This window comes from Anticarsia gemmatalis, chromosome 12 (assembly GCF_050436995.1).
Source record: "Anticarsia gemmatalis isolate Benzon Research Colony breed Stoneville strain chromosome 12, ilAntGemm2 primary, whole genome shotgun sequence".
Taxonomy (NCBI): Eukaryota; Metazoa; Arthropoda; class Insecta; order Lepidoptera; family Erebidae; genus Anticarsia; species Anticarsia gemmatalis.
This window is the reverse complement of record NC_134756.1, coordinates 6,101,536-6,173,624: the sequence shown is the minus strand read 5'-3', so window position 1 is coordinate 6,173,624 and position 72,089 is coordinate 6,101,536. Positions and strand designations below refer to the sequence as shown.

The following is a 72,089-nucleotide window of genomic DNA, read 5'->3' as shown; positions in this document are numbered from 1 at the left end:
AATATAAAGAAACAGCGGGGTGTATCAGTGTCACCCTTTTATACTCGTTTATGAGTTATTTTAGATGAATCTACTGCAATCTCGAGTAGGGGCATATTTGTATTGTATTAGGCCACTTGTATGAGATTGAAGATAACGGTCTTATTACAAATTCTAAACAAATTTAAAATTGTTACGACTGTTTAAGATATACGAACCTATATTTCTTTGAATATAGTGAGCATTTTAGATGTCTATTACCTTAATGGAAATCAATAGTATGACCATTAAGTTCTCGTACTTCCATATTAAAATAGGTTGATTTAAAATAAATATGTTTATAATTGTCTAGTTGGTAAATCTAAACACCAAACCTTTCTGAGCTCTTAAGATTATAAATACCGCATAAAGCAGAGTAAACATAGCAACCACTGAGACAAACTCCTTTCCTCCGCGCTCAAGGCACGAATATTTCAGGATAATAACTGTCAAAACAAAAGACTTAACCACACTTCAACATTCATAAATTACTTGAATTGGTCATCCTTTAGAAATTTATCTGTTCCTATAAGATCGTCTACAGTTCGGATTGCTCCGCCAATAAGGCAATATTTCGCTAACGAAGCCCCGGAGACATAGCTTCTGCCTATAAATCCGTATTCTTAGAATAATAAAGGCTCTGTTTATCTGTATAAACAGTTAGCCTACCGGTAATAACAAACAGTGGTTCGGGAAGTCTCGGGGCGTCATACAATTGCTGCTATTGACGGGAACGCTACGATAACGGCGGTTTTGTATGAAAGAAACGCGAAATTGTTTATAGACGGTTGTACTACTCTTTGAAATAGTAAGACTGGTTTGACTTCATGATTTTTATGTCTAAAAAAGAAATACGTGGTCCACGTGTTTTGCGAACATATTTTTGGTGTAAAAGATCATTAGTCTTGTGATAACTAGTGTGTTTTATCATTCTGAGGTATCATCGCAATGGATGATCACTTCCTGCTAACAATCAGTGAGTAACGATCTCTTTCCTTGAAACATTTTTAAAATGTTAATATCATAATGGTGTTAGTCAGATGTGCGATACATAATATTAGTCATCGCCAAAGCATTGTCTCACTTCCGCTCTTTTATTACAATATACGAAACCTGCAATTAAGAGCTATTAAACCCCGAATTTTATATTACGTCGATTAATATTACAACTTACTGAGAAGAATAAATTCATGGAATCTATGGTAGCTTTATAATGCCAAATCTATTCCGTTAAAGATTTATATTACAATAATTAACCCTGTAATGCTACCGCAACTGGTATTTAGCGCGAGCAACAAACCTGATCTCGCTTGCAGTTATCAATCATAAGCGAAAAAAACTCAGGTTCACTTATTATTAATACTCAAAGCCGGTATCAGAACCGGATGTTTTTGTGGCCATCAATAACAAAATGGTACAGCAAACCATGTATTTACCAGACATGTGTAAGACGATAGACTTTCTTGTACATTCTTTCTGAAGTTTCATGGCGTGTTTGTGCAAGCGAGGAAACAGAACAATACCAGCACATTAGAAAGAGATGGAGAGATTATTTAAGGAGGCTCGCTCATCTCTGAGCATTGTTTCATTCGATCCAAATCAACGTTTTTATCATCTGACATAAATGATTTACGCGGCCCAGCCTCTTTGTTCGTGATATTATAATAATGTACATATTCCATGCGATCTATTTACTTTTTTGTCTATCCGCAACCATGAAGCTTATTCAGTTTCGCGAGGTAATGAGCAAAAACTCGGTCATGCACGAGCGCCATCTTTATTTATGGTTTACGAGCAAGCGGCACCGTGAGATCTGTGATCGTTCGTTAGCAAACCGTGGCTAATTTTATTGGCATAAAGTTTAAATGAAAATTCTGAAGAATTTGTGGAATGTTTAATATTAAAATACTTTACCTTACTGTGAAAAACAACTAATCGTATTATTTGTATTACCTTTAAACTCATATGATACCGAGTCTTTTAAATTCTTATAAATGTAAGATATGAATATGAATTTTAATAGAACGAGAGCGCAATGCTTCAATATATATTTTTTTTGTAAAGCTACTGGATTATTTGAGATGAGAATGTTGGTTTTAAATTTTAACCAACAGTGGATATAAAATAAACATAAACCTCTTGAAAATTTAAATTATTTGTAAGTACCAACATATCTAAAATTATTATTATCTCCTACAGTTTTAAACAGAAGACCCCTACTTGATATTCTGAAATTCAAATGACTTCGGGACCAACTTTAGAACACAATCGCGTTTTAGTAGAACAGAACTTTGTATACAAAGACCTTTTTTTAATTTATTCGGATATCTTCAAGATAAAAGCTACATAACACGATTGTAGAATGTTTTAACATCACGATGAAACTTTCTAGGACGTAATGTAAACATTACAATTTATGAAACATCAAAGAAAATGTTTTAGATAACATAATGACAGAGACTTGTAAGTTTCCACATAACAATTTTATTCCGAGAATCCCTATCGTGATATTCTCAAAGGGCCGACAATAGGGTAAATGGTTACCATCTTCGCGTATCTGAAACGATGCTGAGACGTTTAACAATTATGCAAAGCCCGAGGCTTCCTCGAAGGTACTTGATCAAGAACCACTTATTAAGATATCGCGGTCACATCGACCATTACGCAATGGAGGAGGTTGGCGAGGCAATTTCTTTACCCCGTAATACCAGCCCGCGGAATTACCATGACAGTCATCAATAAAATTTTACCGTTCGTCCAACTTTTGCGAACAACGAGATCATCGATTTTCATAATCTGATTTGAAGGAGATAATTTATACAACGCCTCTTTTTCGAAGAAAATTTCCAATTTTTACTCCGAATAATAATGGCTGAACAATCTGTTGGTAGATGAATAATATGCACTATGAAGTCCCTATACAAATGGTTGAAAACATCAATCACACCGAAATTAAACATTAGTCAGGTAACAATTTCATAGTTGACATGTTGCGTGGCCGCTGCTGTCGGACGGGGCGGTCAATTTACATCAAATTACATTGAGTGTCATTAACGAAACCTGACAAACTTTTATTTGCTTTCGAGCGAGAGCAAACTGGTCCTTATACCTCGGGAATAATGATTCAAATTGAATAATAGCAGTAAGTTGTAGCACCGGGAGCGATTTGGAAGCGGTGTAAAACTAAAAACTGCAACAAAAAGGTGGTCCCACGAAAATGGACGCCGCAGATGACACTGAGGTGACTTTAATGACAATTTAATAGCATCGCCTTCTGTTGTCGAGAGAGAACGTGTAATCAGCGCCAGCGATAAGACCCCATTATGGCAGGATGTTTTTTGTCACAGCAACAAATTGACCGCTTCTTAGAACATGATCCAGTTCGAGTTGGTAATGATGTTGAATTGAAATAACAAAGGACGTATTGTATACAAACCTAATTAAAATGCTATTATGTGACCTTTTCAGCTTACACACTGGTGTAAAAAAATATAAAATGAAACCGGTTTGTAACCTTCTCTTTGCGCACCTAAGTTATATTTAGTAATAGAATTTGAATAGATCTCAAATATCTTGTCACAAATAACCACATTTGAAACCATTTCCTTGTCTATGTCGGCATTATTCTCGTCATGTTTGAGAGTAATATTTTTACAGGGGCTTAGGGTTAAAAGTTTTATAAGGCGACTTTTCGCGTCGAGTAAGCTTAGTTAAGAATTTTGACACGTTAGGTATATTTGAACGCTTTGATATAGGTGTCACGTCCGGGGTTATCTTAAACACTCTGACAGCGGCACCCTCTAAAATGATAGGTAGGTAGAGACTGGCATTTTATATTCCCTCCGAGTTCTTATTACCATGCACGGGATGTCTCTTTAGTATGCGGGGTTTGCTACGACACTTATTAGTCTCAAAAATTCCGAGGTTCTTACAAAGTTTTCGATGTAAAATGTCCCTACTTCGACCGCATTTAAAACTTAGGTACCTAATGTTTAATACATAGACGATATTGCTTTTGATAAAGCGGTTTACGAATCTAAAATTTAAAGCACGATCGAATGCTAATGCGGCAATGTTTTGTTTGTGTCGCGGTCATAAATATTAACTCGGAACACGGAGAGGTGAAAATTTTCAAGGTGCACTTTTTAAAAAACCCTGAATTTTAGACATTGAATCAGGAGTTTATGAGTGCTTTGTAGAACAAAAACTAAGTGGTTTGTTCCAATGTTTCCAACGGATGTGGGATCAAAATAAAATGCCGTTGGTTTCTTTGTATTCATTATACGTGACAGTGTAAAATTGAATGATGACTTTCGACATCAAAAAGACGGAATAATAATCTGTCTATGTTTAATTTCTCCGACAAAAACTTAACACTACATGGCCGATCAAAATATTGTTTTCGATAGTCATTGTTCTCGAAATAATCTAACAAGATTTTGACGTGTCTACATCAACGAGTGATGGCGGACATGAAATATTAATTCATCCATGTCACTTCGATGTTACACTATGGAAATCGTTAAACGTAGCCATTGTTTAAATTGGGTACACTATATTTCGTGTTCTGATGAAATTATTTTTTCTATTTTTTTAATAAACCGTTGTAAGTATTATCGGAATTAAATAAAACAGTTGTGTAGAAGATAGAAACACAATTGCACTGAATTCCGTTACAATTTTCCTGGTACCTCTCTCATAAATTTGCAAATTAATCTGAGGCTTTCCCCCGTTTTTAAAGCAGTAGTTTCATACATGCAAATGACATCAACACCACGGGTGCAGTCCAATAAAAGCTAATAAAGGCATACTAAGAATGGTAAAATTGTTGCGACAGCGTTTGTTTTGCATACAGTTGCTAGTTGCGGCTCATTCCTACGATTCAAAAGTCGAACGTGCTATTTCCGCTCGATTGTTTTGTTGCCAACACTACACAGTTTCCTTAAGAATTACTGTTGGCCACACGTCTGTTCCTTTTATAATAATTTAGCCGATAATGCGAAAAATACGTGCCTTTCGCCGTCTCAGCAATACGTGAGTGGGACCTTATTGCCACTTATTGCTCTCGAATGAAGCGAAATTATAATCTTAATGCGGTAACATTCCGTTTTGATTGGAGGAACTTTTACCTACACGCTGCGATTCTATTGTGTGGAATGAGCTCCAGAATAAACAATTGCCGCCCTAATTAGACACGTTTCACGTCATTTCTGCTGGTTATTAGGGATTGTGGTAGTTAGGTTAATTTCCTGTGTGGCTTTACGTTTATTATATAAAATTCTACGTTCTAATCTCATTAAGGCTCAGATTCTTATCATGGTTAATTTACAGTTTAATTACACAAAACTTTGAATGTACCAAAACAGGTTTATGACAATTAATTGCATTTAATTGCAAGTATCTAACACGGCGCATTTAACATCGCATCGGCTTTAAACATTGCATCAGAACATTTTACACGTAGCAATGACCGGTTGTTTGATTAAAGTCTACGTACAACAGCGTTGATTTCAATCGACGCCGATTGCTAATTTTGCAATGAGATAGGAATATTTTATTGCTTCCTACCATAGTTTATGCTATTTAGTAGACACTGATTCTGCGGAAGTATATAAAATGATAAAGTTTAGATACATACCTAATCAAAGTCTGAACTAAAATAATGTGGGTGTATAAAAAGATACAATTTTCCGCTTCTGTGCGTCGATATCGACGTCCGTAAATTGTTGGACGTGACGTCATATTTCGAGCAAGATTAACTTGTCTATCTGAGTCCCGTCGATCTTATGATAAATCTATGATAAATGATGAGCACGACATGCAACCACGGAGGTTAGTTAAGACTACACGTCTGTGATTGTATCGAGCCTTAGAATGTTACATATTGGACAAGATATTTAAAATGATTCGCACAATACTATTTATTTTGTTTTAAACAAAAAAGTCAACAAACAATACCTTTATTCCTTTTTTTAATCTCAGTTCTTTGTGGGTATGTTGGTGGCCAGTGTCTTTTTTTTCTAAAGGTACGTTTGGTGTACTTAAACCCCATGTGTCATTTTCTAAGAACTTTATTAAGTGTCATTAAGTCTAGTGATACTACATTATCTTTACACCCGCGACCGATTCATCAATCATTCTTGAACGTTAAAACTGATTTATGAATTTGATAGCTTAAAAATGAACGCTGCTTAAAAATCTCGGATTACTCATGCTTAAAAAGTTCGAAATTCTTTGTGGAATATAGTTGTTCTTTTCTTTTATTCTTAGAAATAACTGGCTTCGAATTTGCTTCTAAAAATGTGATTATTTGGTTTACCACAAAATTACCTAAAATCCACTAGAGAAGATTAGTTTATTTTACTGAATTCGTGAAAACCCCGTCACTTCGCTTTGCTTCTAACGAAGGCTTGTCTTTCAAATCTAATGAAACTTTGATTTTTCGTCTAACAGCGAAGATTCATGTTACTAATGCTTACTTTTATTTGCATTCGTATTCCTTAAAATGCTGACGGTACACTACTTTTTATAAGTTTATCTATGTTAGATACTGGTTACCACTTGCATAGTACTGAAACTGTCATATTATTCATACACAATCCGCAGCCAAACGCGCCGATTACGAAACTGTCCTCAGACAGTAGTAATAGCTTACTGTAATATCCATAGGAATTATTACGGTCATCATTTTAAGTACCAAGTTGATACGTCTCCGTACTTAGCAGTGATGGTCATAGTCTTACTCCGCCAAATTGTAATGATAGTCTAATATCATCTGAACACTTAATAGTTAGGGTCATACGCATAATGTCCACTATTAACAGTTTAGACACTTTTAGAAATAAAAACGGCTATAAAACTAAAAGTCTGACTTCTACTCATTAAACTTCATTACCAACAGATTTCAGCTTACGTGTGGCCAAAGAAAAATGAACTCGCATTTCATAAATTCAGTTTGCCCACGTATTATTTTATATTTAGTTTCGAGGTCCTATAATTGAATTTACTGATCCTAACGTCAAACGCATGACAATGAAAAATAGTCGAGGCTATTGTTGTCCACCGCATATATTTATTCTAAAGTTCAACGTCATGGCGATGGCGAATCACATTTATCTGCGTTTTATCTTACAAACCATCTGCTTATAAAATATAATGTGATATAGAAAACCTGGTGTCTACTTTTTAGAAACAATATATCACGGTAAAACAACGATTTATAAAAGTCTCGAATCAAAACAGATCCGGTCGCTATGTTAAGCCGGTACGTGCCTAACTGCCTACTTATGTTTTTGTTGGGGGTTATTCTTGGATTACGATTTTTAGATCACATAATTCGATATCGGACCGTTTAGTAGTCTTGATTGTTTGTCACTGCTATCAAAGAATTTAACGAAATATATTTTATAACTTTGATTTTGTGCTGCGTGATTTCAGTAGATTATTTCGTAAGTAAATATGAGTGGTTGGTTTGGATAGAATTTAGGCTAGAGGAACTTTCAAATGTATATTTGAAAATTAACAAGTAAACGTTTAAGTATGACTAATGTTAGACTTTATAATATGTGAAATCATACACAAATTTCTCTATTGATGCCATATGCTTCTTACCGCCTCAAAACATTCACTATTAAAACCCGATACAATACGCTGTCAACTTTGAAACTTCAAGAATACGCTCGAGCCGAACAAATGCATAGCCAACACGCCTAATGCATAAAATATGAATCGCCTCTTTGAATTTGTCATATCAAAACGATAGGAGTCGATACGACGCGGATAAGCCACGCCCACCATACAAACTGCAAGAGATTTCACTCGTTATGACAAGTGAAATATATGCGCATAATTTGTATCGAGTGACTGTCTGATTGGTAACAAATTGAAATTAACCATTTAGGTCGGACGAGTGAACGTTTTGTGTAATTTCGTAGGTCGGTAAGTCTACGCTTTGAATGCTACGAAATATTGATTGGTGCATATCTGATGTCATACTAAATATTATACATATTTGAAAGTTCATGAAAATCCCACGAGTTTTGCCAAATCTATGTTATAGTTTATTTTTTATAAATGTCGATACTTCTTTAAGGAGTCTTAAAGAAGTAACGACGATAATATGAGGAAAAATTTAGATATCACGAAGTGCTACAGCTACAGTGGTGACTGACAGCTTGAATTTTCTATCTTTTAATTTGTATAATGAAACAGTGTAAGCAAATAGGAAATATACTCACACTGGACACCTTCATAAATAACATGTTTGAAAGCCGGTGGTCTTGCGACTTTGTAACCTAACCTATCATTTGCCATGGATGTCATACGACCGGACATAGGAATTATGACATGTGTATGATAGGACTAATAACAGACGCGAGTGCGACTAACCCCTGCGGACAGCCATGGTGTTTGTAAGAATTAAACCATAAATTACGTTTCAATATTCATGTTACATGTCAATAAATTATTTGCTTCTAGGAAACATGCTTTTGTAGATTGACATGTTGTGGTTACGGTTTAGGTTCTTTATCTATTAATTATCCAGCATGTGTTAAAATAGCTTTTAATGTGTGTTTCAGCCACAACTTATTGTACTAGCAATAAAAACGGTGCGTATAATAGCAGTTTATTCCATCTGCTTTTCAAAATAATGAAGGTAAGTGAAACCTAAATATTCATTGTTCGTAATTATTCTGAACAAGAGAACTCAGATCCCTGTCGCAGCGATATTTCGGTAAAGTTAAATGCAAATAAACGCTTAGTCACACGCGTCGCATCAAATAAAGCGAATTCAAACAGACTGTAAAGTGGCTTTTGCATTAAATCTTTGTTTATTTACGACCCACATCGAAGCCTCGCTGTATTGTAAATTATTACCGGCGGAGTTTTAAAACGATAAAATGTTCGTGAAATACAGTGCTCCGATCAAGCGTAGGGTGTAAAAACCGGAAAGCAATTAAAATTAGTCAAACGGCAAAACTGGAGATCTTTATAGGCACCTAGTGTCGTAAAATCATTCGATTTATGTTAAGAGACGACTCGACGGACGGCGAACTGCCACGTTGATGTCATTCTGTTCAAAAACCTGGTCAAACAGGTGCCAACAAATGCTTGAGGGAAAATTATGAAGAAACCATAAGAAGAAAAATAAAGTTTTAGAACTTGAACTATGAATAATAAATTTTGCATAAAACGTTACAGATTTAATTTGATACGCCGATACACCCACGTGCGTAGTAAGCGAGACTCGAATCGCTAGAAGATTTAAACATGCGATTGAATTACATAGGCATTTCATTCCTTATAAGACTTTGTTTATATTTAGAGGTTGGTGAGTTACGTACTGGTAAGGTAACTACCACACATTTTATCCAAAAAAATGTTAACATTCTAAGCTATGTGATTGTGTACTTACAAATAATATATGTACATATGACATGACTGTGTTAAACAAGCAATCAAACGCTAGAGGCATCAGCTAGCTATACCGGCTTAAAATTAAATTGATAAAAGTGACTAAACACTACAAGATTTTGCAATATGTTGAGTGTCTAATAAATTAGAGATAACACATAAATAAGCAGCAGGTTTTAAACTACCTATAAAATTCGATTTAAACGCCACCATTCGATTTAAAAGTAAATTATTGCTGAATCAGCGCAATGGTAAATTGAATATCCGATAATAATGACCTCCGTTTGTGCATAAAGGCGAGTCCGAAGGCGGATGCCGGCCAACTTCTTATTACCCCTACATGGGACACACGGACAGCCCGAATATAAAACCCTAATTACTTTGAATAAATTATCATTTTAATCGAAAGTTTCCATTTGGAGGACGAAACCAAAAAAGTTTGCGGGCCGAATTGGTTTGCAAACACCAAGACAAACGAGAAAAATGATGGCGAAAGATTTTTAATTAACAACTTTATAGAAACGAGTTGTGAATTTCTTGAATATTTATAAGCTGTAAAATTGATATTTTTTGGTGTTAATATGCATAATAATATCACATTATGCCTTAAAAAATATATTTTTGTGTTTTAATAAACTTAATTTTATCATCATCATAGATTTTTATAGACTATATAAAGAAATAAAAAAGCAACTCACGTATATGCGGCACACGTTCTGTTTGAAAAAAATTGTATGTTTACTCAGTTTTAGAGTTCCAAAGCCAAATAGAGAAACATACTTAGATGAAGGTATGTAGGAGAATCATCATACTTTAGTAGAAACATTACAATATGATACTAATACATAAGTTTATGACGTGTTCACTATGATTGTGGATAATAAAATGTACAGTTGTAGTAAAATATGTTTACAATTTATCGGTGGAAATTTAGCAAGAATGATTTAAATGTTTAAGATCTAGAATAAATATAAATAAATTCATTAAAGCCTTTAAATTTTGATATGATGGGAGCAACATTGTTCCTTTAATTTCCATTACTTTATTCGTCTTTTTTCTTTTACGGTGCAATCAACATTCTCGTTTCTCCTAGGTTTACGAGTAATGCTGTTATACAATTACACAGTTTAAGTTGCAATTTTGCATTAGTAGTGATCGTAACCCATTGTTACTCACCAGTTTCTCAGTTAATTCATGCACTAGCGAACAATTAGCTATTGTTTGTGGAGATCGATATAATGAGCGAATAATTGAAAATGTACAGAACAAACTTTATGATCATGTGTTAATGTTTTCTGTATTACGGAGCGCTATGTCGCCTAACATAAGTAGAGTTTCACGCATCGATTACTATCCAATTTTGAGCTCGCCGAATACCTGTCGGGAGATCTTTTGTCGCCTTGTCACGTGCCTCCAGGCTACCTCCCGGCCTTTATTTTCCAACGAATCCAATGAAAAACGTGCTCTTTCTTATGTCAACAAAACTACATTGTTGTGAGCTTATTTAGTGATACCCCTGTTCTGTATTATTTGTTTCATTGTTGTTGCATCATAACAAACCAGTGAACAACAAGCGAGTCAATCATCTTACTTTTTCGCAGTCGCGTAATAATGTGTTATCAAAACACAGCAGCTGGCAAAATGTGAATAAAAAAGCTTTTAACATAAGCTGTTATTATTGCCGGCTATAGCCAATTACAACCGACATAAAGTCTAAAAACAACGCCAATGTAAACATTTTTTAAGCTAGTGACTGGTAAAACAGCGTTACGATTTATTATAGTATGTGCTTGTGCAATATCGCAACTCGCGTAAAATGTGAAAACGAATCCTATAGGTACATAAAACTATGCAAAACTAATACGTAACAACAGTTTGTCGGTTGCATCGGTTTGAATTCCAGATAAAATTACTACTCGCGCCACGCACGCGGCCCGCAAAAAATTGCTTTTCACATGTATTGTATGTAGGTGCTATGTTTTTTTCCCAACGATCGTTGCTGATATTTTGGAACTGAAATATTTGTTACACCTCCCCATAACTCTTATTCAGCAGTAACTTCTTTTTGTGTTTTTATCTACGTTGAATTATGGAGTGATCACAAGAGTACATGATTCGATTCATTGTGCATACTGCCCCGGATAGCTGTTGAATCCATGGGTTTGTTAGAAAGTCATCGTTAGTTATAGATACATATAGTATTTTTTTTTGCTATAGAGAGTACTAATATTTCAATTAACTACAATGATTATAAAACATTATGTACTACAAAGTAATTACAGTCCAGCGCGGAAGTCAATTCCAATTTAATTTTGCCATTCGAACCCCGGTTGTAAAACCAGTCAAAATCATGTTATTTTTTATATCTATGCTAATTAAATGCATGCGGGAATAAAAAGCAATGTTAGCTATTTCATTTTACTGTGTGTCGTAAAATTGTTTGACAGAAATGCTTACTCTAGTTTAGTCTACATTTATCTGGCCATTCGAACAGTTCTTTAAAGACGAGGACAGCTGAGCATTTAGATGAGTCATGACTTTGTTAATCAACTTTCCTTAATGTATGTATTACAAGACGGGACAAGAACGTGTAACACGGTCGGCAGATAACAAAACAGGACTCGGAATAAATTACACCGTCATATAAGAATAAAAGCGTCAATCCGTCTCTTATCAAGATTAGATCATGACTCCGATTATGACACGATTAAAATTCATATCGTTACCGGCCGGGCCCTCACGGTTAATTCGATTAAACTTATATTGTAAGGGATTAAAGGCACATGTCAATCAGCTTAATAAGCAATTCAAATTTGGTTAATCCAATGAAATTGGTGCATGGGTGTAATTACTACCCACCATATAGGTTAATTGAAGTGCCACCATTTTCCGTTTATAGCTACGAAATAATTGAGTTTTTTATATTACGTAAAACGACTCGACTACGATTATAGCTTCATTACACGTGTTTTCTATGCTCATGGGAGATATTAGTACAAGTTTTATGTATTTCATTATGACTGCGGTACAAATGACGACGAAGAAATATTTGAAATCGATTCCAGATTATTTATTATCATTTTGTTCGTCAGTATCTGAGTAATACAATTTTGTTTTATTCGCCGCAATTTGAGACGCATTAAAAATATTTGTCTCATAAAACTTCTCATTATACAGGTATATCATTAAAGATATAAAGTTTAAAGTTATAAATATGTCATCTTGTATATTTACAACATAATTATAGTTTTATTATATCTACTCCATCACATAATTCGTTTTCGCAGTACGATAAAATATATTGCGTCTAATTAGCATTATATCAAACTAGCTTCCGCTCACGGGTACGGTTGCGTGCATTAACAGTAAAAGCATAATTACCTATATTTTTCTTACCTTAGAAACACCATCGCTTAGTATTATTAGTATTTCTTAGAACTCATTAGGAAAAATAAAAAACAAATCGATTGACTCTGACATTCATCATTTCTGTTAGAAAAATGTTGACAAATAAGTCAATTAGATTAGAAATCTCGAAAGAATTTAGGATTGTTAATATACAATTTAGTAATTAACATACTGAGAGATATATAATTCCAAATGTTCATTATACTGCGGCATAATGATGGCGGCATCTATAAATCGTTTAATGTCAATTATGCCGGGAATTGCCATACCAATTAAGATTAGGTTGTAGTGATTCAATACATTGAATAAAACATTCTCCTCAGATATATTATATGTAAGGTTATTAGCGAAAACTTTAAAAGCCAATTTAAACTTTAGTTCCTAAGTCATAAAGTATTTAATCGTTTGAGAAATATTATGCAAAATTTGGTATCTAGGTATAATCAAAGTTATTTTGGAACAATATTGTTTAGGTGTGTTTTTGAGAAACTGCGTCTTCTTATTATTTTTTATTACGCGAACTGGTAGCAAAATTGATTTTGAACATTATCGAAACGGTGATAAAGGCGCTGGCTACTTTAAATCGATAAAATATAATAAATTATAAATCGTAGGCGTTTCATTAGGAGTTGAAAGTGTTTTATCAATCAGAATTCTCCTCACGTTGCAAGAATAAATTGTTTAAATATAAGTAAGACAGAATATCTATCTTCATTATACTAAACTCTAAAGTAAACTTATTATTGATGAGTGCCTTTTTTGTATTTACGTCAGCAAAGAGTTTGGTTTTTCGATAGTTTGTTTCTTTTATTGTTTTATTATTTTGGATATTTCGTTAAAGAAGGAACGTATATTTGAAAATATCGTGTTGAAAACGACCAAAAACCAACCTACTAACTAAAGAAACTAACTTAAGTTACTACTAGTCGAAACCGCGTTGAAATTTCGAAAGGTACCAATAACTTAAAATTACAAAACGTACTTTATTGGCTGAATACAATAAACAAAAGTCGGACAAATCGTGATTTGTCAAAGTGACTTGTTTATTATAATTGTATCAATTAAATACCAATATTTTACGGCAACAGCTGACATTAATACGATTTAGCAAGACCGCCTAAGACGTGATTGAAAGGAACGATTGAAGGAGGTTGCGTAATATTTCCTAGAACAAAAAATACACTATTTTATTTTCTGTAATTTACCTATACATGTATGTATTTAAAAGTAGTGTGGTTACCATAGTACAAGTGGTGTGCTCTGCTTGGTTTAGAATTAGATTACCAATAATATGATATCGGTAAGTCCAAAGATATTTATTTAATTTCTCGTTTTGTTTTCAGATAAAGAAGAAACTTCCCATCACAGAGATTTGAAAAGCCTGCTTTCTTTTTGAATGAGCTCCATCTCCCATGGGGCAATTTAATTCAGTCGGCTACGGTACGAAGGTACGATATACGAGTGTCGTTCGGAGAACCTGTTGCTTAGAACTTATGTACAAATTAAAAAAGTTAGTTATAAATATAATCAAAAATACTATTTATATTATTCTTGGTTATATCTATAACTATTACAGGCACATTTTTATGTTCGGTTTCGAAGTAATTTTAATTCATCTAAAACACAGAAGCTCTAATAAAAAGATAAGAAATAATTTACCCATAGAACTATCATAATAGCATTTTGGAGCTAATAGAACGGTATTGTGTGCGGCAGTTTGTAACAAAATTACCTTTATTGCTGGGTTGAGACATGGTACGGTGGTATGCTGGGACGTCGAGCGCGTCCTATAAATCACTGCTCGACGCAACTGATTCAGATTGCTATAGTACAATCGATGTTTAGATACTACCTATACTTTATCGTACTAATATTGTGCACGCAAAAGTTTGGATGACTGAACGAAGTTTGTAACTCAATAGCGCCAAAACTACTTTGCAGATTTTGATGTAATTCGACAGTGTTACCGCTTATGTATCAGAAAAATAAATAAACTAGACAAATAATGGCTTTTGCTTGTGGTCTTATACGTGTCATAAACATAATTCTTTAACTATAGTTCACGCGGATGGAGTCGCGGACAAGAGCTTATATAAATGTGCTAAGGACTCTATGTTGAATATAGCATGGTGAGTTTACAGTACGATTGTGAATAGGCGCGTAGAACTGAGCATGCAGTTCCCATTTATCAAAATCTAGAGCACGGTGTATAATGAGAGGTCGATCGCCAGGAGTAAGATAATAGTTGTTTTGCAATCGGTGTATTGTTATGTTTATGTACATTTTCTAATACCGTAAGTGTCAAGGCATAGTACATTAATATTATAAAAATGATAGCAATATTCGTTAATTTCTATCCAATAATGTAATATTATGACTGTGATCTACTTTGCGTTTTACAATTTAATAAAGTTTTGCTAAAACATTGTTTAATTTCATAATAAAACAAAATAAACGTTCTCCCATTATCACGTATACTACATCTAGGCCTAAACATCCGTACAGCGAGATTGATTATACTGTATTACTAAAAAGTACAAAACGAACAGGCTAGACCGGCGCGGGTTGCCGCGGGCGCTCTGCGATAGAAAATTATTAAGAAAATTAAATGATCTACCGTGTGCCGTTCACAGATATGCCAATTATTGATACCATCTAAAGGTGAAGTCTGAAAAATGTGTAGGCTGTTCCAATGCATGTTGCAATTTACTTATGCTTTATCTGTTAAGCGTCCGCTTTAAAGCTAATGGTAATTGATTTTATGTTTCTAGCAACGCAGTGAGAAATGGGTCCGTTCATTTCAATGTTTTTAATGAGGTGAAATGTATAGTTGTTTTATGTCCGTGTCTCGCGTTTCATGTGGTTGGCAATAAAAGTTTATATTTACATTCGGTTTTGCTCCAAACCGTTTTGTTGAAGCGTTTGTGGGTTAAAATGTTCATGTCATTGAGCGAAACTCAAGCGACCATAATTATGGGATTCGCTAGTAAAGTGGGCATGAAATTCGTAATTTACATTACAAGTGGAGTTAAAAGGCAATAATTGTGGCTATGAGAAAGGGTGATTTATCGTTATGGGTAAATGGGCACTTTTATTCTATCCCCTATGACAGTGCAATTACATGTCTAGCAACCATTTATGAGCCCATCGCTCTTAATTTCGACAATGATTGAGAATATTTGGCAGTTACAAAATTCCTATGAGGCGAGAGTAGAATCGTTTTGTATTAGGCAAAAATGTTCTCGTGATTTTTGTAGCTCTATGTACTAAGCCTTGTCAGACAGTCGTGGGATGTATTGCAAGCTTCCTGCATCATACATCTCCATACAAATATAGTATGCGGGCACTATAATGCCTTAATCATCTTTTATGACACCCACTGGAATTGATGGGGCGACTTCGCTCTTGAACGAACCTGTTTTCCTAGCTGACAACTTACACAGATCTGTATAAAGGTAATGCATGTTTTCTGTGCGCAATTCTAACAAATCACAAAGTGAGTTCGTGTGTTTATTCAAAATTGTATAATTGAATGAGTCATGCTCGCTACTAGCCGATTATATTACTAATAGATTCTTGTTGTTCGATTTTTTATTTGATTCAGTTATGTTACCTATATATCTGAACGCATGTTACTATTATTTGTATATACCGTTTCCAGAAGCAATGGCACATGAATTCAAATCGGATATTTTTACATAAAATGACCTGACGGAAAATTTCTTTACTTATCGCTCCTTGAATACAAAAGGGCCACAAATCGAAAACTATAAATTTTACAGGACAGCCAAAACAAATTTTTGAAACTGTTTTTTTTATAATATTTTATATATTTATTAATTAAATATAAGATGTTAATATATCATTAGATGCGTATTTTTTAGCTCTATCTATCTACAATATAAACTTTGTATTAGCTGTTACCTATTAAGAAAAAAACGCATATAAGTCCGTTTTGCATTCAAAATTTGAACCAATATCATGAAAAATATGTCAAAAATTAAACACAGTTTTACAAATAAAAATGGTTTATTGTACATTTTTTGGTAAAAAACCGTATCAAAAAGTTAAATCTTATTAGTAAATAAAACCATAAGTGAATAGACACCAGGAAAACATTGTATTAAACAATCTAAATTAAAAAATCTTTACTTATTATTAAGTAAGGAATATAATAGAGATCAACTTTGTGCGTAACTTTCATTATTTAGTAAAATTAAACATTCATCATCATCATCAATCAATGGGTAACGTGACGAGTAGACTGAGTGCAGCAGGAGTATTAAAGAAATAAGATAATAGAAAAGTTTTATGAGTTTAATAAACCTTTATATTTAGCATTCGTGGATTATTCCAAAGCTTTTGGCAGCATCAGTCATTCCGCCATAGAATCATCACTCCATAACCAGGACCTTCTTAAAGATACTATGAAGAATCGAAGCTACATACATCAAACTCATCAAAGCAATATACAACAATCTCTCTAAATCCAAAGAAGCGTGAAACAGGGAGACCCGCTATCTCCAAAATTACTTACCAGCACCCTCGAAAAATTTTACAGTTAACAAACCTTCGTTTTGCAGACGACATTGTCCTCTTCTCTTCCTTTGCATTAAAACTCGAATCAATGCTCAAAGATCTGAGCACGGCAAGCCTTCAGATTGGACTAAGTAAGAACCGTACAAAAACCCAGGTTATGACCAACAACTCAAAACGTAGGGTCGAGGTAGGCTGACACGTCATACACTATGTCGACGAGTACACTTACTTAAGCCAGATAACCTCTTTTAACAACCGACGGGACAAAGAGTTGGACAAACGTGTCACAAGTGCCTGGAAGAGCTCCTGGTCCATGAAAGAGCTAATGAAAGGTAACCTTCCTCTGTCACTAAAGCGGAAGCTCGTCGAAATGTTTATACTACCCGTCCTAACCTACGGTGCCAAAACATGGTCCCTTACGGAAAACCAAAAGTAGAAACCGAAGGTTTGCCAGAAAGAAATGGAGCGTAGTATATCAGATGTAAGAAGAACAGATTCTATACTGCGCTCCCAAACTCGCATAGCCGATTTAGGGAAGAAGACCGCCAGGTTGAAATGGAACTGGGCCGGCCACATTATCCGCATGCATCCGGAAAGGTGGGCCCGCATATCTACCAACTGGATGCCAGAGGATAGTCATCGCAGACGCGAGAGATCTAAACGGAGATGGCGGGATGGCCTAGACGCATTTGAAAAGGACTAGTCGGATCTTGCCGCTAAAAGGGCGATTTGAAAGGGAAGGGTCCCCCCTTGCCTTTCCCTGCATCAAAATGTTAAATTTTATTTCGAAATTTTTTACGAAAACTAAAATTATTATCATGCCAAACGGTCATATTTATGGCCTTCCCATTGTAGCATGCTAAAAATAATTATTTATTCCACATTAATTTATTGCAAAAAGGACGTATTTCAAAATATGCTACTGTTATATTACAAAATATAATAACAAATACTAATGTTTGAATGCAAAACGGCCGTTTTCAGAAATATGGCATTTTTGTATTACAAAATATGGTAACAAATACTATAATTAGAATGCAAAAAGGACGTTTTCCAAAATATGGCAGTTTTGTATTGTGAAATATAATCACATGAACTGGAAATTTTGCACCCAACACAGACGTATTTTGGATTGTGGCACTTTTTCACGCAACTGACGAGCATTTGCGTTGAATCTCCGGGCGCAACTCACAAAGTGGCTGTTTTACACTGACATTACCTGGCAAAGTGAGCTAATGCAAAAAGGGCAGTAAGTCAGTGCAGCCATAAAATAAGCAAAAATGATGGGTGTTTTTTTTTTACTATAAAATATAGTCGGTTCAGGTGTCATTTTTGCAATAAAACGATTTTCATTTTTTTTTGAGTTGTGGCCCTTTTGCATTGAAGGAGCGTTATGTTACAGTTAGGTTATTTTATTGGCCTTTGCTTATTTTCGATCTAAGAACAATAATGTTACATTTAGGTTTCGTAATAAGCCTAGTAGAAGAAATAATCAGGTCAGTCAATTTGAATGCATCAAAAATGCCGCATGTAGTTAATCAAAAGGTCACCTCGCAACGTAATTTATTTTGTCACTGAAAACTGGCTTCACACTGAAATAATATCTTTTGTTTATGTATTCCAACGTTTTAGCCGCAGGTAAAATGTGTTAAAATGACTATTTATTCATCTTGCAAACGCTGCCAACAAGTGGTAAGTATCAAAAGAATTTAACAACAAGTCGTTGGTCGTATATCTTTTTCTTGTATGTAAATTAATGTATATAAAAAGAAATGCCCGCAGCAACTCAATTTCCCTACTCAAGGATATACAGGATGCATGTTTTGTGGGCTATCAGATGGCTCGTCACGTAAGCAATAAAACTCACAAGTTCACCACGAACGTTAGTTTGTCACAAAAACTCCGCCGTCGGGCCCTGCAAGTGAATTAGACTGTTAAAGCCGAAGTAAGCCGACATGAGATTGGAGCAAATGTTGGTGATGAGTTTTTTTATAGGACAGAATTTAATACTGAATAGCTTGATTTGTTAATTAATTATTCATTTTAAATTATGGGTTTAAAATACAGTGGATTGCCTTTTATACACGCAATATTTTAAGAACATTACCTAATGTATCCTCTACGCAATCTATTGTAAGTACTTAATCATAGGTTAGGCAACACAATAACAGCTAATTGCAGTCATTATCTCTTGCTAAAATATTGAGGTCCAATAACAATTTCAAAGTCAAGGTGCCTTTGAATAAAAATAAAGCTACGTTACTCACGTACATTTGATCAAACCTTTGTTCCAACATTAGTCCAACGTGCATCCATTGGGTCACGCTCCATACGCACGAACGGCGCACGCGCATCGCAAGCTAAGTAGAGTTTACTAAATTGTGCGCTGATTGCTACGTGATACGGAGTTATTATTTTATTTTTTACTGCAAAGTAATGTGGTTTACATGGAGCTACTACCTATAGTTGTGTGTGGAGGAATGTGTTGAAATGATATAAATAGTCGCTGACGCCCATGGCTTCACCTGCATGATACAATCACGAGCTTTATAATGCCAACATCAGATAATGTCGACTCAAAATAGCACCGTGGAAATCGAAAAGCACTGCGTCTTAACACAATTTCATCTTCTATTTCTGCCCAATTTTGCACGTGCATGATTTCTATGTTCGTTTTAGGGTATTAACAATATAATTGTGATATTAAATTAGATCATCATCAAAAATCGCCCACGACAAGATTGACCCACAAGATTCAACCAATTTCTACCTATCAGCACTAATTAAGCGATAAAACTTCTATTAAGTTTTATTATCATAATGAAAATACTAATGTACCCATTTTATATTTCTACCAAGAAACAATTAGCTTAGAATCAGTTCGAATGCAATAAAATTGATTTTACAGCTCAAATAAACGCGTAGAATTAAACACTAGTGAGATTTGTTGTTAACGTCGACTAAAGATCGGAATGTTTGCATTCACACGACGTCTGTCCTCTAATAAAATTATACAACGATCACAAATTCACGTGCCAAGCGTAGTGATTAGGATATTATGCGATGTAAAGTGTTTTATAGCATTGGAAAGGTGGTCCGTCGTGTTTAGCTCTTGACGTTAACGGCTCGTATTTGTATTTAAAGTGATAGCTCACTTGACGCTTGACCTTTTACTACAGAACTTGTCAATAAGCTGTAAAGTTTTTGTACGTCTCTTATCTAATTGGTCTAATTGGACCTGTGGTTTCTCGGAACATAGTGTTATGTTCTAAAAAAGAAAGAAAAGAAAAGGTCCCTGTTGAAATGTTTTTTACTAGGAATTAATAAAGTATGAAGTCATTTAAAGTCTCCATGTTATTTACATTTTATGATTAATTGATATCATAAAATGGATTCAATATTTTTTCAAGTAAATAATACAAAGTTCGTTTGCCTAAAAGCTAAAACTGTGTTTGAAATGTTTCAGTTAAAAGATAAAACATTCGCAAAACTTTTTTCCAGGAATTCAACAAACAATGGTTGATACTTGAGAAAGCCAAAAGTAACTAAATATTCAAAATATTCAATTTGTTGTCAACAAACAACAAGGTCAATGACCGCCAAGAAAAAACTAAAGGTGTGATGCCCATCCTTCAAGCAATTTATTTAACTACATTCAAACATCGGATATCACCAAAAATGCCCACTTCATAGTCGCGTGTTAAATTATACATGAGCTTGAGTCGCCGAAAAGCGACCACGCCTCGGCGGACACTGGGGCCCCTCCCATACGCCCCCCTTACTAATTATTATAACCGGTTTGTTTATAATTATTAACCCGCTAACGCCACCTGTTGTACTTAATCAAGTTCGGACCTCGTACCAACTATTCATAGGTAATTGCAAGCAAAGTTCCGATCCGATATTGAAGTTGAATACTAATTTGTTGATACCTCGACTAGTTTGCACGTTAATTGAAAGTTTTCGGCTTGAGGTGGGTATGTGATGTCCTGGAAGTTAGGAATTTAGTTGTACCGGTAAGTATTTATTGGACGTGCAATTGTTCGGTAAACCTGAAATTCCTGACTGATATTATATTAAAAGCTCTATTGGTTTCGAACGACGAATTCCTCGATGCAATGACAATCGTTGGAGAGACAGACTCTCGAGTTGACATTGTTTGTGTGTGTGTGTGTTCTGTGTGTGTGAAAATGATTGGAACAAAAACATTTCTGACTTGAAGTGTAAAGTATGAATGATAGTATTAGCATAATATCTATTCAAACAGTTGGTATACGACAATTTTATTGTGATACAAAGGAATATTAATGATGATTTGTATTTATATATTTTATTTTATGTAGTTTTTATGAATGTCCATCATCATTTAAAAGTTAAATTTATCTAAAAGCAACTTGACTCCATTTAGGTTAAGTTGCCACTTCACAAGTTTATTGGTCTACATGTTTACGTTCAGTTATGGGTATTTCCAGTTCATTAAAAGATAAAAATAAAAGCGAAATAGTTCGTACAATAATAAATAGATAGGAATATTTAAAATATACAGCTTCTTTATTTGGTAAACTCTTTATTTGTATAAAAAATTGATTCTCATATTCTACGAAATATTCAAAACCAGTAAAGAGAACGATAAATATACTGTAATTATGATAGAGCTCGAAAAGAATTACAAGAATTACTTTGATCTTGTTTCGCAATAAAAACTCAAAGACTTTCGTCTTTTAAAAATATTTAAATAAAGCCGTCTACTGGCTTAGTAAAATAAAATATATTCGGGATCAGTGATGAATAACAGATAAGTATAACATCAGATATCATCCACGATTCTCATCAGTTGGTACTATCAAGAATTTGACGTTCCAAAATTTACTGCAAATATAGTTCCTACGGCTCCCGCTAGGAGCGCTGTAGCGCAATTCTCTATAGGCGGTGAAGTCGAGTGTCGAGATTTTGACATTGGAAATGAATTGCCAAATAGTCCCTTAGAAGCCCGCTAGGGGCACTGATCAGATATTTTTACAAAAAGTTTTTTATAATAACAACTACTTATTATTCCGCACAACTTGTAAGAGTCAACTTCGCCAAACAAGTTACTATCGTGATCGTTGGTGATAGACTAACGATTTGTTTTGTTTTACTTAGAAATTTAAACCTGACACGATTTTGTTCTACGTGATTACGAGATTGACTGACGGCGCACGTAGCTTTAAAAACAGTTGTTGGATTCAAAAAGCTGATAGGTTCCGTGGTTGCAGACTTCACTGTGAGTTACTCGCTTGATTTCTTTGGATTCGTTTAAAATTTATTAGCAGAACTTGTTTGGTCGTCGGTCATTGATTTATTTTGAATAGTGTTCTAATGAGAACGAAAAAACTTTCTTAAATGTGGCATCTGCAAATAAACGGGAGAAGCCAGAATATCAAAGTCCATATGTTTGTGAAAGACCTCTATACCCGACAGTATAGGCTGTGAAACATTACAATCAAATCATTTTGGCTTATGGGTTTTAAGTTTATAGCACACAAAACATCTATGTTTGTGGTGGAAGACTTTACTAGTAGTTATACAAGCTAGACGTTGCAACGGGGCGTAATATTGATTAAGAGTGAAATACAGTAGCAATTTCTTACCCATCGTAGCAAGAAATACGAAAATCAATCTCTTGAGAAAATCTTGTGAAACACTACAGTTATGGGAACTTTATCAAGCGAAGTTCATTAACGTTCATAGAGCTTCCCTCGTATTTGATCTAGCGCTAGTGTGTAATTTCTAAATGATTATAAACAGCTATTCCCTGATAATTCTCCGCTTCCGCGAATTATTGATTGATTGCTACCGGCGGGAGGTAGCGTCCTGTTATGTGTTGCCATAGCTCTAGAAATCACCCTTAAATCACGGAACCTTAATTTATTTTTAGCTACTTTAAGCATCGTGTAATTTAGAAGATTTTTTTCTTAGAAATTTCTCAAATACTAATAGAATTTGTCGAGAATTCTTGTCGGAAAATATTTTTTGTGTGAGCTGGTTCATGGACACAGATCGTGTACTGTATTACAGATTCTTAGAACATACTTTCTATGTTCCTTTTGTTAACCTTAACTGCTGTAAAATTTTTGTTTTATTTTTATAAATAACTGCTTCACACAATCTTTTTCTTATATCATTGTCAATAAGAACACGCTTATTTTATGCACCTGAGATAAGTCTTGGGTTTATTAAAAAAAAAATATAATAACTAGCATAAAGTTATATTAATATAAATATTACAATAATAAAAGAGGTGCTGACTTGTTCCCCATAAACGTAAAAAGGGGTAATTTCGATCTCAGCATCCCCGTAGAGAGGCGTAAACGGGTTGCATTCAATATCGCTAAGTGTTTATTCATAAGTACCTCTGATATCGGTATCTAGAGTAATAGTTGTGTTGGGAGCAACCTCGGATAATCTCTGCATCGTGTATCGATGGAGCAATACATACGTAAATGTGGTAAATGTAGTTACGATGAAATTTGAACTTGAAGACGGATACGGTAGCTTGGTTGTTTATGACGATGAAATACAAGTGTACTTTCCTTACACTATGATTTTTTTGACAAAGAAGAATACGTACCTTTCCGGAATATAATAAATAACCTTCCAAAAATATATTTAAATTGCGTCAATAATTCCGGCGTTAAAGAATTTGTACACACTTCCGCATTTAAAATATTTGTGAGATACCTGCAACTTATAAGAAATTATATTCACATATTATTTTGTTAAGTTCAACAAACCTACTAACTACTTCTGCATTTTCAATTAACTTAAAGTTTCAGTAAAGTTAAATAATGTTTACCTTGAGTATTACAAGCTTCGCGGATTCCAATAAGTCTATTCCAGTACATGCCAATTATGCAAGATTGCAGGGTATTGAAACGGCTTAGCTCGAATTACAAATAAATGTAATCTACTATATTTATGAACTTGTAAAGTGGGCAAGTAATAGCGTACTTATACAAACACAAATAGACTCCTACTCAAATTACATAGGTTTTAAAACTATAGAACACAAGGAATATTGTTTTATTACTACAAGTAATAAAATAGGATTCTGCATTTCTTTATTTTTATAAACATTAGTAACTCCGATATGGTGTTGCTTTCATATAAAAAGATTTAACGACTGTTCTTGAATCAAACTATTTTTAAACTACATACTTTTTCTTTTTTTCGTAGCGGTTCTTCACTCAAGAAAAAAAATAAACAAACCGATCCAGCCAGACATTGGCGAGACATTAACACCTCAAATTGCTTTAAAATACTCAATTAATTTAATGAACCGGCTCGTCAACACGGGAACAATTACAGTAATTATATTGAAGACAAATATTTACCGTGTATTTACAACGTGATGTTTAGCCGATCGCCCACGCGCTGACAGCCGCCCATTACTGCGCCGGCGCACCAGCTCCCTCGGGCTTAAGCCGCTTCACATTACCCACTCAGTTCGACGAATCAAACTGTCAGAGCAGTTTTGCTAGTATACACTGGGTTTACAGAAGCATTTTATATTTGTACGCATTGGGTGTAGAGTTATGAAATATTCTTAGGCGTAGTAGACGTATTTGACTTCGCAACATGTGTAGTAAATAAATTTACTTGTTATAAGTTTTGTCATAAAAATAAAAATTAGTAAGACTTTCACAAACAATCAGACAAAAGCAATTCACCCCAATTTTGTAAAAAGGTCCGATTCGAATTAACGATTCCTTATTTTCTTTGCACAAACGCTCCTTACTTGCAGGTCTTTTTATCATCCAATTATACAATAAATGTTTAATTTATAGTATTGTAAAACTTTTAGCAAGTTGTTGCGAATTATTTCTTAAACAAGGGCATAAATAAACAAATAATATCCGTGAAGATTCAGTAAATTCAAACAAGATTTGATTGGTTATTACCTAATATATTAGATACAGGCAGTTATCAGCAATCTGCTAAAACAATCTGGTTATAATAAAATAAACACAATTTCCAGAACATGTGAGCATTCACCGAGCAATGCGAATTGGCTAGTGATAGAAAATGTTTCGCTTAATTAAAATTTGTTCGTTTGTTCGGACAGATCTTCGACGTGTAGCAATCGGCTCCGTTTACCCTCGAGCATTAGTACCATTGAGATACAATAAAACAAAACAACATAAAAAGTAAACAGCTTTTCATTTTAACATAAAATTTCCGCCACGTTTCACTTTATCGCGGATTTAAGAGTCAAAATCATGCCGTAAAATGTGTTTTAAACTGTAAGTCTTACAATAAAAGGATTTTTTGGTGCATAAATAATATAAGTTAACGATAATAGTGAATATTATTATTGTAAATGTGAAAATAATCTTACAAAAAGCTGCTCCCTTTACGGCTACCGTAAATATCGATTTATTGGCATGTAAAACAAAAGGTGGTGTGAGGCCGTTGAACGCTGAATGTGGCACAACATCTTGCATAATGAAAATTTACGAATGAATATGCTACTTAGCGGTAAGGAGTTTTAGACACCGTTTGTATCCGTGAACTGAAAAGTTATTTGATTATAGCAGTAAAACCTACACACATATTTCAGAAGATAATTTAATTTTACACTTCAATCACAAATATAGTCACGTATTTTTTCTATAGTGGTAGGCAGAGATTAAAGAACGCCACTGAATACGATCCTTACAAACTTTTTTAGTTTCATTTACATCCATTCATCATGTCGTACATTCCGATCAGTTTATACTCTGTAAAAACGTTAGCTTCACAATTCTGAAAGGACTAACTATATATTCAAATCTTTCTACACATTGTACGAAAATGTTTTAAGAACTATAAACAATAAAAATACAATAGCACAATTTTTATGCTTATTTTAACTACGACCCAACAAAGTAATGCAAATCTTTATCCTAGAACAGCATTAACTTAAGCCGTATTTATAAATTTTAATATTCTCCAGTAAAATCCCTAATGAATACTTACAACTCGCTTTCACAGGCTGTGTAGTATGAAACGGCCTCTCTTTGATAAATGCACTGCCGCGAGTGCAGATAAGCAGACGCGTTGTGGGCTCTTGAAATGTCCAACTGACAGCCAAGACTAGTGGTAATTGCGCAACGTGGATTTACTATCAATTAACATTTACTACCCGAGGGTTTTTGAGCCTTTGTAATTAATAAATGATTTACCTTTCACATAATATATGAATGTTCAAGGAAAATTAAAGAGGCCAGGACTTTTAATGTCTATTAATCAGTATTGTAGAGCTTTTAGTCTTTAAAGCAGACGGTCGTTAAAAATATATAGCTCATATTTTCTTAATTATTATGCTATTTAAACACGTTGAGGATATTTATTTTCCGGTTAAAGATAGAACAATCAATGAAGAGACTGTCTTTATCTTTATACATTTTTCTTCTAAAGTACAATAAAGAGTTTTTCATTCATTCAAAGCAATACGAATGAGGAGCTACTTCTTTTTGGGATTAAAGTACTAAATTTTTTAATCCAATGTAAAAAAGGGATAAACAGTTACTGTCAATATCCGGTCAAGCTTATCTTAACCATTTCACTGGGAAACGCATACGGATATCCCGATATAAAACTGCTGATACACAAACATATCCACGATATATAAATATGATAAGAAACAGCTCTAGATGCAAACCTGTGGTTCAGATAAACTGCCCGGAGCACTTGAAATGTCCATCTGACAGTCATTAAGGCTACTAGTAATCGCATAACGTGAGTTTCCGACATCTAATCTGCGTTAGACTACTCAAAGTAAATGGATGCAATAAAATTTTAATGTTCCGTGTGCACTCGCATTATTAATGTAATTAAAGCATTTAAAAGTCTGCTATCCTGTTGATTAACGTTTAGTCTCTCTATTAGAGAAGCGAAGATACTCATAATGGGATGATGAAAAAGCTACAAAGGTTTATATGGACTGTCAGTAATTGAAGTAGACGTACTACTATAATGTAGATCGAGTTGGAAAGTAAACAAGTAAAGGTATAAAATTAGTAAGGATTGCTCGTCCCGCAGTAATGTTAAATAAATTGTATAATATAAAATATTGCATCGCCCAATTTTATTGCTGTTTGTACCCTTTTTATTATTTTCAAGTACGCCTATCTCTTTTAACGCTTTTCTTTTTTATTGCCACTCAAATATTGCGTTCCCGTTTTCCTTAGTAACGTTAACACAATTCTTTAAACCATCATCAAGTTCTTGATCTAAAAATAATGTACATATGTTACCAATTCAACAAATGCAATTAATTTGCTAAGTAGATAAATTAATACACAAACAAACGTAAAACAGCCTTTTTTATTTAATTGCGGCAATCAACCTTTCGTCAAAGTTAGTTAAGTGCCTGACAGCCTTTTACATTCTGCCTTATCTAGAATAATACAACTGGCAATCAACTCCAAAAACCTAATTATTCCCTGTAATACTTCCTCAGTCATGAGTTTTACGTACAATCGCCGCAACAAATAAGTCACCCCAGCTCATCCCATGGGCACGATAAAAGCTTTGCATCAAAGGGGGTACTCTCCTACAATAACACTATATTATGCCAACGCCATTGGACTGCTAAGCGTGGTGATAATGGCAATATACTTCCCGGATCGTTAATTGCGCTACAATGAATGTTCAATGGCGGGACGTCCACATCCGCGGCCAGCTTTCCGATGGAGGCGTTATTAGATTTTAATTTAGTAAGAAGTAATTTAGAATAGCTTCTGCATGTTTCCAGGAAAAGATAGTCGGAATAACGGTGTTTGTTATATTACATCCTAAAGATTGCGGTGCGTTTGCAGAAATGCGGTCAACTTATGCATTTGTCTTAGGGTTTATGTATCGTAAGGAAATTTCGAGGCGAAACTTTTATAGGCTCATTTTTACATGTGTATTCAATCTGTTCTCGTTGACAGTTTCTGTAATAATACTTTTAAGGAGATATCTACTCTATTCTTAACAAAAATATCATTTATTTGTATTAAAAGCATTGGAAGTGCCTAAGTTGAGGTTAACTACGGGGACACCTACAATAGAAAGATACACATAGAAACAAACCCAACCTTTAAATAAACAGACGAACACTATCAAACTAGATTTCAGTAACATAAAAGATAGTTGTACCGAATGTCGTTAACAAGAAAGACTGTCCCACACACTCGCTTTGCATCGGCAGTTAAGATAGGATCAACTTAAAATATCCCGATTGCAATATCTTTTGCAATAAGTTAGGTTATCTATCGACGTGGAGTAAGGATTTGTAATCGCGGGATAATCCAGATCATGGGGTATTATGTGTTGTGTAGGAATAAGACTCTATGTCAATATTTTCCTTGTGACTTGTAGCGTTTTGCCGTGTTGGCCTGTTGGTGATATCGTGCGATAAAGTAACATAGGTAAACCTGTTAGCGTTTCTTATCGACATTTTTTTCTTGTTGAATGGCTAGTCCTGACAAAATTTTACCATAAATTTAAAGGCAAGTCTATAAAAATGTAACATGTGTTATTATCGTAAAATTAGCAACATTTCAGTACTAATGAGATTGCATGAATCTACCACAAAAATTCGTATCAATCAGTGTGATTAAAAACGAAATGCACCGAAAAAGTGTCTACATTTAAGGGACTATCGTAACCAAAGGCACATAAGGAATAAGTAATGTGCTCAAGTTCTGTAATAAATCTTAAAAGAATGCTTTGGCTGCTCCCAAAAGGATACTCGTGGAAGCATTCACCTTCTATTTTCCCCGTTATTTATGAGCCTATGCTTTATACTAGAACCGCGGGCCAAGAATAAAATGGGTAACTAAAATATATGGCTGTACGTTACCATAATCATAGATTTTCAAAGCAAACTGAATAACTTTTTTCTTAATGAAAACGAATGGGAAAAACTAGAAGCCGATACTAAAGGGCTGTTATCTTAACTATATTTTTTTCTATAAAAAAAGTATCGTGATTCGAATTTAATGATGTGAAAACAAAAAGCCTATATCTAATCTCGAGACGTGAAATATGGGGATCCGTGAATGCAGTCGTCTATTATAGTTCAGAATGTCGATTCTGTCCTCCATTTACACGTAATTTACATTAAGATGCCTTCGCATTTGCATGTCGGAATAACCTTTTCATAATCGTCACGTCGGTGGCTCCCAACTTAGCGATTAGCTTAATGGATTTCTCAATTTAATGAAACTCAAACTTCGTAATTGGCTTTTTAAAAGATAGGACGGAATTTACGATTACTTATTTCATTTTTTCTTCGAATCGCCCAGCGACGGCGAGTTTTTTCGACGTGCGTTTTGAAAGAGAAGTCATTGTTGTGGCCCGTTATATCGAAAATTTCTGGTTAAGTATTTAAGCCGGCACGGACAGGATGACAATAGTTCGAATGGGGTACCTTGATGCTTTGACGCACAAATCTTTTTGTTTGATCAGGCGTTTGTTGACAACAAATTCGTTGACGTTAATCCCTAGACAATGGTACCGTTTTATCCAGGGAGGTATGACGGCCCCAATGGTCTCCTTTAACCAGAGTTAAATCTCTGTGTTTGTCTAAAGGATTTTATGAAATGATTGCTTTTATTGATGTTTATTCAAGCGGTAAATCCCAAAAGTATTAAATGGTTGTAAATAATTTTTCAATAGTTATAAAATATCAAAACTGACATATTATTATACAACTGACATGTATAATAAATATTGAACACCCTATGAATATTTTTCATTCCTATTGATAATAATTTAAATCTGTTTCAAGCGAAGTCTTGTTAACGATAACATTATCGTGATGTAATCGTCTAATGAATAAACATATCAAATATTTTTGTTTGTAACAACACATATAAATTACTTAATACCGTAAGAAACTTGTGAAGAAACCGTGGGCGAACACTAGTGTTTGGTATGCATCGAAATATGCACTAATGCTGAAACGTTCGATGCCTTTAAAATATCATCGAATAAAAACGGTAATTGCCCAACACTCGTTTATAAACCGTCAAGACAGTTCGAGAATGTAATGAAAAAGTTCGGTAATCTCGCTTAAGGTGTCAGAACCGTTCGTTAGCCGTCATTCTTTCCCTCCACTCTAAATTATATAAATTACCGAAGTATTTAGTTTTTATTCAAACGTCGTTCCGGCAACGCTGGAAAGATTCTTCGACCAGTATTTGAGACAAAAGACGGTCAGAACAATAGCACCTATATTTTTTTCAACGTCAATGGATACAATGCCGATAGATTGAAACAAGGCTTTAATTTGGCAGACATATTTATTTATACACGTTAAAGATCAGCATCATCATTTATAGCAATTCATTTATTTACAAAATCGAGTGAAGGTACTAATTAATCACAAAAAATAAATAAATTTAATTAAGCTCCTAACTTACGTTCTACTCGGATTTTGGTTGTCACAGAACCAAAATTTGTTTCAAATAAAATATAATTTTGGTCTCTTTTACACTTTTGCACTACGAAACAAAACTAAAGTTATTAAGTACAAGTGTTTAAAGTCTAACATCAACTTTAAACAAATAATTATGACACTACACTGTGAGAGAGAAACGTATTTATTACGTACATATGGCTAAAAGATTGAGAGAGACACTTATCAAGGGGAATGGGCATATCACATACGAACAGAAATAGTATTATCTGATAAATCAAACATTGATACATCCACCCGTAATTCTACAAATATCTGTCATAGGCCAAGAAAAATATAATTTCTCTGTTATGTTTTTACAATAAATGTTTCCATTATTTACAAATACATACATGTATGTTTATTGCTGAAGACGTCGTAAAGTTTCACTAGAATGAGTAAGAACCTCATCAAAACTATTATCGTAAAATATATCTAATAACTATGTTTTAACTAAACGATAATAAGGACTAGTTGTAAAAATAGTTCTAGATATTTATACCAATTAGTCTAATAAACTTGATTCCGTATAACAGTCGACTACAATAATACGATAATTTCATATTTGGTTTTACATTCCAAGTAATGAAGGACAACGTTTTTGATAATGTCACTTGAGTAGCTATGGACTCTAAAACTAAATTTGAAATCTCGAATTCGTATGTTTATAGCAGATCCCGATATTTTACTTAGAAATACAAAACGAATTGAAATTGAACATCGATTCCGGTACACGCATTACAGTTATTTATTTACAAGCAGTACAAATCAAGTTATACTTTAGAAAATTATCATTTAGGTACTATTTCTTCTTAACATATGTACATAGCTAATGTTTTCTGGTGTTTAACCTTACTGTGTTTCATAAATACATTTATAAGTAGTAACTTTTTAATTTACAATCACCTAAGTCTACGTACAAACAAAATTACACGAGTAATTTTTATTACAGCAGCATTTACATACAGTGTTCCAAAGTCCATTACAATTTACAACGTTACAAGTTACACGACATTCCACAATAAATGCAATTTAACTTTCACTTAAATCACTCGTATGTATGAGTTTAGAGTATCACAAACAACACTTCTGTTCACTTGAACTACTTGTCTTTACGAGAATTTCGTCCAAATGCTTAGGAACTGAAGATGCGGTCTTCCACCGACAGCATATCGAAGCTGTGACGTCACACCACTACGTCGCGGGGCAACGAATCATTAGTCGGTGTCTCCGGCACCAGAACGGGCTGGAAACAATGTGCCGCTGGGGCGAAGTCCTCAACGAGCTTTCGTTTCAGCACAGAAGATGAACCGACATACACGTTGGTTCCTGGGAATGTGCCTCGTCGTCTCCGCCTCCATAATACTGCAGCAAGTACAGCTAATCCAAAGGCAATCATCGCTGACAAACAGCCAAGCACTAACTCAGAGTCTGGAGAACGTTCTGGTACTCTTTCCCCTCTCATTGAGCTAACGAGAACAGACATCAAGCGGTCTCCCTCGCTTACTTGAACATCCTGCACGCTTTCAGTTGAAACGCGTTGAGCTCTGCTGGTATCGATGGTCATAGTTTCAGACCTATCATTATCTACGCCTGGAGTGCGAGAAACAAGTTCTACTTGAATATGGTAGACAGTGTCTGGCCACAATGACAAAGTGACTCTGGTAGAGTCTGTAAATAGATTGCCTTTTAGGCCTCCACCGTCGACTTCCCAAGTAACTAAATATACTCCTCGGGCTATTCTTGGTTCCCATGCAATTTCACCAATAACTAGCACTTTTTGGTGAATGAGAGATATTTCTTTCAAAGTCCATTTGTGCTCATCATGATTGGATATATTCGTGTCATGAGCTACCCAAGTTTCATCAGGACTGTAAATGGTGACTAGACCCAGAGGATCTACGACGAGAACACGTAGGAGCGCTCCTTCGTTATTGGAAGGGACGCGTGTTGCAAGGGCTTGTGTTTGTATGATCTGACGCCATGGGCCTTCTGCAGCGCGGCGCATCACAACGTAGACTAAGGGCGCTGGACGAGAAGCGGCGCGGGGAGCGGGAGGCGGCCAGCGGGCAAGCGCTCCACTCACACGCATCACCCCTTCGCCCTTTGTGTGGATGACAGGCTGCGTTTGAGATGCTCGTGCCGCTTCCGCATGAAATTCACATGCAATTTTGCAGCCGGGGAACTGTAAACAAAGATTCAATAAGACCCTCTATTTATTTAACCAAACAAATAAAGCTTTTTCAAAGGTGCAACTTACGCAAATATCTTTTTCTTCACAAATCGCTCCCCAAACTTGGTAGTTGGACTGCAGTAGTTCACAGTTTTCCCAACACTGTAACAACAAACGGATACTGTACAAAACCATCACATCACAGATTCGTCACAATTAAACTAGTCTTTTGAACTCCTTTGATTTATTATCATGTCGGTCATTACGACAAATGAGTAGTGTGTACTGACACAGACAAATTTTAAACTTAATGTTCATCCGAGGCAGTGTGTTCAAACGAAATATTTTTTGTCAAATTAGTGTGCGTTATCGGGTGGTCGTGGCGACTAGAGTGTGGATATAGTCGTTTGTCATTACTTTCAGAATTGGAGCGAGCTCATTACTGATGTTGTAGAGACATGGGAACTTAAAATAATGAGGCAGAAATCAGATAATACGCTAAAAATGTTAACATTTTACGCGTCTAAGCAATTATGAAAATATATTATCACACACACAAGTAATTATTTAATTACGAGGTATAATTAATTTAACGTTTACTGCAGGTTTAAAGTCGTATAAATTATTTTAATATCTCATATTTGCATTATTTCAAGCATTCTAGTCAACTTTTTCGATTTAATTTTTCATTTCGAAGCAATAAATAAATCTGGTTAATCCTGTGGACAGGCACATCCAGCCAAATTTGACTACTCAGCCCCTCGAATGCAGCATTTGTCATTGGAAACGCTCATTAGTTGGAGTTGACGTTAACTTGACGCCGCTCTCGCCTCGGTAAGCTTTAATAATTTATAAGAACGGGCGAACCGCGATTATTAATTACTGGTATTGACAAAAGGTACCGTCGCGCGTCGTACGGAATCCGCACCATTCCAAGTGAGAATTTATCGGTTTTAGCTTTAAACCTGCAGATGTTTTGTAAGAACAAATTCAATTTTCGCAATAATACTTTAAGAAGGAACGAGAGGTGTGAAACAAGAGTTTCATAGCGTATTCTTAAAAGACGCGATGATTGAAAAATATTAAGACAGAATATTGAAAATGATTTTTCAATAAATAATTTTATACTATGTTACTTTAACAACCTATGTGTCGTAAATATGCCGTAAAATAATTGTAATATTAAATGTACGAGAAAGTAAGATTACCAGGAATTTAGCAACTGCTGAGAGAATACAGCACTTTTATCAAAACTAAAATCGTAAAAGAACTATAAATCTCGAAGATTCGCGGTCTATTATTATAATTCTTTGGAAAAAAAAGGATTCCTAAGAAAATGCTGTAATTAAAACAAATTAGAGAAGGTACTTTAAAACTTTATGATTCTTCAAGCCGCAGATTTTAAAATCATTAGAAAGATTTTATGATTTTTCTTTAACACTAACCCAGCCGTAATTGTTTAAGTTGAGAGTAAGAAGAAATTTAAAATTACGTTTAAACTGACAATATAAGTGTTTAGGAAATACAGGAGCACCATCTGAAGTTTTAAGCTGTAAATGGCCTGAAATCGATGTGTTGCATGTAGATTCAGCTTTTCTTCTCTCTTGTAACATTATACAGTGCAGGGCTCCAAGTTAGGCACGTATCTTGAACACTTACCATAAAACAGTCGGGGCCTTGCAAACACGATGACTCCCCGCCGGGCCGCGGCGCCGCGAACTGCGAACAAATATCAAAAATGACAAACTACTCACATGTAAAAAAACTTAAATTTAAAATTAAATCCATCTTTACAATGATTATAAACTTTTTATTACTCAATAATAAGACTTTATTGTTCTTATTTATATAACTACTATTCAAAATAATTTTATGGTATTCTTGTAAATGTAAGATCCTGTCGTTTTTATGATAACCACCACACCTTGAGAAACTATAAAATTTCTTATTCTTTTAAATAGCTATAGACAAAGGTACGAGAAGAGACTAAATATTTTAGGTGCAGGAAACAATTTGCTACAGACGTATTTATTACGCTTAACTATATGTTTGAAAATTGAACAACGAACACTTAAATTCATAGTTTATTAGCGCTAGACACTTTTAAGGGGCAAATAAATATTTCACTCGGTGCATTGACTTCAAGACTAATAATATGGCTGGGAATTTGCAGTTTGGGTCTTAAAAAGGAAAGTCATTTCAAGTGAAGGAAACTTAAAGGTATTGAGTTATACACCTACATAGTTAGCACGTACTAAAAGATTCTTGTGTTAAGGTTTTGTTCTTGTATAATATTTTGCTGGCGTCTAATTATTATAATTGCTATGTCTAAATACTATGGTTGTTGTTTTTCTTAAAAAACATATAAAACCTTGATTACGCAGTCATTTTAAATGTCTACATTACAGCAACTTCATCATAAATCGTTCTACATTTTATTACGTAAACCAGTGAGAAACTAAAATATAAATTAATATTTTACGGCTTACAGTACCTATTTCTATGTTGCTTTACTTCATTTATCGACTATCACACTTTACTTTGACACAAATTCACAAATAATCTCATTGCCTCATAAAACCTAATGCGCTTAATATAGTTGACATAGACCGATAGTGAAGCTACCAACTAAAAAGTTCTTAATTAGCGCCTGGACATCGCACTTTAATTTCGGCCAAACTCAATATAAAAGGGACATTTAATTATTCGACGGGGCACCAATACATTACTCGTTATCTCGACTCAGTTCCGAGAGGGTTTTATGTGCGGGCTAAAAAAAAGAAAATAAATGTTCGATTCGAGCAACCAGTTTAATGTATTTGATAAAACTGACGGGCATCTGCTTACCGTCGGCCGAACGGTCGCTTTAATTGCCTGATATGCCAATGGAGCACTGCTGGGACACACTGTAGTGGCCTAAATGTCAAATGTTTTATGTCGTGATGAAGAGTTTATGTGAAGAGTGACAATTCCTGCTTTAAATATTTTTGTTTGATCCGTTATACGCTGTAAATAAAGTATAATAGCACATTGGAGCAACTTTTAAATCCCTCTTGGCGAGAGAAACAAATTTTTATTTAGTACGCACGCGTCTTTGACGAGTATTCTAGTTATTTATAAGTATTAAAGAAGTCAAAACATGCACACTTTTGTTATTTATTTAACAGTTAATTTTCTATCGGATTTTAGAGGAAACGTTTAAAGTAAGCGTGGCTCCTAATAAAAACGCTGGTTTAATCGCGTTTTATCTAAATAGTGGCCATTTGATTAATCTTATTCTCTCTCCCGGATGTTATTATTGACATTCAGATAAGTTTACACGAGAATGTTCACTGTTCAACCTGGAATAGACTGATTATTTACGATCATTACAATCCAACCCTACTATGTCATAAAACAAATGCTTTAGAAAGCAAGTAGCGAACAAAGAGTAGCAAAGGAAAACAAAATTACTCTTTTAGGTCACTATCATTGCGGTTAATGATGCCAATCTGTGGCAGAGGCCATCAAACGACTCCGACCATCAACCATTATTAGATGTAATCATCGTAATTTTTCACACAATTTATTTTTTTCCTACCACGATACTACAGCTCAGGAGTGTTATTTCACGTCAACTAATGACAACAAAAAATATACTCGAGATTGAGTGCGCAATGCGCCGACTATAAAAACACCAACTATACTTACTACATTCTCATTCCAGTTGCTCTTAAAAATAGACCTCATAAATCAAGCGAATTAAAAAGATACTCCGCTCAAGGCATCTTGCCTGATCCTAGACTATTAGTTTTACTTTGTTTTGAGTCGGAACAAGTTATAATAAGCATCAGATAATCAACTTTCGCCTTTCCAAATACGCGAGACTTTTAACCGATTCAATTATTACAAGTATTGTATCGCACGACTTTGCCTTCGAGAGTTTGAAATATGAAAGTTAAACAAAACAAAACGACGTGAATATACTTCGGCAACTGCAAAGGGAAGTGAGTGAATAATGAATGACGGTGATTGAAAACACAGCCTGTCGAGTGGCCTCGTATTTGTGTTAGATGCCGCCGCAGATTACCCTTTTGTTAATCAAACAACGTTTATTGAATATTATTTAATTAATCTTTCGTATTTGACTTCGGATAACGTCGAGAGAAAAAACGGATCACTTAGAGATCGAACTCTAGATACATACAGAAGGAATTTAAATATCGTTCAAGTCAATAAATTTAAACTAAGAACAAAAAAGTGGGCCGGTAAACGTTCTAACACGCATCTTAATAGTTATTTCGAGTCAACCGTTAATCTCGAAAGAAAATTAGGATCAAGGATGTATTACATTTTAGAGGCGAGTCAGGATGTTGCATACCAACACTTAAAGAGTTTACGAAATCCATTAAAGATAATCGTCAATAAGTCGAGCCTCAGGCTGCGCCGGAGCAGGAACTAATCGATCGATGGGCACACACGGTCGTTTACAATCAATCCATCAGCGTTTATGTAACGCGCAACTACCGATGATCTTCATTTATCATTTTGTTTTGTGGGTAACGAGCGCGCGCTCTTGGGGGTCAAACCAGAGGTCCGTACAAAATAAATGCCAGTGACTTACGAAATATGATATGTAAACAACTTTTTCTCCTTTAATCTAACGACACATCTTGGAGATTAATCACTTGTGCAATCGGTAGTTTGGAGTTGATTAACTTTTGATTTATAATGTATCTATTGAAGGAAAAGCATAATTGTATGAGGAAGAAAGTTCTATTGAAGTGGAGGTAGCATCAATTAAATTGTATCAGAAATGGTGATCTTATCGAAGACTATAAACAATGGTGAGTGCGACATTTGCATGTAACTGAGATAGAAGGAAAACATTAAACACCTAACAGCCTCTCGAGAGAAAGAGGCAAAAACAGCATGAATTATGATTTCGCATAAAGATAAAATACAATCTAAGCTAGCGCGCCAAATGGTGGAGAAAAAATGAAATTTCTTCCAGTGAACAGATTCTTAGAGTAGAACATGAAACAAGAAACAAGGACGTTTATAGTAGTCGATGTGAACTACAGTTAAGCTGATCGAGCAAAATAATTTATTGAATACATTGAGATAGAAGTGGATGATATCGGTTGCCGTTTTGTAATAAAAAATAAACATCTTGTTACTTGTAAGTTATACGTATCAGAAACAAGATAAAAATATGTTTTATATATTGCGATGAAAAAATGTATCAATAAAAAATAAAAACTACGCGCGGTATCAATTAGCATTACATTTAAACAATATTTGCCAACCGTTCTTACTGTTTTCAATAAATTCATGTTCTCCTATATGTAGTTTAAAGAATTTATTCATCTAAACGTTTTTAAGTAAACGTACAGAAAAGAAAGAAGAAGCAGAGTTTAGTCAAACCCTGCATCATTTCAATTTTGAGATAAATTGTTAAGGTAAACATAGCATTAAAGTCAACTTTAAAGTAAAGTAATAATACTATTACAGTACAAGTTAAATAATCGACATCGAATACTCTGAAGATAATTCCTTTCCATCTAACAGTAAATTCTTCAAGACAGCAACATCAATACCTAACACAATTTTCAATTCAATTTAATTACGTTCCTCGATAAAAGTCTACTGAAACTATTGGACCTTAATACGAAATGGGGTATCCGCAGCTGTGTACCCTGTCTCAACTGTACACTAGTTGTTATTTTATTTGATCTCCCGTAGGTAAACTCTATTACCGGTCCGTTTTTACAAGTAGAAATTCAATTTCAGTTCCGTTCGGTTTCAGGTTCTTAGTCGAAAGTAGGTTAGCAGATGTTCAGGGATGAAATAAATAAATTTTTTGATGAAACGGACTTCTCATACAGGATCCACTGGATTAATTCGCAATACTTTTCGGAATTCAATAAAATACTTTTAAGACGAAACCATTTAGTTAAAAACTCAGATAGAAGAAATAAGTATCGAATGTAGCAATTTTTTTATCAATTCTTATTCCAAGAGTCGATTACAAATAAGTATAACGAAGAACTATAAATTGTAAATTAAATACCAGCACGTCAACGCTACATGTCTGCCTTCCAATTAATGATACTAAAAAAAAAAAGACAACTCCCGCACTAAGAATTGCTCTTGTGTCGCGGGGACTTTTACAAACATACAAACAACGGACACAAAGCACAACCAGACCCGAAACAATTATTTGTGGATCGCACAAATAATTGTCCCGTGGGAATCGAACCCACGACCTCTCGTTGCAGTGGTATCGGCGTGGCGACCTAAACCACTGCGCCACAGAGGCAGTCAACTCCTAGTTTACTAGTTTATGTTCTCTGTATTATACACAGAGGGCTGAGAATGTATCATCATAAACGATTAATGAAAAATATGTCCCCGGCGGCAATAAAAGATGGCATCGACATCATTAGGTTCCAACGAAGATATGCATTTTTCATGAAATACGGGCTCGCTTAGCTCTCGTACATTGCTTTGAGTAGAACGGATCGAAGTATCAACATTATTATTTTCATCAGTTCCATTCGTTGTACAACTTTTTGCAATCGTCTGACAGACCACAACAATTTTATATTGCCTTTAGAACAAGGCCATAAAATGTATTTCAAAGTCTTCGGAAAACGTGAGACGGAATTCATTACTCACTTTCAGAACAAAGCACCGATAAACAACTTTCTTAAACCATACAGAATAGTTTAACGATAAAACAAAAATGTTAAATATACACTGAACAAAGTGTTGACCCATTTACTTATTATGAACACATCCTGCCAATTTACTTTATTGATGTTATATTATAGCATCATTAACTTTTTATACCCATTGCCTGTCTGACGGACCGCCTATAATTACGATGATACGAGGCCGCAGTCCTTAAACTATTTTAAAATTACACCAAGACGATCTAAAATCTGCCCCAGTATTATAAGGATCATGTATATTATGAGGTCGATATCTTGATTGGCGCCCTCCATAGTTTGAACCTTTTAAAACAATTGCTTTTTAAAATATGAAAAACGAACAGCCATTAAGGATACCCTTACAATAATTACGCATGGAAATGAAATTGTATGTTAAGCAAACGTCTCTCTGAATACAGTGTCAAGTCTATGTTATTTGCATGTACGCTGTAATTTTGCGATGATTGCAGAGGAACGAACGCTTAACAGTTCCTTCAGACGTGTACTTAAATGGGTACAATGTCGCTTGCCGCGGTTCGTAGGACTTTACAGAAAGCAGAATTAAATCAGGCTGCCACTGTCGACCTAACAATGATATAAATGGTCACAAACACGTACCAAATTTGATCATGCGGCGAATAAATTAAATGGGAACACAATCAAGGATTAAATTACTGCTTCATTCTGCCTCCCACACGAGCGGGCGTTGCGACACATGTGCGACACATCGCGCAGCCGGCCGATGCGCGTTATGTATGTAGGTGCCTTAACATATAATATTGTGGCACATTGTGCGGCTCCGCGACCGCATATAAATGCGCTGAGAGCAAATAAAACGGTGCTATAATTTCAAATCATACGGACAGAGAATGGGTGTGGACGGCGCTCTCATTGTGTGGAAATGATGTAACCGCTATTAAAAGTGTGGGCCGTATCCCTTGAATATTTCTTGCAACGAAGACGTCGTAGGGTCATATCGGTATTTTATATCTCACCGGAGACAATAGCATACATTTCCAACAAGAAAACTGGCTCCGTACGTTAAGTGGTCGTGGGCCCGCATTTCAATATTCGCCTCGATCCACCGGTATTGCTCTTTGGACGATTATGTTATTAAATATTCCAAATGAGATAGCGATCAATGATTTATGTGCTAGTCGATGTCTAATGATGGAATTGTATTATCTTCAACCGCTTTGTTATTCGATTTCTTATCATAAAAATACTGATTTTTATAGACGACGTCGTTCTAAGTGTCAGATGAAACAACGACAATAAATTTAGACACTTTATGTAAAATGAAACGACTATTTTTATGGCACAGTAAAGCGTTTCAAAATTAGTAGCGTTTGAAAACAATATTTCGTTACTGGTTTAAAATACCCAATTTATTTCGCTTCCATCAAATATCGGTTATAAACGGCTTAGACTGTCAGGAAAATCATCATAGTCCGTCAATCTACGCATTTTATGCGAAAGCCATTTTAAAAATACATAAAACTTAATTAAGGATGTTATTTCGGGTTCAATGTTCGTCTCTGAATAGACTCACACTAACAATTACAAACTAATACCAAATCTATTTCGTATCAAATCCCAGTCACAAATCTCTCCCCTAAGATAGAGACGTGTAAAGGATTACGGGAAACTATAATGTTCTGTTTAGTTTGTGACAAACCCTTCTGGTTTAGTTGTTTGTATTTGAACTAATGTTAGAATATTTCGAGGACCATAAAATAACATCACCTAGCTACCTATCTACCGAATAAACAACACGTGGGCGGAATAAAAATAAAGCTAATTATAAGAATCGAATAAACACCAAAAATGTCGACAAAATCATTATACTGTATGAATTCGTATTAATGCAGTTTTGGTTAAACCAAATAACACTTTTCTTCGAATTTCATTGAAATCGAAGGACATTCTTGTATCCATCGGGGATAATACGATTCGATGGCGTCTCCTTCTAGCAAATGTGTGTATCGTATATCGCTATCCTTATCGAGACGTAGCTGTCGGTTTTTGTGAGTCTCAGAAGTTCCGTGGAGCATGCGACAGATGTGCGCATGGTTGCGGTTGCTAACGAAGCATGATTCAATCGGAATAATCAATCATATCTTTGATTGTTTGACCGCTGTGCGGTTCTTTGACATACACTTGACAAAATAATTTACATCATTTATTTCCTTTTTTGTCGATAAGCCAATAAATAAGGTTTATTTTGATGAATATTTTGTACTTTAGTGTATGCACGACCATAATAAATTACTTTTAAGAAAAACATTGTTAGTATTTGTTGTAGTTCAAAAGCGCTGTTCTTGTTTGTTGTTCCACAGACATAATACATTGTTAGAACTCATTTCAGATAAAGCGGAGTATAATCAAGATTCAAGTTAGAAGGAAATCGTGTAGAATGCAGTCTCGATGCAAGGACCGTTACGAAGCGATATCGGCACCGAATCCGATTGCCGCAATGCGAAAATTATCCGCAACCGTAGGGTACAGTGGAGGCGTAAAGAGGTCTCAGAAATGGTTATGTTTTGCTATGTATCTGATTTAAGTTGTGACGTGTCGTTTATACTGCTTACATTGAGTTAGATGCGATCAATTTATTCCTATTTTATGGTTATTCCACGTCAAATATAACTAAAATAACGCCAGGAAGCTTCAGTATTTTAGCGCTTACGATGTTATTTTATTCAAATATACCGACCTAAAGCCCCAACAATGTAAAAGAGAATTCATGTTATTTTATTCGTACCCGCAAAAACTATGTTACTTATTTCTTTATGCTACAGTGCTCGGGAATTATAAAAATGTAAGGGAATAATTAAAACGACACAATACCGTGCATTGTAAAACGCACAGTGCTGTTGTGAATTCCAATCACAAATGAATGGGATTACTCAGACGGCATAGTAATTCAGAAGAGTAATGTGATGATTTGATTTCCGTAATGTTCTCGATTGTGCTTAAGGTTTTTTTATGGAATACAGTTCAGTAGCTCATTTTTGATTATCTTCAACTTCGCTGTATACATATAGAACATTTCGCTCACGAGCGTACTTATCGATCAGAAACGTGAACTATAGAGATATCATTAGTCCAAATGTACAGTTGCACGAAACACTTAGACCGATCTCACCATCCAAAGGGCATTTCCTTTGATCCGAACCACTGATGAGAAACGGTAACCCATATCAAATCGAATATGATCTTTAATGAGATTAGCGCTACACTTTTTTTTTCAAACCCAAACTGGGCCACGCGTTCTTTTTTAGTTTTTTACGAGTACGTTTACGACCGTCGGCTAAACTCAAATTTATCAAAGGCAATATTTCAAAAGTATAAAATAAGAAGAGCAATTAAAGGGTTCATAACCGGGGAAGTAAATGGCCGCATACTATGAACAAATATTTATGTAGGCGGGCGGGCAAACAGTAGCGTTAAAAGCAAAGACATGCGTTTAATCCAAGACAAACAGGCCGAAAGAATTACACGAGTGGGACACAAACACTATAAACTTCTTGTACTCTCGTTCCCGTAGGGTAAACAGGAGAGGACGGTGCGTGAAGTGAGCTAATCCCTCCTAGGTGCACACGGCCTATGTAGACCTATTAAGGCGAGTACCTCCATTCAAAATGTAAATGGCTTACTTAGAAATTCTCCAGTGGATTAAGCTGCAATCTGCATGTGTATGTAAATTTTATAGACCATCATTGAGCGGTTTAAATAAAAACGATTACTTTTGTCAAATAGTTTTAACACTTTACGTTATACAGCTGACATTTAAATGCTACTTGATTCTTGCTTGCATCGAAATGTTGGATATTGTACATAATATATCGATATAATTGTGTTACTTAAAAATATAGCTTTATTATTCAGTAGAAGTTTGTTCTTAATCTAATGTATAAACAATTAAAAGTACAATGAAAATTGTCTACTTTGACACAAACCCGCTAGTATAAAAAATGGTGGAGAAATCTCAAGTGAAAGTATAGAAAAAATCTCAGTTCACTTCCCCTTAACAAAGTACCACGCACTGAATTGCAAAGGTGGGCGTACATCAGACACTTAGGTACTCTAGTTTTGCCGCTAATTGTGACTCCACCTGTTTTAAGCCTTAGCGACTAGGAACAATCTAGTGCAGCACAAGGAGGGGAGCCATCAGTATGCAGTGTCAGGCAATGTGTACATGCCCTTATGAATCATTAATACTATGTGCTAGCGCTAAATGTCAAGTTTGGAGTGAACTCGGAATTCAGAATGGTTTATGAAAATGCTTGTTTGGTAAACAGAATGCCAATATCGTTGTTGCAACGTGCGCGATATGTTAGCCAGAGGTGTTAACGTGAAATTCTCGATACATACTCGTTTGTTTGGAATGAATGTAGATACTAACTCTACAAAGCGTTAGTAGCCAGTAATTTTGAACACAAATTTGAAACTGTAATTGATATTAAAATATTATTTTTGTAAAACTTCATAGAGCTAGCAAACTATTTTAGTTTTGAGGGAATGCCAAAAAACACTCAGAATATAACTCGTTATATACCCTGCCCTACTTTGGTAGTATATGCATCTTATTTATAACTCTCATTTTGTGTAATTTTTATTGAAAACTGCACAACCGCAAGACGCAAAAGTCGACCCATAAAGGAAGGTTTAAAATTTTAATACAATCGAAACTAACCGGTGCAGCGGTGGTTCAAGACAATAAGTATTTATTATGTCTGAACTCTCGGACTTACAATACTTACATAAATTTCCCGCAGTTGCCTAGTTACGGTAGGCAGATCTAACAAGACGAGAAAGCGCGTACCGTACAGTAACTAGCTAACTTGCAAGCGCTTAATTTATAGCCAATTAAGTTAGTGTTAAGCTAAATAAACTGACACGAAGATACCACAAGTAACCGTAATACAAAATACCCGCCCCCAGCCGCCGTGGCAGTACAACCAACAAGTTTATGTAGGCCCACGATAAATGTTAAATCCCTCTCGACGACTGAACATTTTAAATAACCCGGTTTATCCACCAACGAGCTTTGATATTGCGGCACTGATGACAAGAACACGACTATTTGATTTATAATATTAACCACCGAGCTAGAAAGTGCCCCTCGCTATTACAGCTATAGGTCTTGTCTTTCATTATTACTTATTGAATCTGCTTCCAAATGAGGATTAATAAGGATTTATGGACGCAAACAGAATGAAACTTTCCAATGCTAACTCGATTAAATATAGTTCATTTACCCATTCATCTGTCACGGTTCGCATTTGTTCTTCAATCTATTGAATACTGCGATTTATTCCACTACGGGCTGCAAACATCAGGTATCGTCTTAAGTTCTCAAGCACCCTTTAAAATCATTTTACGTACAAAGTTTAAAATGACAAAGTTCTCGAAATGGCGAGTAAAAACTGAACTAAAGAAGCCAGATGCTGCAGACAGTTGGAAACAACTGGCCGGAGTTGCTTTATAAAAAGTTAGCTTTTAAAACCCTCGCTATAAATCAATAGAAAGGAGTTCAGAGGAAGTGGAAGCGTAAGGCGGATATTTACGGTGATGCTACATCGTTCTACTTGCAACGCGATAAATCTTTGGGCAGCGCGCTTTGTATCTTGTCTTTATGGAAGTGCTAATCATTGTTGTAATAGTATGCTAGCCTACAAACTTGTTGCCAACACATACGAGTAAGCCAACAAATTCCATTGGCTGCATTCAAAAGGATTTCTCAATTCACTTTAATTCCAGTTCAGCTAGAATGCGTACTTAGTCAACTGCATTCTTTATCGTATTTTCCTTGTAACAGCTTTGAGAATTGGAACGGTTACGAAATATTTTCTTTTATCGCGAATCTGGAGCTACGTAACGGTCTGATGCCAAAAGCGAATAAAAGCAACAGACGTTCGGCGGTATCGTAACATTTATTCACAATATCATAATATTATTCTTTACGAGAAGAAAGAGCCGAGACCTGTCCATTGTGTGCACAGAATTACGTAAAGATGCCAAAGAAAGGGTAAGAATTTTTTTATAAGATAAAATCGTCACGCTTCGATTGGTATCCAATTTACTTAGTTGAGGCCGCCGTCCGATGCTACCTGACTCTTTGTCGCATGGTCACGCTAGCGAACGCCTCCGACCGTTTGTAAGCGTAATAGCTTCTTATTTATGTTGGTACTTTCAAATTAAAATATTTGTGAGACGATATCGTGCTCAACAAAAACTACTATGAGATGACTTTGATGAGAATAAATTGGATTGAGTCTGAGACTGGTATCGTAATAGAAGTTGAGGTGAGACGCATGTCAGCGTGGAGGTAAATGTCAAATGTGTTGCGTCATGGACGTAAAGCTGTGTTACATAAAGGCTGGGCATCTAATACGAGCTTACATGGTCTGGGCATTAAGTCAGAGGTCGTGTACACGGCTCACCTACGTCCAGTGCCGTCTAGCTTCAGGCTATTTAGCTAATTACGTTACGTAACTTTTTTGGCATAGAGGTGCCTTTTAATTCATCTTCGTTTAATTTTTTTGTTTTGATCATTATTTAATTATGACAATGTGAGAAAAATCCCCGTATTTATATTTTTTTACACGAATTCATCGGTAGGAATACGTTCTCAGAAATTAAATTTTAAATATTCCCCGTGAACAGCCTGTTTTTATTGCGTAAATAAAATTGGTTCAAAATGAACTGTTTATATTTCATAACGCTTTAACCTTTTTGAACATTTACCAAATATTTGTATCAAAATTAAAATCCTCTTTTGTTCCAATTTTCGAGGTCCAAACACTCCAAACAACATCAAAATCATAGCCGCGCATATAATTAGCGAAACAATACAATTTCTTTTCGAACAATTTTCATAAATATTGAACAAAGGCTTTGGAGAGAATTTCCTTGAGAACATTAGGGAATAACAAAAGGAAAAAAAGATTATCTACTTACTGAGTAATACGGAGTCTGACTAGCCACTTAGAGCATAAACGCTACTTAAATCAGCAAAAACAAAAGCCGACTAAGTAAATGCCTCTCGTAGTGCCAGCACTTTGTACTTGTGTATCCTATGCTTATCTATGTCTGGACCAACTTTAGCTAATTCTACAGATTTGGCTGTGGGAAGACATTTTGGAACTATAGTTATGTAAGTTTCTTGCTGGTTGCAGTGTTCCTGAACTAGTTTTTGTTTTGGAGATATGAGACTTCTGGTTAACATTGAGATCAAAGTTACAATGGATAAACAACGCGTGCGATAGAATTTACATTCTTCAGTACATTAATTATAATATATTATGTACTATTTAATGCATAGCCATTTCTATATTAAAAAAGCAGCAGTAGATAATATTTCACGTAATATTCAGTGCTTACTGTTCAAGATACTGTTAAAAGCGTTCGGGGAATACTTGTTTTCTGCAAAAGTAACTGGAATAAAATTCCTATTATAAATAAATTCTACGTAAACGTAAGTATCCTTACGTTGGCACGACTAAATGTAAATTATCGGTCGTTTGGGAACTACCTCGCACGCCTCTCGGGCTGACTTGCCCTTTCAATGAGGTAATGCGTTTACGTAACTCTAATGCACTCCGCACATGTTTTGTAATGAAAATAAATATATTTACTGTACAATGTACGTATATGGTGGGGAAATGTATCGCGGAAAGGGTGTGTGAAAGCTTCGCTACTAATAATGTTTTATTTACATTGTTAGAGAGGTTTTGAAGTATAGAACTTAATTCAAAATGTATTGCTGCATATAAAACAAAACGAAATCTCTGAGCATTTTTTACCAACATTATTATTATTTCTTGTTATTGTAGTTTAGAAAAAAATATTAGTCTGAGCTAATTCAAACTGTTTCAAAATTCCAAACAATTTACAAGCAAAATTTACCCTAGCTTATATTAGAGTTCATCTAAGGACACTAAAGTGTTCTTAGGTCCTTTACATCTATGCGGGTAGGGTAAATTTTCAATGAAATCTTGCTTTCAGGTAATTTTAACTTAAGCCCAATAGTGCACGATGCTGCCATCAATACTTAGAAATTGGACACAAAGCTTTGAGAAAATGTTTCTACAAAATCTATACTAATATTATAAAGCTGAAGAGTTTGTTTGTTTGTTTGTTTGTTTGTTTGTTTGTTTGAACGCGCTAATCTCAGGAACTACTGGTCCGATTTGAAAAATTCTTTCACTGCTAGATAGCCCATTTATCGAGGAAGGCTATAGGCTATATATTATCACGCTACGATCATTAGGAGCGGAGTAGTAACGAAAAATGTTACAAAAACGGGGAAAATTATTACCCATTCTCTCTAACGTGACGCAAGCGAAGTTGCGCGGGTCAGCTAGTTAATATATAAAATCATAGTATAATAAACATTTTATATTTTAGAAAAAGTTCTAAATTCCAAATACAAACAAATTACTGGCCACGTACAATTATGAATTTGTGATCATCAGTTTCTGTTTCAAAATTGAAATGACAGCCATGTGGTTCGAAATACAAACCCGTCTTTAAAGTAACAACAATGGCGCTTGTATTTGTGGCCATTACTGACAGAATTGCCCCTATGTGTGGCTTGCAGTGACATGTGACCGTGGTAACTACCATTAAATGTCAGACATAAAAATAAGTGATGCTTTTAATAAGAACATGAAAAGGCTTTATTGTTAAACGGGTCCAAGAGGTTAAGTGTTCGAAACATAAAACGTTACAGATAGATTTCCGTTACCCGTCATGTTTTTTTTTCTTTTAAATATATTTCCTGTTATTAATAACGCATTGTAATTGCTATTCAAGAGCTGTGCTAAGACTAAACAGATGAGTAGTCAATCGTTTATTTTTCTTCGAGAATGTTTGCTATGAGACGCATGTGTTTAAATAGCTACTGCATTGTTCATTCCAATAACGTCTTTATGCTGCATGTTTGTAACTTTAGTCATTTGATTGTATTTTCTAAAAATATACTGAAAGGATAACAAATGTATGAGTTGGTAAGAGCAACATAAGCAAAAAAATATTGTTTATTTTACCCCGTACGTAACATAAATCCTCATAAACGAATGGCAATAATACGTTACACGCCATTAAACAACACAAACTATCAGTTTTGTCTTCCATTACTAGTTAATAGACGTTCAACATTATCTTCGAATGAACGTCAAACAGCTATAAACTATAACTCATAAATTACAGACTAATAAATCCGTATATCGGCTCGGAGCGTATCGAGTCAGGATATTCAGTGTGATATGGAAGTAAAGCCAGCTTTCTTAGATAAGTCGGGCTGAATGCAACGCCGGCTCAGCTTGACAAATGGTGCTGTGACGTCACGAGTGTCTCGAACGAAAGGATACCGCGATATTAGATTTTGATGGATAAGATTTGGAATTTTAAAATGGGATTTGATTTTTATGATGCTGATTGACTGGTTATTGGTTAGCTATTTCAAGAATGTGTAATATTATATTCTTATTTTTTAATAACATAATATTTTTCTAAACACCACAATGATCGTCTTTTTTCACACACATAATAAATTGAGTTAAATATCTAATGAAGCAATTTAGCGACGTTCCACGCAGGTAATAAAATTACGAGTATCGCGCTTAGAATTTTAATAGAGCACTTTAATATAGTTCACAAGCGACAATAAAAATCACATAAACAGTTAACGATTGACCCACTAGGAGGTCTCGAGTCGCAGGCCGATAGTAAAAACTGGCCAGTGAAACACGATCTTTTGGAACAACAATGTTTCGTTTACATTATCGGATGTAAGAGGAACGGTAGAGTTCTTTGTAAAGTGGGCAGAGTAAGGCACTCGGTGTATCTGAGTATCAGATGCAGATGGGACCGAAGATAACGTCTATCATGGCGTATGAAATATCGGGGAATTAATTATTAACAGACGTAATGCGATTAGCTATCGCGCATTCTCGCGGTAGCCATTGTAATCTGACTACTGAGCGGAGATTATGAGAAAATTCCTTAAAGGGAAATGTTTTGACATTATTTTGCGCTTCGCAAAGATTCTTATGCTTAGCGGTTTATAAAGAAAACATTTATTTATGTTCAATTGAGATTTCTTACAAAGAACGATAAATGTATAGTTCTAAATATACGAAAATTTAAGCCGGCATTAGAACCTTTTTATTTTCTCATATATATTTAAAACAAAATAAAAGCGCCACAAGCTAAAATGTAGCAGCCGTCGAGTAAGTTTAGGAGTACAGAACAATAGTATTTACTCAGAGATAAAACACTGGCTTGCGCAGGCATAAACAAGCACTAAAAACTACCAACTCGTAGGTATCTCCTGTAAAAGTGCTCCAAACCAACGCGAACGTAGAAAGTCAAACTTTAAAAAAAATCTGGTTTCATTGCGCTACAAAAGTACGGAACTCTTTTATTTGCCGCAAAAAGGAGACCCCCGGAAGACTTAACAAAAACGCTGTCAATATGACATCTTTCATAGTCGATTTTCCCTCAATTATGTTATTTATCTGGATATTTGTGCGTAGTGTGAAAGCCAATTAGAAAGGAAGTGCATCGGTCGCATTCGCACACAATAGCTTTGGCGGCCATTGGACGCGTTCCATTACACGCTCACAATGGACAAATTATAAACAGTCCACTTGCCTCAATACACGGGACACATCACTTCCTGTTCCTATTGTCAGTTTTCAATACAATAACTTTTATTGAAATGACGTTGGAACGTGTCTTTTGCCAACTTTGTATGGACACGATTTATTTTGTGGGTTCGATTGTGAGCGGCCAGTATGTATGATTTCCGCTCTATGAAAGGTTTGGAATACAACACTAGCGAAATACCTTCGAGTTATGCTACAAAGAGGTTTTATTCCTGACAAATAGTGGCAGTTGTCCATAATTTGATGCCTATTCATAATGTGTGGTTACTTACAGTGTTATATTCAATAACATAGGAAGTCAGCTTTAAAAATTACCTGCAACAGAAAAAAACATTTGTTAATATTTCACAGCTGTGAATTTACAGCAAGGTAACAACTAGAAGTATTATTACACAATAATTTAAAAACGGATATAGGTCAAGTATTTTTAATTATACAGGAGGAGTGTATAATTACTTTATACAGAAAGCTGCTTGATTATTTTTTACAAAATTAACTTTAATAATCCATGGTTTGCTCAAATATTAAATCCACTTTTATAACCTTAATAATCAACAAGACAAAATCAATTTTATTACGAAACAAGATTACTCAGAGAATCACTTATACGAATATTAATATTGTAACAATAGAGCGAAGAAACAATCTAAATATCAGCTTTTGGCAACATGAAAAAAGATGAAACCTCCAATGACGTCAGCATGTAGGTCGTATAAAAACTAGAGCTGAAGAAAAATATATGTTGCAATCCATTTAGTAGATTGAACTCTGACAGATAGATCAGATTCGCCGAAAGGAAACACATTTATACTGTAATTGATTTCGTTTTGAGCGACGCGTTTCTATCAGTCAAAATTCATACAAAAAGTGCAAAACCAAGATAGATAGTTGCTGATGAGATCGACGGCCGAAGATCATATCGAGTGCGTATTTTAGCGTACGTCGATACTAAAGTTTCTTGAGTTAAATTTATTCCAACTGCTGTCAATTAAATGCGACTGATTTAATCTTTCAATTAGTTTCTGTTTTCTTTGGTCAGACTTTTTTACGAGTTGCTTATTGGGAATGAAGTTTGATTCAAGCCAGGCTCTTTATGAGAAAAAGTTAAGGTATTCTATTGAATTAATCTAGGCGCGCTCTGTACAATAAAAATGCACATGGGAACAAATTTTTAAGAGCTCTTTTACGTTCATCAGCAATTTGAAAAGGAATACTGGGTATTTTATTTTGAACAGGAACTTGTAAATAGACAAACGCTTGTATAGTTAATTATGAGGAGTATTATTGAAACCACATGGGCAAGCATCTTGTTTAAATACTGCAGAGCGGTGAGCACTCGCCAATACTTCCGCTACGGGTGGAAGAGACTTGTACTAGCATTCGCATGCCATAGTATAGGAATACGCTACTTTGTATTTCAGCGTTATTCACGTTAGTCTACTCAAATTATGAACACGGTTCAAATGATGTTGTAAAAAGGAAATGAAAACACGAAAACGATGATTTGAGTGCAAGTCACATTGTACGAGATAGTAACTCGAGCTCAACGAATGCGAGAAGTCATGAAGTATTTATTGCAGCTACACGTCAAAGAATAGACAAACAAAATACGGGAAATAAACTGCATGCCAACAGCAAAACAGACGCGTGCACATATTTTAATAATACATTAGAAAGGAACTATTCAGAGAACAAAATAAAATCATTTGTATTCAAGTTGTTAGCAAACTCCATTTTATAAGCGCACGAACCTATTATTATGGTCAGAACACATCGCATGTGGGACACATAATCGGTATGTACGAAACAGCGCTACTTAGGAAGTAGTTACAGCTACAAGTTTGTCTGAGACAGCATATTATACATACAGAACAACTTTTAGCACTCATTTACAGTATAAATTGTGCTAGAGGAGGTCAGTACACAGTTTGTGCCGTTACTTAAGAGCATTCTAGGACGTTGGTTTCTAGGGGATTGTGAAAATTACTGTACCTAGAAGGATTAGAACAAAGCACTCGGTAAACATACAATAGCTGCCAGTTTCACACAACGGAAGCTTTTATAAACCCTTTTCTCAACAAAAAGGTAGTGTTGTATACAAACTAAAGCTATCTTTCATAAATAAAGCGTGTTACACTAATCCCTTTTTCGGAGAAACTGCTTAAAACTCCATCGTGATAAAATTTTCGTTATCCAAATTCCGTATTTATAGAACCAAATGAAGACTCAATTTCGCTTTTCGATGACTCAAAGGAAACCCGCATTTTATCGGAATTTCCTACTTTAATACAATACTATTGTCAATTTTGGACGCCGCCGTCGCTATGCCAAGAACAATGAGGAAATGGTTTATAGCATAACGAAATGTAATTTCAAACAATAAGTACAATTTGAAGAAAGCCTAATAGATTTTTATAATTTAATATTACTTTCGTGAAATTAAACCATTCAATAATCTAAATCTCGAAAGTTACTTTTCGTCTTTCGTTAATATGAAGTTGCTCTGTGAAAATAAATTGGCCATTTGTTTCACTAAATTCTCTATTACTCTATACAAATATTATAAAATAATATATCAGCCGTTTCTAATTACGAGTCTTATAAAGAACGTCGCTTTGTTATGATTGATGCGCTTCATAATACATATCTAATGATTACGATACACTTACTGGACAAATATTTAGCTGTAAGCCAATTTGACAGCAATGATATACGACCTCCCTACTTATTGCCTTACCTATGGTTTGTTTTTGTATTGCATTGTTGAATATAATAAAAGAAACATGATTTTATTATACCGGACTAATGTTATTTATTGTCGGATAAAGATCTAAGTGACCAAATAATAGAATGATGCATTATGTAAAGTAAATAATATAATAACAGCTTTAATATTAAAGAATATATAATGGAAATTACCTATAATTATTATACCGTACTTAAGTGAATTTATATATTATATCCGATATTTACTATTATATCATATTTCTTACTTACTTGGTAAGTATTAAAATTTTAATACAATAACATACAATATTATACCATCCAGCATACAGCTCATACTTTAGACGTAAAAAGTTTTTTGTAGTCTAAATTGCTTGATTCATATTTCTTTGAAAAAATATTCTATTTGTTATATCTAATGGTTTATGATAGTTTGTTGTCGGTTTGTTTTTGTCTATACAATCTATCGGTGATGATTAATGAACAACTAAACTATCCCTGACTGCTTTTTGGACACACACTGAGGACTATCGTTTTATTTCATAAAATGAAAATCAATCTAGATAAAGTCATTTATCAAATCCTTTAATAGCTTTTTAGAATCGATGGATAAATAAATTTTACATTTTTAATATTTAATATTAAAAATGTAAAATTTATGAGTTATTTAAATTACTTAAAAAATATATGGACGTGTTGATTTTTTTATTAATTTACGGATATTTATGTTATCGTTATAATTCTATTTATCTTTGCAAATCAGAAAGCTCAAGCTGGATATTAACACGTTTTTCATCATAATATATATTAATTTATCGTTAAAATATATTATCGTTACAACAGAGTACATAAAAGCTGAATTCAGCACTATTTATACGTGTAAGTTTACAAGTGGGTCAAAAACAAGATACCTTTGAAAGCGCGTTACACAAAGTTCAACTAAGTAAAGGATCTAATTTTCATGAGACATCGAACCGTGATGCGACCACTAAGGAGATTAGGCACTTGTTACTTCGCCCGCCTTTGGACAGATTCCCTTAATAATGTGTTGGGCGAAGGGTCTTTGAATGCGGAATTAGTGGTCATCAGTTTCACGTACAACGATATTAGAAATACCTTTACTGTTACACTACACGAACATAAAACTATACCAGCCCGTGCGGATGTTTAATACAGTTATTCAAAAATTATAATATGATCCAATATTTGTCATACTATTATGATCGATTGTTTAAACATACCGCATGTTTGAACACGAGTCAAAATTCAACAGAACGATTACATATTTTGTTGTATCAACAAATATTTATGATAGATAACCTTAACGAGGTTCAACAATCTATCAAATAAAATGTCAACCTGAATTACCATCGTACAATGTGTAAGTTGTTCGGTTATCGAGGCGCGTGTTCAAGCCGAGCACCACCTGCACGTGCACATGAATATGAACGGATTGTATGACAATTATACAAACCAGCTATTACTCCAATACTATTATAATGCAGAGTCAATGACTTCTGATTATCCACTTTACAAACTCTGTAAACGATATTATGCAAATCGCGAATACCCACATTCAATACCCGCTTACGCGTTTAATTAAAATAAAACCTTTAAATAATTTATGCAATCCAACGTTGCGTAAAGACTCCACGGTCGCAACAATAAGAATACTTCATTCCCAACTTGACGTCACATAAAGTCGACGTGGGCGAGGAAGACAGCGCGAATAAAAACAAAATCTTTTTTTAATTTAAACCGAAGAGACAATGAGCAAACACAGCTGGCGGAATGCAAAACGAAACTAAATAAAGGGAGAAATCCACGAGTTGTGACATTAGCCGAAGCAATCCTCGGTAGCACTGAACAGTCGAGTAATTTATGTGGAAACAAAGTGTCGAGAATAAAAGAATTGTCACGTCACGTGCGATAAACGCGAGCCAGACCAGCGCGGCGGAGAAACAGAGCTCCAGACTGCGGCGAGAGGATTGCAACGATTGGCGGAAAAGCTTTTATTTAGTGTGCAGATAAGTACGAACAGGACAACGGACGTCTGACGCAGCCCGATAGCCTCCACCGATACTCCTTACGACATCAGATAAGCCTCGAAAGCGTCCCAGGGCGACTAAGAAAGGAAACGCGACCGCTCAAGATGTATTATTGTTGTGACTATTGCCTACCATAAAGCGTGGCCGCGAATCCTTAATTAACAAGCAACGGAACTGTATCGAGCGGCGTCGCGTCCGCCGCTATAAAACTGTGTACGAATGGCTCACTTAAGAGTGCGCTTCCATGCTTTCAAATAAATATGTCCGATTAACACGATTCATGGCCAAAAACAGCGATATTTAGGAGTCAATTAAGAATAAACATGTTGGAACGCCCGGCGCGTCTCGCGTAAAACGTAACTAATAGCCGTTTAGATGGTAACACTGAACAGCAGGAAGCCATGTTGAGAAAACCTGTGGCATTTACGCCGCGGGCGCCGCGGACCACGGCCGTGTTTACGACACCTCTCCTGTTCTTATTGATTGAATTCGCCACAAATTAAAAAGTTTATTGCCTCATTCTGTAAACTTCACCCGGCTTTTTTGCGTTCGTTATTAAACTTTACACCACCTTCCAAGTTTTCGAAACGCGTTAACATAAGTTAAGGGCTGTCTGACACAACTTCTTATTTATAAACCAAATACATTTACAAAAACAAACCGTATAGAAGAGATTTTATTAGACAAGTGAGTTACAGCAAAAAAGTAAAAGGTTGAAATAAGCAACAAATACTTAAAGCTAACAAAAACATCATTTAAGTGGATTCTAAATCGTATCCATCGAATAAAAAAACAAGGATCACATTTATAGTGAAATGAAAATACGATATTCCTTATAAAAAGACAATAGCATCTATTGTGTAAGGTGATACCATTTTACGACTTAAGAAGCCATACGAACCAGACTGAACGAGCATTGAGGTGTCATTTCTAAAAGCGCAAACGATACGTTAAATCGGTTTTGAAGTACGAGTGAATTCACAATAATTATAAAAGGAATGATTGATAAATCGCCACGGTATGAATTCAGAAATAAAAGATGAGACGCAGCCGTAAAGTTAACAGAATGTATAACAGTCATCTCGTAAATATTGTAAAAGACTCAAAAGACGCGTCAAGTCGTCAAGCCGGGGTCCCCTTCAAAGTACGTCCCGAGCACGTCAATTTGTTTACGAATTACGCATAAATTCGTCCCCGAAGACAAGACATCTCGTGCGGCGATCGCTGTTGCGACATTTCAATAAAATTTACGATTGTGACTTAAATGGCGTGTCCGATGAACAAAAAATGTTCCGACATGTTCCTCTTTTATTTTAGACTTACATTCGGTTCGTTAAAATATCTTGGCCGTGATAATAAAACTGTCTGTGTACTGTACCACTAATAAATACACTATTGAAATCGATATTATTCGGATAAAATAGCTGGGCTAATTCGATTTCCAATCGACGAGCTTACACACTCGGTTCAAAATTTTATAGACGACGAGCTTCTTTTTTGGAGAATATAGTTTTCACTCATATTAATTGTATTTATGGCCCAATATAGATTTTATATTTTTTTACGCATAAAATTATACTTTTTGTTCGTGGCTGCATATTAAAAGTAACGGTGAAAAGCAAATTTTATATTTTCCTTAAATTTTTATGAGCTTTTTAATGTGTGAATGCTGTTTTATGTAAACGATCAATTTAAGCAACACAGATATAATCTGGGAATGTTCATCGACATTGGAAATTAGTGAGAATGGTAAATCTGTAGTTTGAATTCAATTAGGTTGAATAGATTCCAATAAAACAAGTGCTTATCAAACATTCTTATGAATTTCTCAGATAAATAAAACACGGTCTTTTTTAACTACAACACGCGACGTGATACGATTTAAAAAGCAACAACGAAAAAAACTTAAATTCATAGTTACAATTCGTCACTGTCGCGTTGTGTCACCGTTCCAATCTCCAGATGCTAATACACACAATGGTTGAAGAGGCCGAAGGAACAATATTATTTTAAGATTCTAAAATAAGTGTGTTACGTGCTTCAGCCAAATGTACGGAACATTGATGGCCGCTATTGGCCATGACAGGCGTCTTAGAGACGAATGGTTTGGAACCCCATTGGTATTTTAGTCTACTCGTTGTTCAAATCGCTCGTGTTTACTCAGATGAGTTTGAAATTTAAAATTAGGAGGTGATTTACTGAGTAAGAGATACGTGAGTGGTTGACGAATGATTTATTTGGAAGGGAATGTGAAATGATGTGATTGTTCAAGAAGTAATAATTAAAAGAACCAAAAATTTAAAGAAGAAAGAATGTACAAGAATATGCTGTTGATACATCTTGAGGGTGTAATTGTTTTTAATAAAACATGAAAGGTTTTGCTACGTCTGCTCCATTTTCTCATGTTATCAATTTGTTGATCTTTTTAGTTTTTGAGTATCGGTTTCAAAAGATTACTATTCAACTTTATTGACGGTCCGGGTACCTGCTATGTCGTTATTGTATTGATTCTTTCAAGAACAGAAACACAAACAATGTAAGACCGCCTTAAAAAGAGTACAAACATTCAAATAGAAGAAGGAGCTAAGCTGATGTATGTTGAAGCAATTCTATAGTCCTTTCCTGTTCATTCACATGAATGAACTCATTTCCACATAGACCATCTGTCCAAATTGAACCGACCTATCCGTTCAGCAAACCTGAATTCATTTTAATCATATTCATGTTCATCTAATTTAAAAATCTCAAAGCGCTACCATACAATTCTCACGCGCTAATGAATTTATTTAAATGTCTTATTTCTCTATCAAATATGAATATATAGATATGATGAGAATAAAATTCAGTTATACCTATATTATTGAATGTTAATTTTACAAAGCAAACATTGAAAAAATCTCAATCCGATTCCGATTCTAAATGTAGGTATGCGCCGCGGGTTGTGTGTTTAAAAAAACCGAATGCTTAAAACTCTCAACGTTTTACATAAAAAACTTTATAAAAAGGCATATTTCATTATTTTTTAAACTCTAAAACAACGGGGTGCCTCGTGTTTTTTGTATGAGGAATACCAAGTGTGTCGCGGCCCACGCGAGCCCCCAATGATCGTTTCACACTTTAAGTGGCAGTACAGTAGTGATAATAATAATAATATATTTAATAATAATATATTTATTTCACAAAAACGTACAACTTTTAACAAATCAAAAACAATTGGGCAAACTTTAAACACAAAGCAATTGGAACACTGATACCCATGGTAAGATCTAACTTGTGTTATGGGTATCAGGTCACAGCAAGTAAATTAGTTACAGTAATGATGTTAAACAATATTATATTTTGCTGTAGCCAATACATTATAATTCATTCATATATTATGTACCTCTATAAAACTAATCATGCAATATTAAGAGTGTGACTGTGTGTGGGTGTGTGGTGTGTGCATAATATATATGCAAGTGTGTGTTTGTGTGTGTGTGTTTGTGTTCGTGCTTGTGTATAAATGTTTGTGTATGAGTGTGTCAACATGTGGTATGTTTGTAATTGTTACCGTTATTACAGAATACTTATTTTAAGTAGATCTTCAGTTTCCTCGTAATTTTTGTGCATGAGCCAATCAGATACTTTTTTCTTGCACTCCGATCTGAGGAGTGTATAAATGTTACAGTATCTATTAACGGTATTATACAAATGGATACTAAGCACACCATAATGTCTAGCTGCTAGTGAAGTTTTAAATTTTTTGTTCTGACATATCTTATATGAGCGACGTGCGTTAGTAAAGTTTGGGTTGTAGACCAGTGTGGCATGTTTTTTGATGACTGTTTCCAGCACGAACAGTCGCCTAACTGACAGCAATTTACAATCATCATACAACTGTGAGGTAGAGTACCTAAAATGCTTGAAGGTCATTACTTTTAGAACAGCCCTCTGTGCACGTTCCAAAGGCAAGAGGTGAGTCTTAGCTGCTCCACCCCAAACAACAATACAATAAGTTATAATCGATTGGGCTAATGAGAAATAGACTGTCTTCAATGTTTCAATGTCAGCAGAGTGACGGAGCTTTTTAAAAATGTAAATAATTTTGCGAACTCGGGATGTAAGGTTGGTTAAGTGACATTTCCAGTTTAGTAGGTGATCTATATAGACACCTAGGTATTTTACTTGGTTAGTTCTATTTAAAGTCATACAGTTACATGGGGTTATAGTATTTAAATCGCAGACGTGTGCTTTGATGTGGTAAGTATTCATTGGGGGCTGGGTTAATTTCGAATTAGAGAATGTTAGGTAAGTAGTTTTGTCAATATTTAATGTTAAAAGATTCTTATTTAGCCATTTCATTACACAACTGAGAGACAGTTCAGCACAGTTGTACACATCACGCCAGTTTCTGCCACGGATGAGCAAGGCAGTATCATCTGCGTATGTGATTATACTACAATTAGGAAGGGCAAGTTTACACAGTGAATTTATGTAGAGCAAGAAGAGCGTAGGGCCAAGCACTGAGCCCTGTGGTACACCAAAATCTAGAGCCGCACAGTCACTAATATTAGAATCGATCTTAACGCACTGGGTTCTTTCAGAGAGGTAGTCGGAAAAAATTCGTAAGGCAAATCCTCGTATTCCATATCTTTCCATTTTCGATAAGAGGTGTGAAGTAGAGACAGTATCAAAGGCTTTTTTTATATCTAGGAAAATACCTAAACACTTTAGACCACCATCGAGGTTGTCAACTACTTGATCAACTAGTGAAGCTACTGCGTCTTGCGTTGACTTTCCATTCCTAAAGCCAAACTGGTTCGGGGCAAGAATATTGTTTTGGTTTATAAAATTAATTAGACGGGTGTTTAGTAGCTTTTCCAGGATTTTCGACAATGAAGACAAAATAGATATGGGCCTATAATTACTGAGACTATCTCTACTTCCACTCTTATGAATGGGATGAACAATGGCTCTTTTAAATGACCTGGGAAATATACCGTTAGACATGGCTATATTGCAGATATGTGTAATAACAGGCACCAACGTAGCTGAGCACTGTTGCAGTAATTTGGTTGGTATCCCATCCCATCCGACAGCACTATTTGCCCGTAAACCCCTTACTATCAGGTCGACTTCCGCCTCATCAGTTGGTAAAAGCACAAAGCTGTTAGCGGGAGTAGATTCATCTGTAAGCAGAACATCAGTGGATGGCCTAGGGCCAATTTTGAGTGCTAAATCTCTCCCGATACTAGAAAAATATTCATTTACTTTGTTCACAGATGCCATCGCACTGGCTTCAACTCCAAGTAGTTCTTTTGCGGAGCTTTTTGCAGAATTAGAATTAGTAATAGTTTTAATCACGTTCCAAGTTGCTTTAGGGTTGTTATGGGCTTTCAAAAATTCACATTTCTCATGGGTGTGTTTTAATCTCTTGAGTAATTTATTGCAAAAGTTGCGGTAGCGGAGGTAGGTTAATTTAAGGCATAGATTTTCAGGATCATTTTTCGACCGTCGAAACATAGAGTCTCGATTGCGAATACATCGCAACAGTCCGCTAGTTATCCATGGCTTAAAAATTCTACGATTAGAAGGAATAGGCCTTATTATAGAATGTGAATCAAGAGTTTCTTTTATAATGGACACGAATCTATCTGCCGCTAGGTTGGGATCCAAGGTTGTCTTTACCGAAGTGAAGTCAGTATTCGAGATTACCTCATAGACACCAGTAAAATCAGTTTTTACATAAGTGTTGCGGCTTCTGTGTTGTTTTGTATTCAGTGTGAGTTTAATAAGAACTGGGGCGTGATCCGTTATACTAGCATCAACTATTAAAGTTGTGCATTCTAATTGTGATTTGAGTAAAGTGTGGTCTAGACAATTTTTATCTCGAGTGGGGAGGTTATGCGTTGGTAGAAGACCATGCGAAGCAGTTAAATTGAGATATTCAGTAGCATGTTGGTTAAGGTTTGTAGGTATGATATTTATGTTGATATCTCCTATAAGAAGAATATTCTTATAACTAGATACGGATGTGAGAGTGTCGTTTAGTCCATTAAGGAAATTATCAATATTATGAAAGCTGGGAGACCGATACAAAGCAACTATGACAAGGTTCGCTGATTCTACTTTGCAAATTAAGCAATTTGAGCTATGGACGTCTGGTTCGGTGATTTTGTGTACAAGAGATGTGGCGACATAGAGAATCAGTCCAGAATTTTGATTAAGGTTGTTATGAGTGTTATATGTTACATATCCATCAATGGTTGGAACGTTTGATACCTTACTGAGCCAGCATTCCGATAAAACTATTATTTGTGGGCGTATTAAAAGCGTATCGAGAAAGACTAATAGTTGGTCAAAGTTTTGATTGACGCTGCGTATGTTTATATGTAATATTTTAATAGAACTGTCGTTACTGCCTATGAGTTCCGCACATTGTCCTACTTTACACACATAGGATTGCGTTGTGCCTAAAATATCTAACTCATTTGATAAGGAATCTATATCAACCATTGTGACAATATAAAGATGCGATGCGAATGGGCCAAACTACTGATCTTTTTAACAATTATTGTATTTGTTGTCCTTAAATAAACGAATTTGTATAATGTGCTGGTGTTTTGTTTGTATATTTTTGTGTATATATACATGCTCCGACTATTTTTAAAACAACTAGAAGACGTAGGAACATCGGACGTGGGTTTGTAATCAACCATTCTTCTGTTTCTGCGAACTACTTTATTTTATGACTTTTTTCATTTTCGAATAAACAAATGCCATGCCAACTAAACGACCATATTTTTACATTATGCAAATATTTTTTAAAGTGCCTTTTTAGGACGTGCAATAAAATTAATTAGGCATACGGAAAAATAAATGTCTTTGAAAGTTATAAAACGACAGTAAAATTAATAACTGGACTAAGGAACGATGTTTTTACAACCTCATTTTTCTATTCATTTTAACTACGAGCACAATGTTGAAAATAAGCTATAATAAAGTACAATCTTTTACATCTGTGACATACACTTGGGTTGTATCGACACCTCTAAGAATTTTGATCGTCGCATTATAGATCTGAGATCTAGATAAACGACGGTCCCCCATCAATTTCGTACAAAATATTTGGTAAGATCCAAAGATTCGTTTTTATGGGTTTTAAAAGATTAATGCGGAGATAAAGAGATTTGGGGCGGTTCTGACGGACTGGAATTTTCGGAACACGATAAATACTGACACCTTTATTTTTAAAGGAAACAAATGAACCGGAATTATCCCTAGTTGGTTTTTATGTAACCGTTTTCCTTAAAATGTTTTAATTAGGGTAGAAATAGTCGTTTCCCCCACTTAGACCTTTCCCCACCCCACGAAAAACGTTTGCGTTGCGCGACTGCGCGTACGCACTACGCTCCGCCCATATTGCGGACATCCTACTGTGCTTTGTTTAAATAACGAATTTTTTCAACCATGAAGCGGTTATGTTTTTTATTCTTCATACTAAATGACGTCATTGTATTTTCAAATTAGACTCCATAGTTGTTAGTACGATGTTTAACTGTTATTTATTCCTCTTAATTAGAAGAATTACTTAAAAATAAATATTACGTAACAAATTAAACTAGTTGATCTAGTTTTATGATTTCAGGTCCTCCATATTGCGGTATTTTGTATTAAATACTATGTTTTCAACTAATAACAACATACTTTGGCTGCAAATTTTAGTTTTGAAACTTGCGCAAATACCCGTACGAAAGTGATTAGTTGATCGGACGTTGGAGTCTCGGAATGAAATTTACGAGCATTAAAACTATCTCCATTTCATCGCAGCCTGTAGGGCTTAGTCTACGCCTTTAGTGAGGGCAGCTGCTTTTAATCGAATCCCAATCAACTACGGAACGTTGTAAAATAGTTTACTGAAACATTAAATATGTAATCAAAACTGCCGCTCCGGCTCACTACACCATTAAAACTGATTAACTGTTTCATAATTTTTAATCTTTGGAACACCGATGTAATGTTTATCTTATTTCTTTGTTTATGAGCGCTCGTAATTTGTTACCGAGTAGGATTAAAAAAGCAATAAGAAGCTTTCATTATGAAATATGCGTTCAAAAAGATCTTATATTTGACGTCTTTAGATTTTTTCTTTGAATATATTGTATTGTATACGATAACCAAACACAGGCCATTAGATAGTACGTGCATATGGTTGATTGATTGTAAAAAGAGATAAATGGGAAAGGATCATTAATTTCTTATTTACCGAAACCTAAACAACGTGTGTGTTTGTGGAAGAAAACGGTTAACGTCAAATATTGGACGGCGACACAATGGTGGCGCGAGGATTAAAAGCGAAGCGGTGTAGCAGTAGCGGACGCATCATTTATCAGAACAAGTCGACGCGACCGAGCCGAGCTTTAACACCGATGGATACGACGGTACGACCCAACATATAATATAGAACTAAATTACCCATACCCATTCCTACTTCAAATTAAAAATGTCCAATAAATTAGACCTGTTTTTCGTAATCAAGAGGTCACAGACCATTTGTCATTGACTATTCGGTATATCCAGTTTAATAAAGATTCACAAGATAAAAGCGTCGGTTAAACATCGCAAAAGCCAATTTAATGTTCGAACCATTTCGTGCGATTTATTGCAGATTTATTATCACCGGTACAATAATCGACGAACAAATTGATTGTAAATATAACGTCTTGTTGTTTTATGAAAATTCACTCGTTGACGGGGCTTAATAAGGCTCTTAATTGATTACAAGGAGAAATATTACCGGGACAGCTGAGAATAAAGTCCACAAGACAATATCAATCGGTGTTTGTGTTGGAATCCAGTCAGAGTCCACATTTTCTTAGTTTAGTTCGAAGCGTGCTTTATCGCTGTATCGCGTGACAAGAGGCTCTACGTCAACTTTAGGACTAACGGAACGTCATGTAATTTCTAGTAACGATGTGTTTCTCTTATTGTCATATAGCACCGAAATATTAAAATATTGACTTATGAGTTTATGACCGTCTATATGAGATAATAACTTTGGTATCATATCGAAGTTATAACTGTTTAATACATCGCCTTTGTCTACTATGAGATCATATCATCATGGGAAACTAAAAAGAACACGTAAAATATTTTATGGTTCCGCAAACGCTACATCGGGCTTTATGGCGATGAAAATAGATTTATTATTTTAAGGTTATTTTTGTGTTTGAATATTTTATGTTCCTTTCCGTGTAATCTTGTCCTCCAGCGAAGAGGACGTCGCCGTCCGAAACGATACGTATCAAAGTCATACGAAACCTATAACTTCACACTAAAGCCGATTGTAACATCAGCTTATTGCCACCAAACGAATAAATTCCTTCACCTTCCTTATCTAAAATCTTTAAGAGAAACCCGAAACCGTAAACATGCACGTTGAGCATACAGTGTTAACTATTCATTCGGTGTCTCTAGGGAATATATTGAACAAAAGACGGGCTCAGCATCCGACTACACTATTTCTCACTACATCGGTGCGATGTAATCAGAGAAGACGACGTGTCGCGCTTATTTATGTATGAACGGGGCGCGGGCGAGGGTGGGCCAAACGCGCTGGATACAAACAGAATAATATTGATGACACTGCGCTACGAGGGGTCATGAATCATTAATCGTCTGCTCTGCTATACGGCTCTATTACGACTGCCTTGCCGGATAAGCCACCCTTCACGAGGTGAGGCCGTATGAGCGCGAGCCGCGAGCAACGCTTGCCTTTTTCACATTATTATGAGCCCGCCATACTTTTTGTCTTCAAGGCGGCGAAGGCTTACAGGGTATCTTGTTAAGCAACCTAAATCAGAGCAGTCGTGTGTTTCAATGCGTGCTCTTTAACCATTCTATTGTACATTTGTTCCTGTTGTTACACCTAAGGCTAGTTAGTACATTCATTCTTGACCCACCTATATTGCTAAGAAGATAAAGACCAATGTTAGAACCTGCCCGCACAAATGGCGCAGTGACTAAGGTAATCGCCATCGCGCTAGAAAATGGATCCGAGTAATATAGTCAAAACAATTGAATGGTCTCTTCGTTTAACGGTGGGCAAATAAATTAAGAAATAATGTGGAGTTTGTTAATCATCAAAATATTAAACGTCATCAGTAAATTATTCTACATGTTGTTTAACAGTGTCAACTGTCCACCACTACTGAAATGATAACCACAAATGGAACTCAAAGTAATTTACTCGGACATAAAAAAGCAAAGGCAATTTAAGTTAATTCAGTAAGCAGCAAACATGGCTACTTCCAAATGAACTCAAACGTAACAAAAACGAAAACAAATCGTGTATAAAAACGCAGGTCATTTCGGCGTGGACTTTCTCGTTTATTTTTTCTAAGCGCAGCGTAGCCCGAGGACGTGCATCCGAAACCTTGAGGCACTTTTTTATATTTTACTCGAACAAAATTTTATTCTACCTCTTGTGCATGGCTTAACAACGATAAAATAATAATGCTCGAAGTCGGAGTGACTACTTCAAAAAGGGACCGTAAGGGAAGGCCGGAACGTTCCTAAATTTCTAATCGAGATTTTATTTCACGATCACCCGGCCCGTTCTTTATGGTCTCTTTTTGCAATGTTTTAGGTCTCAAGGTGAAGCGGTATTATTCTTTTTTAAGTACAGTTCGACAGGGGAAAATATGGGTAACTTAAAAATTGTGCAATAAAATTTACAAAATGGAGTAATAAAAGTTGTTGATTCAAAAATGTTGAAACTGTGCCAACAATCAGCTAATGGTTTCGACAAAATTGTTACCCGAAAACGGTATGACCTGATTTTAAATTGTATATGATGTTGAAGATATTCTTTGTAACATCCAAATATTATTATCGAATAGTTATGAAAATCATTTACTTAACTAAAAAAATAAAATGCATCACTCAATGTACGGTGAGAAAATCAACCAAGACCGAGAAAAAATACGAAAAATATGTCCAACATAATAAATAATAAAATAAATAATAAAAGACCTCATTCTGATTCTAAGCATACACATCCCATAACAATTTTCCAAACATGAAAGTATTCAAAACGAATTTTTATAAAGGAACGACACATAAAATTTACATGACAAGTCAACTTACATGCCATAATGTAGTCATAACCATATCTATATCTTGGCACTTAAGGTACTTTTTAAAATTCATCACGTGTTCCCAAAGTCCAACTTACCATCGAGGGAGGCACGCTTCTAACAAAAAGGCTACCCAAAAAAAGACGAAACGGAAAAAACACAAGCCAATATATTTTAAAGGACCATGTTTCAATGAGACACAATAGGAGAAAATAGTTTCTGGCGACAGCGTGGCCCGTCAATGTCTGCATTTTTTTAAAAGGACAGTTACTGTTTTGTTCCAATGGTTTTTAAACCTGTTTTAATTGTCTTAGCGTGCTCTTTCTTGTAGGCTTTAGCAGTAATCTTTAAATAGACGACACAGATCCATTTGTTTGTTGAAAACAATATTTTTTCTTTTACTTAATCCCATTATAATCATTATGAACTTTACATAAAATGTGTTTATAACGGATCCTCAACCTTTTTATAGATCAGCCCATTAGATAAAAAGTGGTAATTTTATAAAATTACGTCTACCTACCCACAATTTAGCACAAAAGCAGGTAGGCAATCGATTTCTAAGGCTATACTTAAGTTATTTGCGTATTTCCTCACGTACCCTAATAATGTTAAAAAAGAAACTACCTATCCTTCCGCCCCCGGCTACGTCACGCACATCCCTTCACAAACAAACCAAAAAAAAGATAATAGAACGAGATCGTTGTGCCTTTGTCGCAGGTAGAATTTTATAAAAAAAACGCCTACTAAAAGCAAAGTATTAAGTCCGCAAAAAATCAAAGCGTGATCAAACTAAATACGTCTTGGATTAGCAGCAGATGTCGATTTTTGAAATGTAGATGATGTGAATGATATGGGTTTGTTTTTTGTTCCAACCCCACCTACCTGAAATCATAAATATATCGGCAAAATTTCAACAGAATAGAATTAATATTTGCGTGCGTGTCGTGACGAATTGGGATAAAGGATTATTCTGCTCCTTTAAACAAAAATAGGATATTTAAAGGGACGATTACGCATGACACGGAATCCTGTCTTGTCAAACCATTTATTTTTAAGTTTTCAAAGATTCACCGGATGTACCTATTATACTAATGTTTATTTTTGGAAAGCAAAATGTTTTATTGATTTCTTTCTATAATAATATATAACATCAAAGAGCACACAAACTGCTTCTAACATACAAAATAGCGCACAGTGTAAAGTGTATGCGATCAATTTTCTCCAACAAAAGGTTCGATTAAGGAGGCATTTTCGATCCAAGTAATTTGATTCACGTATTCGTTGGTACTTAAGAAGTTAACATGGCTGACTCTACTAATTTATGATTCCATTGAAATCTGATTTGAAACGTGGTCCCCGTTTGATAAAGTTAATGGACTCCGAAGTTATTTCATTGGCAGCTACTAAGTTATTCTTTAGATACATTCTTTATTGCTCCACTATCTAAACGTTCCTTGATAATTCTGAGCTGTACATGTATAGTATTTAAACTATCAACTTGAAATAACATTTTAGCTGTTTTTAGAAAACTGCGTAGCTGTAGTGTTCTATTGCATGTAGTTTTTATAAGTTTTTTTTATGCAGAATTGATTAGCAATAATGCGCATTTCGAAAAGAGAGAAAGAGATACTGTTTTATTGTCCACAATCAGTGTTGTCGCTTGCTATTATGACGCAAATAAACGTCAATTCTTCATTTTGTTTTCCATATAATAATATTACTTTAAGAAATAAACTGCTAATAGAAATTCCTCGGCGTTTGGACAGTATACTGATGATCTACTATGAATATATAATTTTATATTCATGAGCAATAAATTATATTTTATATAAAAATGAGCCGGCACATATACACCAGAATAACTTAATTAAAGTTTGCTGAACCAAGAAATTGATTAACCAACAAAATAATTTATGGAGTAATCTGTTAGTGGAGAGCTGAAACAAATAAGTTTATTCCAATTTAAAGGGGATAGCCGATACAAATTACGTTTATGGAAGCATGGCCGGCGTACCGATAACCAGCAGGCAACCTGTTTCGAATGATTCGAATAAATAATGCGACCAGTTTAGATAAATCCTATCTGTAAATACTGATCGATATATGCATCGCAAGTGGGTATGGTATAGTCGATTAATACCAGAATAACAGCTTTCGTTTGTCCTGATAATTTATAATATTGAATATTAACGTATGCTATTTTCAATACATTTAATAATGGTGTAGTAATTACAGCAATAATATTATTATTACATGTTAAGAGTTGTCGCTTTAAAATTAGTTATTTTTCTGTTTGTTGCACATCATTTCTTGCTTTGAAAAGTGTTGAAAGTATCGACAACAGAGTACTAGGTAATACATGATTATCCATTTCGATGTCTTTCAATTAATTCCAATTTCCGTCAACTGCATCTTCATCTTCCTTCCTTTCTGCGACAACAAAGAGCAAGAATTACCCACTTTTTATATTGGTCCAAGTAATCATCACAGAAGTATAGGAGAATGTGTAGCAAATACATTTTTTATCGTTTTTTAACAGTAATTTTAGTTGCCAATCGGTCTATGTAAACTTTAATTGATTAAAATGTTCTTTTTGAAACATATTTTGTACTTTAGAGCATCTTGAGATGTTACAAAAATCTTCCTTCTTCTCCAAAAGTTGTTTATCCTTTGAACTTCTTATTGTGAACTGATTAAGGACTTTTTAAAAACTGGAAAAATTTGGATATTTTTTTTTAACCAGACAGTCTTTAAGATAACGTTTTAGGTCAAACATATTTAAGATAAAAAAAATCAAACGCATACGAACACAAAAAAAAACCTTTCGATGTTTCTAGATTTTAAACAAAAAGCACAATTTACTTATTATCTCAAACCCACATATAGATATTTATTATGGTATACATTTAACATAAACTCTTAAATTTTTGAACATAATTTCAAGCTAAGTTACTTCATGTGTAACAAACTCCAATATTCTGCGAATTAGGCCTATTGTAAACAATCGCGTCTAATTCAAAAACTATCATAACTTCTATAATAATAATAATTAGTAATCTTATTATTTCGGTATTCAGTTGTTTGTTTAATAAACATCTTCTAAGTAATTTGAATTCTTATTCAAGGTATAATGGGATCTAAGCTTTCTGGAGACCAACATTGTGTGTAGGATAAAATGTTTTTTTTTTTAATCATGGTATTTTACAGAATATATACGTAATATCATGCTTTTTTCCCAAAGGGGTAGGCAGAGACCAAAGAACGCCTCTTGGTACGAACCTTGCTCAACTTATTTTGGCTCATTCACATCCATATATAATATGTATGTCATATATGAAAATGTTTTGAAGATGCTTAATACTAAAATATAATAATATTCTGGATACTTAGTAGCCCATAGTTGAAACTATGGGCTACTAAGGAATATAAGAAATTAACGTATATACAATGTACACACATACATTTGAGTGCGTTCTTGTTGAGCTTATGTCACATAATGTCATTATTAAAAGGATTATAGTAGACATAAAGATTACGATAATTCCACAATAATTAAACCTTTCTTAAATACCTGAAAACACAACTAGTATTACTAAGTAACTACATACATGCACACAATCACTACTTATACAATAATCGGAAATTAAACAAAGCTCTGTTATAGCCAATTTGTCCTTAAAAATAAAAAATAAAGTATTGCGATCATAAATTTGATTTGAAATAGCTATTGTTGTTAATCCAAGTAAGTTTCTGGCGATTAAAAAGCATCTACAGTGTCAAGACTGATCTTCAACAAAACAGAATTAATTTAGGCAACACTTTTGGGCAAAAATTTAAAACTAAACCTTTGAACGCCGGAAACTTCGATTGACAGTCTTTCAAGTATTTGTTATAAAGTAAATGTTTAAATTCCCACCCATCAGAATTGATTCCGTGCCAAAGTTAGAGAAAGTGCACGACATTTCTAAATAATATAGATCAATCAAACGTGGCATGCATCTAACAGGTACATGGAAGCCGCATGACCGAAGGACAAACGAACAAAAAGGCATTTGCGTTCTATTATGTATTCTAATTCCGTACAAGATTCGATTTTGATTACAAGTTCATTCAAGATCTGGTTCATCGATAAGTAATTTGGAAAAGTCAATACAATCAAATTGGATCACGGCCTTGTTCTCTTGTTTTCTTTCAAATGCCTTCAATTATTACAGTTGTTGAACAATCAGAGTGCTCTGTGATTGTGTCTATTGCTCCTTCTTTTATTTGTAAGAGTTTTGGTACACAACCTTTTGCCGTAATTGCAATTTTAGATACTTTTTTTCAAACGGCTATCTGTAATAGCATCTAAGTTACTTGGTGGACTTCCAATACATGACTTTTTGTTCCAAACTTCAATATGTATTCATACATCTACGATGCGATATTTAGGAAGCGGGTGGTACGTGAATTGCGAACCGTCGCTCTCGAAAAAGAACGCTCGGCTAAAGGATCAAAGGATGTCTAGCGATCATTACATCTAAGTGGATTTCAAAGACAAAATTCTACGGATAAATAAAACGATATCAGATGGTGACTCGAACCAATTCTTCGGAAATGTTGTGGTTTGATTGTGAAATAAGGACCGACGAAATGAGTAAGGGTTGTGTTGTAAGATTTATCGTTTCCTTACCTTCTGTAAACATGTTGCTCTGCATTGTGCTACCCGCAACGGAGATGACACTTCCTCTTCAGCCGACACTCCAATCCATGACATTATTAGGGTAAACAAGGAGAAACAATAAAATAACATTTTGGCACACATTTTCTTTGGTATTCCTCTTTTTACAAATCCAAGTTTTGGTCAAAGCTCCGAGCTTATCATAACCGGCACATATATCTAAGCGACGAGATATCGCTCATAACGTCTTCCTTATATTCCTTTAGTGTTTACAATTCGTATCTTTACAAGTTTTTCGTCACAATAACATCGTAAATTGAAGAACTGGAAAAGTCTGTCGTTGCGGTGCTGAAAGCCGTAATCCAAAACTCAGCGGAGGCCGTAGCATATCAATAAAAACTTAAAATAAACACAAAACGTTAACAGTATGAAATCGCACTTGGAAAATATTTTTCACAGTTCGAATCGTTTCCGGCAGAATATCCCTCGAGAGGCGACGTTGCCGCCGGCGCGGTCGAATGCGGACTAACCACCCCGCTTGAAGAAGCTCAGTTCCTCTCCCCTCTGTTGGTTAATTTTTGCGTCTGTCCCGCTCGCTCGCGGGAGCTTTCGCTCGTCTCTTTCGCTCCCAGCACAAAGCACCCATCCATGGCTACGTTCGTACTACTACGTGTGCCGCTCTCTCTGTCCTCTCTACTAGTGCATATACATTATTCTATCTCGTTTCATCTCAGGCGGTTTCACGTTGTTTTTCCTTGATGCAGTTTAACGGATGGGAATGTAGTGGTTATTGTTAGACAAAGACGGTGGTAGTAAAAATTTTAGGGTTGTTCAAAAGGGGTGACAAAGAATCGAGCTAATTCAGGGCTTGCGTTTTTATGGGAACCCACGCGGTAAAAAGTATCCCGCCTCTCTCGTTTGTTCAACTTTATGGTCCTCACATCGTGAAGCCATATTAATAATATTAATGGCTGCCGCATCAACTATTAATACAACTTTTTTATGATAGTGTTTATAAATTAGTAATTTTACAATCCTTTATATTTGCTCGTATATGGTTCATTAAGGGCAGCTGAAACATTTTCATGAAGCCTCTATCAAGTTATAAAACTAAAAAGTAGCTTACTTGGGCTGTGATGAAAA

The 72,089-nt window shown here is 35.0% G+C and overlaps 1 protein-coding gene across 1 annotated transcript; it reads right to left on the bottom strand.

The window, feature by feature from the left end:
• Positions 1-30,679: 30,679 nt before the first annotated feature.
• On the bottom strand, positions 30,680-71,491 carry LOC142977068 (uncharacterized). Its single transcript, XM_076120758.1, has 4 exons — positions 70,959-71,491; positions 34,680-34,739; positions 33,108-33,182; positions 30,680-33,032 (listed from the first exon to the last, which is right to left on the bottom strand). Exons 1-4 carry the CDS (start codon positions 71,088-71,090, stop codon positions 32,034-32,036), a joined length of 1,266 nt encoding a protein of 421 aa, XP_075976873.1. The 5' UTR covers positions 71,091-71,491; the 3' UTR covers positions 30,680-32,033.
• Positions 71,492-72,089: the final 598 nt, after the last annotated feature.

Coding starts and splice junctions, on each gene's coding strand:
- LOC142977068 (XM_076120758.1), bottom strand. CDS start 71,090: ATGTGTGCCAAAATGTTATTTTATTGTTTCTCCTTGTTTACCCTAATA. Junction 34,740..70,958: donor GAGCAACATGTTTACAGAAG/GTAAGGAAACGA, acceptor ATTTGTTCGCAG/TTCGCGGCGCCGCGGCCCGG. Junction 33,033..33,107: donor GTGAAGAAAAAGATATTTGC/GTAAGTTGCACC, acceptor CTTTGTTTACAG/TTCCCCGGCTGCAAAATTGC.